This window comes from Capricornis sumatraensis, chromosome X (genome assembly GCF_032405125.1).
Source record: "Capricornis sumatraensis isolate serow.1 chromosome X, serow.2, whole genome shotgun sequence".
In the NCBI taxonomy this organism is placed as follows: Eukaryota; Metazoa; Chordata; class Mammalia; order Artiodactyla; family Bovidae; genus Capricornis; species Capricornis sumatraensis.
The window spans coordinates 57298343-57370431 of record NC_091092.1 but is presented as its reverse complement, the minus strand read 5'-3'; positions in this window follow the sequence as shown (position 1 = coordinate 57370431).

The following is a 72089-nucleotide window of genomic DNA, read 5'->3' as shown; positions in this document are numbered from 1 at the left end:
AAAGAAAGAGCAAAGAAATCTTAAATTGTGTTCAGAAGTTTTGCTAGTAATACTGGAATTCTTCTTTGGAAATTTTTCCAGATATACTATAGGGGAATACAAGTAATTATGCTAATATCATTAGGGACCAAGACTTTCAGAGTGGGAGACAAGAGACAGTTACAAAATCAAAGATGTTAAATAAATGCCTATACTCTTAAAGTCAACTTTGAACCATCAATAGGAACTCATTTTCCTTTTTAAAAAATATATTCATTTTTCTAAACTCTTTTCACTAAAAAAGACCTGACAACCTAATATCAGTGAGGAAACCCAGCCTTCAGACTGTGCTCTCTTAATATCATTTTTCATCAAGAGGAACTAGAGTTCCTTGGTGAAATGGCTGACTCCAGGACTGGGCTTGTAATTGTACAAGATGAGCCTGAAACATTGTGTCAAACCAAAAATCAAGAACTCTATCATCACAAAAGGAAACAGAAGCCAACTTGAAAAGACCCCCACTGGCCTAAGATGAGACAGTTTTAGCAACCAAATGAATGATTACAATGGATTGAAACACATTAAATATATAAAAATCCATTAGTTCATAACAATACTTAAAAAGACCATTGGAGGTTGCTAGGATACCAACTCATTCTGAAAAATGATGTTTTTAAAAGGAAGTAACCAAACATTTATCCTGCCTTTCTTTTTTTTTTTTTTTCTTCTTGTTTACACTGTAATTCAAGGTAACTAAATGGCTGGTAAATAAAATTCTTCTTTATAGAAAAACCTTCAACTAATAAATGTAGAAGGAATAACAATTAGAAAAATGCCATTTTGCAACTCATAATAAAATGATGGACCTAAGCAGTAATCATCAATGGCTGTTAAAGCCATTAGGAGATATTATTTGAATTGGCTGATCAATCTTAGTATTGCTAAAAGTGGGGCAATCAGGCATTATTTGCCTCATGAAATAATGTGATAGAAGTTACACAGCACTGACTGTGAAATATCTTTTACCCAAAATTTCAACCTGAATCTAATCAAAGCCTCTAGACAGAACTACCAGTCTACAAGGGATAGAGAAACAAGTTCAAGGACAATATGAGAAAAGCAACCAAGTAAATTGAGACAGAGACATTGTTCAGGGCAAATGACCTGGCTTCCCCAACAACTCAAAAGCAATAAAAGGTATAGGAGACATAACCAAGCGCAACATGTGGGCTTTGGATTCTAATTCCAACAAAATTAACTATAAAATGATATTCTTGGGAAAACCAGAGAAATTTGAATATGGATGGGGTATTAAATTACATTAATGAATTGTTAATTTTGTTAGATGTTAGAATAGCAGTTATCATATTGCATATAACCTATGTAATATACTATAACTATATATATATAAAATACATATAATGGTATATTGTAACTACTGTGACACACACACACATATATTTATGTATATGGGCTAAAAGAAATGAAAGGCATTACTGCTAATGAGAAAAGAGAAGATGGAGGAAAGAGGTTAGTTTAGGGGGAAAGGGATGAGAATTTTAAACATGAACTTCAGGAAGACAGCCAAAGAACAGGTATAAATGTGCAGCAGGGGCTTAAAAATGTGCACCTGAAGCTCAGAAGAAATGTCAGAGCTGAAGAGAGATTTGGGAGTCGTTCATACAGATGCCTCTAAGGAGTGAAATCTTAGGATTCTATTAATTTCACTGGGAAAAGAGAAGAAAGGGCCTGGTCCAAACCTTCTAGAATATTTACCTTATGGTGAGGTGTTGGTAGTGGGTGCAGAAGAGGTGATGCTGAGAGAAAAAGAGGAAAAGGAAGACTCAACACCAATGAAACGAAACAAGGAAGGGGTCAGAAAAGTAAGAGAAAACCCCAAATAGTTCAATCTCATGAAGACCAAAGAAGGAAAGGATTTCAGGGAAAGGGTGGTCAACAGTGTTAAGTCCTCGAGCAAGACTGAAGAGGATCAAGCCACAGAAAGTGAACTATCTCTTACCACACATTCCTACTATGTATCCAAATTAATTTCAAGATGACAATGACCGTGCTAACAATAGTGAGCCTAGAAGAAACTGTCTTAATCATCAGCCTCCATCTGTTCCTTCATTCATTCCTTCCCTGACTCACCTTCTTGTCCAGCCCCTCATTTATTCAGCATTACCAAGTCCCTGCTCTAAGCCAAACCCTTGCTACATTCTGTAAATAATGAAACAAACACAATATCTGCCTTCCAGCTTAACGAGGAAGACAAACCTGGAAAGAATGACAGCGTAGTGTTAATATTTCAGCATCAACTTGTTGAACATGTATTCCAGGCCAGGCACTAGGGAGGCACTAGATATACAAACACAAACAGGAGGTTCCTGTGCCCCAGGGCTCAGAAAAACAGCTGGGAAGACAGACAAAATTAGAATGCAATATGGACTAGAAATACAAGGAATGTGCAAATTATAAGAGAGCACAGATTAGGAGTTGCAGCTTGTAAGGAAGTCTGTGAAACAGGGACTATTCATATGCCTATTTCACATGCAAGAAAACTGAGGTACAGGCAGGTAGGGTGACCACTGTGAGTGGCAGAGCCAGGTTACCAACTCTGTCAACCCTGCCCGAATGCCTCTTCCAAGACTCCCATTCTCCTTCCATTGTGCCACCCTGGTTATTACTCCAGGGGCACAGAGCAGGTGCTCAATGTTTGCTGAATGAATAAATGAGCTACGTGACTTCACAGGGCTGTTGGAAAGGCTCCCTAAGATAAGTACTAGGCTCATTAGAGGTTACTGCATAGAGTCGTGGTGTAGGATGGCAGGTGAGGACGTAAGGACACCACACCCAGAGGCTCTCTGCTGGGCAGGCCACTCTTACCTAAAAGGGCAGGCAGGTAACAAGCGTGTCTGGACAACAAGTGATTGGGATCAGGGGCCTCTGAGCCCAGGGAGCAGGATCTCCATCACAGGGACTGAGGGGCGGTGGCAAGGGCCAGGTGAAGTCACAGCCCTGGAGCGCTCATGCTCTGAATGCAGGGGCTCAGGACCCCAAACCAGGCCAACAGCACAGAGCGGCAACACTGGCCAAGCCGACCTGGTTCAAGGTTCACCAAGCCACCTACCTGAGGCTCTAGAAAGCCCTCTGAAGGTGAAAGAAGAGGAAGAAGAGGGAAAATTGAAGGAGGAGGAAAAGGATAAAGATGAGGAGGGGAGAGAAGGGGGAAAGGAGAAGATGGTGGCTAGGCATGCATGCTAAGTCGCTCAGTGGTGTCCGACTCTTTGTGAACTCATGGACTGTAGCCCACCAGGCTCCTCTGTGCATGGGATTTCCCAGGCAAGAATACTGGAGTGGGTTGCCATTTCCTTCTCCAAGAGATCTTCCTGACCCAGGGATCGAACCCATGTCTCTTATGTTTCCTGCATTGGCAAGCAGGTTTCCTGCACTAGCGCCACCTGGGAAGACCCAGTGGCAGCTAACATTTACCCAATGCTGACAGTGGGCCACATGCTGGGCTTTACAGGCTGTCAGGGAACCCTCCCAATCATCCCATGAGGCAGAAACTAACATTTAACCCTCCAGTTTATAGATGAGACATAAAAGACATAAAGTAACTTCCTTGATGTTGCAAAGCCAGGGCGCCCCTGGCTGGTGACGTACCTTAGACTAATCAACACAGCTGAATGAAGATTCTGCTGCAGATTCTTCTGCAGGTTGCAGAGAGAAGGTCCTGGGGTGGGAGGCAAAAATGTCTCCAGTTCCTGGGAACTCCTGAGGTCACCAATCCCTTGATCTGTAACAATGAAGACAAGGCCTTGCCTTGGGATACTGCCTTGCAGTTTACAAAGCCTTTCATATACATCACTCAACAGGTCACTTTGGAGAAAACAGTTAAACAAGGATGAAAAAAAGCTGGTTCTTGATCCTGGAAATGTCCCCCAGAAGACCGAGTATTCCTCTCTGCTTCAATCCATATGTATTTCCCAGACATCTTGGGTCTTCCTGGAATTTCTATTAAGAATTTCAGCTATCCCAACAAGGATGTTCAGTCATCATAGTTTCTACTAACATAAGGAGCCCACATCTCCCAGTGTCCAATTCATTTCACTTTCTACCCTAGCTGGGGCCAATGCTTCCATGGGAATAGTAGAAGGGAAACAGGCTCCACAGGAGCTGAGGTGTCACTCTTGGGTTCTGGCCCATTAGCCCCCAGTTCAATTCTCCTACTCTATTCAGATTGCCAAGCTAGACCTATCCTCACATAAGGCCACTTATCCTCACACCTAGAGGCTTAAGCCCAACCCAGTTCCCAGACCAATCCTTCCATAGGCATGGGGGCCAATGCCTGGCCAGGAGGCTGGTGGATTAGGACCAGGCTGCTTTCCTGGGTCTGGTGTCCCCAAAGCGACACCTGAGAGTCTGTAACGACCCCAGATCAGAACTCTTTCCAAGCCCGCCTCTTACACTGACTCAGGCTTAACAACTAGCCTCCTGCTTCAATTCCCACTCCTAAGTCCCACATGTTGTCCTATCAACTGTTTCAGCCCCCCTACAACTAGAACCCTGATGGATGAGAATATCTTCCCTGTCTCCTCCCTGAACACGTAGTGCAGAGGATGGTCCTCAACGCATGCCTTCTGGGTGGATAAGCCCTTCTGTCCTGCCTGGGTCTTGCACACCCTTCTCTCTGGAACTAGCACCTTGGCCCAGTGCAGGGTTTGGCCTTTAAGGGGAGAGGTCTTCTAGGTAATGATTGGCTGAAGATCCAAGCAATGCTCACACACCCATTCTTTACTTATGTGATTTCGAACAGGATGCTGAAGCTGTCCGTGTCCCAGTTCCCTCACAGGGTGGATGTGAAGACCAGAAGAGTGGAGCCCTTGGACTTCCCCTAGCTTATGGACTTGGGCTGCCCCTCAGGTCTTTTCAGGGACTGTGCTGCTCCAGGCAGTGTCTGCACAGGGAACTTCTCCTTCAGCTTATCTTCATATGAATCAGGCTGGTCCCTTCTTTGCCTCCCCCCAACATGCACACTGATTCCAGGTTGTGGGATTCAAGCACGGCCCAGAAAAGGAATAATACTAGCAACCCAAGCTTCTTGGCAACAGGTGAGAGTTTTTAAACTTTTAAAATGAAGAACAGAATCCTTGTAGGAATCTCAGCTTCAGCTCTGCCTAGCTAAGTGATCCTGAGCAAGTTATTCAACTTCTTTGAATGTCAGTTTCCTCATCCCAGGGCTTCTCTGATAGCACAGACGGTAAAGAATCCACTCAAATTGCAGGAGACCCCAGTCGGATTCCTGGGTCAGGAAGATCCACTGGAGAAGGGCTAGGCTACCCACTCCAGTATTGCTGGGCTTTCCTTGTGGCTCAGCTGGTAAAGAATCCACCTGCAATGCAGGAGACTTGGATTAGATCCCTGGGTTAGGAAAATCCCCTGGAGAAGGGAAAGACTACCGACTCTAGTATTCTGGTCTGGAGAATTCCATTATTGTATAATCCATGGGGTCGCAAAGAGTCAGACATGGCTAAGAGACTTTCACTTATTTTTTTCATCCCTAAAAAGTAGACTCCATGGGATGTTGTACTTAAGTGCCTGGAAATAGGAAGAGCCACTGAATTCTAACTAACATTAGACATGGTTGCAGATGACACAAGAACATTCACATCTTCACTATCAAGCTAGTGTCCTAGGACAATTGCTCAATAAGTCCTGAGTGGAAAAGACATTTCTGACTTGATCAGTCCAGCCAGCAGGTGAGGAAGGCAGAGGAGACCCTGGCTTCCCCAGAAATGGAGAGCAGAGTCTGGGTAACTGAGTGACTTGTTCCAAGTCAGGGTCAGTGAGCAGGAGAGCCTGGACAAGAAACTTCTATCTTCTGACTCCCAATTTTCTGTTTACTATTTTATGTCACTTGATCCAATTTGGTGATGGACAAGGAAGCCTGATGTGCTGAAGTCCATGGGGTCACAAAGAGTTGGACATGACTGAGTGACTGAACTGACTGAACTGAACTGATCCAATTTAGGGCCAGGAAGGAGCTTAGAGATGACCTAGCATAATCCCTAGGAAGCATCACTACCAACAAAATTAGTGGAGGAGATGGAATTCCAGTACAGCTATTTCAACTCTGAAAACATGATGCTGTGAAAGTGCTGTACTCAATATGTCAGCAAATTTGGAAAACTCAGCAGTGACCACAGGACTGGAAAAGGTCAGTTTTCATTCCAATCCCAAAGAAAGGCAATGCCAAAGAATGTTCAAACTACCAGACAATCGTACTTATCTCACACGCTAGTAAAGTAATGCTCAAAATTCTCCAAGTCAGGCTTCAGCAATACATGAACTGTGAACTTCTAGATGTTCAAGCTGGATTTAGAAAAGGCAAAGGAACCAGAGATCAAATTGCCAACATCTGTTGGATCATCAAAAAGCAAGAGAGTTCCAGAAAAACATCTATTTCTGCTTTATTGACTATGCCAAAGCCTTTGACTGTGTGGATCACAATCAACTGTGGAAAATTCTGAAAGAGATGGGAATACCAGACCACCTGGCCTGCCTCCTGAGAAATCTGTATGCAGGTCAGGAAGCAACAGTTAGAACTGGACATGGAACCACAAACTGGTTCCAAATAGGAAAAGGAATTCGTCAAGGCTGTATATTGTCACCCTGCTTATTTAACTTATATGCAGAGTACATCATGTGAAATGCCGGGCTTGATGAAACACAAGCTGGAATCAAGATTGCCGGGAGAATATCAATAACCTCAGATATGCAGATGACACCACCCTTATGGCAGAAAGTAAAGAAGAACTAAAGAGCCTCTTGATGAAAGTGAAAGAGGAGAGTCAAAAAGTTGGCTTAAAGCTCACCATTCAGAAAACAAAGATCATGGCATCCAGTCCCATCACTTCATGGCAAATAGATGGAGAAACAGGGGAAATAGTGGCAGATTTTCTTTTCTTGGGCTCCAAAATCACTGCAGATGGTGACTGCAGCCATGAAATTAAAAGGCACTTACTTCTTGGGAGAAAAGCTATGACCAACCTAGACAGCATATTAAAAAGCAGAGATGTTACTTTGCCAACATCCATCTAGTCAAGGCTATGGTTTTTCCAGTAGTCATATATGGATGTGAGAGTTGAACTATAAAGAAAGCTGAGCACTGAAGAATTGATGCCTTTGAACTATGGTGTTGGAGAAGACTCTTGAGAGTTCTTTGGACTGCAGGGAGATCCAACCATTCAATCTTAAAGGAAATCAGTCCTGGATATTCATTGGAAGGACTGATGCTGAAGCTGAAACCCAATACTTTGGCTACCTCATACAAAGAGCTGATTCATTGGAAAAGACCCTGATGCTGGAAAGTATGGAAAACAGGAGGAGAAGGGGATGACAGAGGATGAGATGTTTGGATGGCATCACTGACTCAGCTGACATGAGTTTGAGTTAACTCCGGGAGTTGATGATGGACAGGGAGGCCTGATGTGCTGCAGTCCATGGGGTCACAAAGAGCTGGACACGACTGAGCGACTGAACTGAGCATAATCCCATCATCCAAAAATGTGAAATCTGAGGACATTTCACAAGACCAAAGAGATGGTCAAGGCAGGCAGCTGGGGAGTAGAGACAGGTCTCCTGATTCCCAGCATACTGATCTATCCACAACATAACTATTTACCTTGTAAAACTCACCACATTGTTTCTAGTTCAGCAAACACGGTCATCCTATAGGCACCAGGCTACCACAGCTTTCTAGAGAAACACCCAAGTGATAAGTGCAGAGGCCTCTTGAAGTGACAGGCCCACCCTCAGAGTACCAGATTCATTCTTCATGGAGGGTGCACTTCCCATGTGATTTGAAAAAAAAAAGTGTCAATGCAAATCTCAATGGGGATCAAGAGTGCACCAACAGTACAAGCTTGGTGATATGGAGTACCATCTTTGAAGTGGAGCCTACAGTATTTCTGGAATGTCAAGCATGAGCTCTGAGAAACACGCTACTTGGCAGGTCTTTCTAAAGTAACAAAGACAGTTAAATGAGGCCCAAGTAGCACAGGATATTGTTGTTTACATGGGACCCTTATCCCAGGGCTGTGGGAAATGGAGCCAAATTCCACAAGCTCTTTTCTTGCAAAAGATGCTTTGCAAAACAGAGAAGGCCAGTAATGCTTCTTGGTTTGCTGTTCTTTCTTGAAGTCAGATTCATTAAAAAGAAAAAAAAAAAAAAGGTGTCCTCAGAATTTAAGCTCTAACCCTTGGGAGATGTATTAGGTTGTTCCACTTGGAGTTAATCGGAGAATGCAAAAGTCAAATGAGCAACATGTTTGCCTCAAATGAAGAACACATGAGGAGAGGGCAAAAGTAAACAACTAATTCATCAATGTCACAAAAATGGGATAGCCACTACTCTTTAAAATATTTCAAAATTCAATGAGTTTCTGCTGAAAAGTGAGGCTGCTGCTGTCGCTAAATCGCTTCAGTCCTGTCCAACTCTGTGCAACCCCATGGACTGCAGCCTACCAGGCTCCTTCATCTCTGGGATTTTCCAGGCAAGAGTACTGGAGTGAGGTGCCATTGCCTTCTCTGGAAACGTGGGGGGATGTTTTCTATAGAAGAAACTCAACAAAATACCACCAAATGGATTTGTTATCCTCTTCCCTGTTGTTAGGGCCTCCCTGGTGGCTCAGATGATAAAGAATCTGCCTGCAATGCAAGAGACCTGGCTTTGATACCTGTGTTGGGAAGATCCCCTGGAGAAGGGAATGGCCATCCACTCCAGTCTTCTTGCCTGGAGAATCCTATACACAGAGGAGCCTGGTTGGCTACAGTCCATGGGGTCTCAAAGAGTCAGACACTACTGAGCAACTAACACTTTCACACTTTCCCTGTTGTTGGGTCACAGTGACTGCAGACGTCTGTGATTGATGGAAGAGGTCTGTCTCCGTGCTTACAGAGTACCCTGCCAAGAATGCAAATCACGAGTACCTTGCTTTACATCATCAAGCACCAGCAAGATAATACTGGCATCTGCAGGGTCAGTCAATGCCATGATGCTTGGTTCCCTCTGCTTCCAACATAAATAGCCTTTGTAAATTACAGATCTGATAGAGAGAGTGCCTGAAGAACTATGGATGGAGGTTTGTGACATTGTACAGAAGGCAGTGATCCAGACCATCCCAAAGGGAAAGAAATCCGAAAGGGCAAAATAGTTGTCTGAGGAGGCCTTACAAATAGCTGAGAAAAGAAGAGAAGCTAAAGGCAAAGGAGAGAAGGAAATATATACCTATTTGAATGCAGAGTTCCAAAGAATAGCAAAGAGAGATAAGAAAGCCTTCCTCAGTGATCAGTGCTAAGAAATAGAGGAAAACCATAGAATGGGAAAGACTAGAGATCTCTTCAAGAAAATTAGAGATACCAAGGGAACATTTCATGTGAAGATGGGCACAATAAAGGACAGACATGGTATGGACCTAACAGAAGCAGAAGATATTAAGAAGAGGTGGCAAGAATACACAGAAGAACTGTACAAGAAAGATCTTCACAACCCAGATAACCATGATGGTGTGATCACTAATCTAGAGCCAGACATCCTGGAATGAAAAGTCAAGTGGGCCTTAGGAAGCATTGCTACAAACAAAGCTAGTGGAGGTGATGGAATTCCAGCTGAGCTATTTCAAATCCTAAAAGATGATGCTGTGAAAGTGCTGCACTCAATATGCCAGCAAATTTGAAAAACTCAGCAGTGGCCACAGGATTGGAAAAGGTCAGTTTTCATTCCAATCCCAAAGAACGGAAATGCCAAAGAATGCTCAAACTACTGCACAATTGCACTCATCTCACACACAAGTAAAGTAATGCTGAAAATTCTCCAAGCCAGGCTTCAACAGTCCGTGAACCGTGAACTTCCAGATGTTCAAGCTGGTTTTAGAAAAGGCAGAGGAACAAGAGATCAAATTGCCAGCATCCATTTGAGCATTGAAAAAGCAAGAGAGCTCCAGAAAAATATGTACTTTTGGCTTTATTGATTATGCCAGAGCCTTTGACTGTGTGGATCACAATAAACTGTGGAAAATTCTGAAAGAGATGGGAATACCAGACCACCTGACCTGCCTCCTGAGAAATCTGTATGCAGGTCAAGAATCAACAGTTAGAACTGGACATGGAACAACTGACTGGTTCCATATCTGGAAAGGAGTACATCAAGGATATTGTCACCCTGCTTATTTAACTTATATGCAGAGTACATCATGTGAAATTCCGGGCTCGATGAAACACAAGCTGGAATCAAGATTGCCAGGAGAAATATCAATAATCTGAGATAGGCAGATGATACCATACTTATGGCAGAAAGGGAAGAGGAACTAAAGAGCTTCTTGGTGAAAGTGAAAGAGGAGAGTGAAAAAACTGGCTTAAAACTTAACATTCAAAAAAAGAAGATCATGGCATGTAGTTCCATCACTTCATAGCAAATAGATTGGGAAACAATGGAAACAGTGACAAAATTTATTTTGGGGGACTCCAAAATCACTGCAGATGGTGACTGCAGTCATGAAATTAAAAGACGCTTGCTCCTTGGAAGAAAAGCTATGACCAAACTAGACAGCATATTAAAAAGCAGAGATGTTACTTTGCCGACAAAAGTCTGTCTAGTCAAAGCGATGGTTTTTCCAGTAGTCATGCATGGATGTGAGAGTTGGACTATAAAGAATGCTGAGCGCTAAAGAATTGATACTTTTGAACTATGGTGTTGGAGAAGACTCTTGAGAGTCCCTTGGACTGCAAGGAGATCCACCTAGTCCATCCTAAAGGAAATCAGTCCTGAATATTCATTGGAAGGACTGATGTTGAAGCTGAAACTCCAATACTTTGGCCACCTGATGCGAAGAACTGACTCATTGGAAAAAATCCTGATGCTGGGAAAGATTGAAGGCAGGAGGAGAAGGGGATGACAGAGGATGAGATGGTTAGATGGCATCACCGACTCAATGGAGATGAGTTTGAGTAAACTCCGGGAGTTGGTGAGGGACAGGGAGGCCTGACTGACTGCCATTAAAGGAGAAAGGCCTTTTGAAAGCACCATCTTTGTGGACAATCTCTAAAAATGATAACATTTCACAGCTGATTTTACTCTTCCTGCATTCACCTACCATTTACTGCAGGCTAGGTTCTGGGCTAGGTGTTAGAGAACAAGAGGAGAATGAAGGAGGAAACAATCAATTGTGTCTTATGGAGGAGGGACTGAGCTCAATGTTTTTTGAGGTGGTCCTGTATGATATAAACAGAGCTTTGACAGGGGTAGGGGTGGGGATCGAGTACCAAAGAGAGAAGATGTAAGAAGGAAAGAAGCTGGCTAATGGCTTATGCACTCATTTGCTTTAACAGTTGGAATCATTGGCGTGTCAATGGTTGTGGCTGTCTTCTCAATGTGAATAAGTATATTCATGGAACACGTACTTGTTATTAAAATGACACAATGCCTTTTTGCAAAAAATTGCATGGAGTAGAAAACAATGCACTCCCATAACTATGTTAGTATTCATTTATAAGATTTCTGAAGCTTATAATAAACAGGAATTTGGTCTCATCTGCCGCTGCTGCTTGGAGAAGGAAATGGCAACCCACTCCAGTGTTGTTGCCTGGAGAATCCCAGGGACGGTGGAGCCTGATGGGCTGCCGTCTATGGGGTCGCACAGAGTCGGACACGACTGAAGCGATGTCGCTTCAGTCGTGTCTGACTCTGTGCAACCCCAGAGACGGCCTTCTACCAGGCTCCTCTGTCCCTGGGATTCTCCAGGCAAGAACACTGGAGTAGGTTGCCATTTCCTTCTCCAATGCATGAAAGTGAAAAGTGAAAGTAAAGTTGCTCAGTCGTGTCCAACTCTTCGTGACCTCATCGACTGCAGCCTACCAGGCTCCTCTGTCCATTGGATTTTTCAGGCAAGAGTACTGGAGTGGGGTGCCATTGCCTTCTCCTTGGTCTCATCTAATTGGGTTTTCAATAGTTCAGACAAAATTAAGAGCTAGAGGAATTTGATATGGCTTGTTTTTTATTCAAACTTTTTTTTATCATCTTCATCTACTTAGAAGCTATAAATTATAGCTTACCCTCATAAGATTATAAACAAGGCCCATAAGCAAAGGAAAAAATAATTAATCAGATATTGTTAGTTTTATTAGGTAACAAATATTGCAACCAGCGTCATTTTCCTGGTCAATAATAACACAGGAAAAGTCATTCATCACTTTCTAGCCTATTGATGAGACATTTTATGAAAATAAAAATAGTCTCCTATACTGTTACAACATACCTCTGTAAAGGTACATTTTACATCTATACCCTAGCTGGTAATATGTCTATGCCACTAACTGGGGAAGCACCCAAAGCTGATGATCAATTATTCTTCATTGTTTGAAATTCTCAAAGGTCTTCTAGGGTTCAGAAAGAATCTCTTATTGTTAAGTTCCAATGTCATGAAATAACAGTACCCTGAAAGCTCAAGTACTTCAACTCTAGAAAGAAAGGAATGCTGAGGCCAGTTATCACTTGTAACACTAGAGATTTTCTCCCAGAGGCATATCTTCCCTATCAGACTTATTGAGGGGCACCATCCAAGCCTTAAGGTTTAATTTCTCCCCCTAGTTACATATCACAACCCACTAGGAAAAACAGCTAATGGGTAGTCACTAGAAAGTACGGTAGGACAATTGAGAATAGCAGATGAAACTGGGAGGGGTTGTACATTGTCTGACATCAAGTGAGTTCAAGGAGCCTGTGGCAAAAAGGACTGAAGGGGCTGAAAAAACCTAGTCCCTATGCATTCTCAAAGCTGACCTGCCAAGGTTTCCTTCTGGGACAGAATTCCACTTTAAGGACAAACTGGTGAGAGTGAAACAAGAATTGAGCATTATAGTTTTCTTCTCCTGATGCAGCTGAGTAAACTCCTCTTGGTCCTGATCCTCCTGTAGGCAGCAACTATATACTCTGGAAAAAAGCATAAAGAAATCACATTATGAAGAGACTGGGGGGTGAACAGAAGCAAGCATATTCTGAAAGGGAGTTTACACAACGTAAGTTACCCATTTTTACAGCTTTTAGACTGAGGGCAAACTAAAACTGCCAGTGGCTAAGGCACCAATAGTAAACTCACAATATTGCTGACATGAGGAACCATAGGACAGAGCTCAAGACCACAACCATTGGACAGGAAAGGGTGGATCCTGTAAAAAAGAGACCAGACAGAGAGAGCCCCAATTTCTGTCTATAGACTCTTCCCAAATTCAGCTGACTCCTGAACCATACATACATGGGGAAGAACTAAATTCTTCCCCTAAAGCCCTGAACTAAGTTTAGAATTTAAACCTAACCACATTATCTGTCCCCCAAAACAATAAAATCAATATTTTTTGAAAGAATAAATCAGAATCCAGAGCATCCATAAAATAATGTTCAAAATATCCAAGATACATTCCAGAGTTATTCAACATATAAAGAACCAGAAAACTTTGATCCATTTGAGAGTGATAAAGCAATCAACAGAAAGCAATCCCAAGATGCTGGGATTAATAGAGAGTGATTATTATAACTATGCTCAAGGGAGTAAGAAAAAATATGCTCACAATGAATGAAAAGATAAAAATCACAGAGCAATAGGAACCATTTTTGAAAGAAAACCAAATAAAAGTTTCAAAATTGGAAACATATATCTGAAAAACAAAAATCACAGGATGGGCTCAACAGCAGAATGGAAATAAAAGAGACAAAGTTTCAGTAATCTTAAGATAGAACAATGGAAATACCCAATCTTAAGAACAGAGAGAAAAATATTTTAGGCTACAAAAACATGAATGGAGCTTCTAGCACGTATGGAACAGTATCCCAAAGCCTATCATACTTGAAATTAGAATTCTAGAGGGAGAGGTAGGGCAGAATGAGGTAGAAAAAAATAATGAATGGGTAACAGCTTAAGTTTCCATCAATTTTAAAGAAAGACATATATTTAAAGATTCAAGAAGCTCGGCAAACCCCAACAGGGTAGAAAACAAAACTCTGGAAATATCACAGTCAAACCACTGAAAACTAAATGTAGCTAGAAAATCATAAAAGCAGTCAGAGAAAAATAATCCTTTATATACAGAGGGGAAAAAGTTTCAAATATGGTTGACATCTGAAACAATGAAGCCCAAAAGAAAGAAGAGCAACATCTTTAAAGTGATTAAAAAAAACCAACCCAGAATTCTATACTCAGCAAATATATTCTTCAAGAATAAAGCCAAAACAAAGACATTTTCAGATAAAACAAAAGTAAAAAAAAAAAAAAAAATCCTTGCCAGCAGGCCTCAACTACAAGAAACACTAAAGTTATAGGAGAACAGCTCCACCACATGACACCTCAATGAACTTTTGGTCTCTATATGGACCACTTAGTCAAGGCTTGACCACAATCTGACCTGGGTCTTGGACGAACACCCTGCAATTCCTCCTGGAGAGAGGCTGGGTATAAAAATCATCTTATTTAAGAGATATTGAGAAATGGACTCAAGCATATATGGAAATTTAGCATAAAACTGGCATTTCAAATCATCAATCTCGATGATAAGGATGGCATTTCAAGTCACTTTTTAAACAAACAGTGTAGGGACAAGTGGAAAACTATAAAATAAGATCCATACCTCACACCATACATGAAAAACTAAAAATGGGATATCTAAATGCAAAAAAAGTAAAACAATTCAAGTACTAGAAGAAAACATATATACATTTCTCTTTATCTATGATGCAGGAATAGAGAAGGCAATGTCATCCCACTCCAGTACTCTTGCCTGGAAAATCCCATGGACTGAAGAACCTGGTGGGCTGCAGTCCATGGGGTCACTAAGAGTCGGACACAACTGAACAACTTCACTTTCACTTTTCATTTTCATGCATTGGAGAAGGAAATGGCAACCCACTTCAGTGTTCTTGCCCGGAGAATCCCAGGGATGGAGGAGCCTGGTGGGCTGCTATCTATGGGGTCACACAGAGTCGGACATGACTGAAGTGACTTCACGGCAGCAGCATCATGATGCAGGAAAAGACTTTATAACTGTGACTAAAAATCCAGTGAAAAGAAAAAAACCAATTGTATGACATAAAAATAAATAATCTTTGCATAACAGAAAACACTAAAAATAAATTAAAATTGATAAACTGTATTACATGCATGCATGCTCAGTCATGTCTGACTCTTTGCAACCCCACAGCCTGTGAGGGTGCTCTGTCCATGTAATTTTTCAGGCAAGAACACTGGAGTGGGTTGCCATTACCTACTAGAGGGAATCTTCTCAACACAAGGATCGAACTCCCATATTGCATATCTCCTTCACTGGCAGGCAGATTCTTTATCACTGTGCCATAAACCGGGAGAAGATATTTGTAGCATGTATCACAAAGGCTAGTTTCATAAAATATGAAGAATATTCAACAACTGAGGGACAAAGGACCAAAACCTGGCAGTTAAAGGGGTGTGGCATGAACAGATAATTCACAAATATACACATATATCCCTTAACATATGAAAAGATGCTTCAACTCATTCAAAATTAGAGAAATGAAAATTAAAGCAACACCAAGGTACCATTTCTCACCTATCAGATTGATGATAATTCAAAACGGTGAGAACACATTTGTGGGACTTCAGAGAAACATCAAACATTGCTGATGGGAATGCACATTGCTACATTTCTCATGGAGGAGAATTTGCCAATAGCTAAATAAACAAAACTAACATGCACCTACCTTTTGACCCAGCAATCCTACTTCTAAGAATTAACTATGGGGTGGAGGAATAGGATGGGGAGACCACTTTCTCCCCCACAAATTCATTGAAAGAACATTTGAACGCTGAGCAAACTCCACAAAACAACTTCTGAATGCCGGCAGAGTACATCAGGCACTCAGAAAAGCAGCCCATTGTCTTCGAAAGGCAGTAGGACAAAATATAAAAGATAAAAAGAGAGACAAAAGAGTCAGGGATGGAGATCCATCCTGAGAAGGGAGTCTTAATAGAGGAGAAATTTTCAAACACCAAGAAACCCTCTCACCAGCCAGTCTGCGGGAAGTTTTCGAATCTTGGAGGGCGACATAACCAGGAGGAAAAATAAATAAATAAAACCCACAGATTATGTGCCTAAGGGCAACTCCCAGCAGAGGAGTACCCTAGACGCTCACATCTGCCAGGAGCAGGCGGGACGAATGGCGAGGAGCGGGCTGCATTGCTTAGGGTAAGCACTGGGCCTGAATGCCCTGAGGGCAATCTGAGGGAGCTAACATGAGATAGCAACCTTAACTGTGGGATAGCCAGAGAAAGAGAGGAAGAGAGAGAGAGAGAGAGAGAGAGAGAGAGAGAGAGAGAGAGAGAGAGAGAGAGAGAGAGAGAGAGAGAACCATCCCATGAAAAGCCCTAACCTAAGGCACTATGGGCTCACTAACAGAACAAACGACTGAGCGGATACCAGAGAAGAGCTAGCTGGCTGTGGACCAGCCCATCCTCCACCAGACACAGGGAGCAGGCAGGTGCCAGCCAGAGCCAGAAAGGGGCAAACTCAGCTCCAGAGAGGGTATCCCCTACCAAACTGCAAACAGGCTTCCAGTTTCTAACCAAAGACTTCCTGAGATTCTGGACGGTTGACATCCACCGGGAGGGTCATAGCCAGAGATCAGCTCTGCAGAAGAGACACATGGCCCACCAGAGGCGGGCGTGCCTGGGAAACTGAGCAGCTGGGACCAGGGAGGTGATAAGATGCACTGCACCTACGGAGAGTGCACTCGCCAAGCACCTGGTCGCCTGAGCTGCTGGGACCTGGGAAGGGCACAAAACGCAGGCCCAATGGAGTACCCAAGAACCTCAACCTGAGAGGCTTAGACCTGGGAAGTGCATGCAACCCAGGGCCCGCTCCCTGCAGAGCAATCTGAAGACTGAGCAGTTAGACTGGGAAAGCACACATGCCGTGAGCAGGGGCAAACCCAGTGTGGCTGAGACACTGCGAGAACTCCCCACACATGCCAGTAATATTTGTTGGCAGTGTTCCTCCCATCCCACAGCAGGACTGAACAAGTGAGCCTAAACAAGAGACCACCTTCGCCCCCTTGTGTCAGGGCCGAAATTAGACACTTAAGGGACCTGCAAACAGAAGAAGCCAAATAAACAGAGGGAACCGCTTTGGAAGTGACAGGTGCAACAGATAAAAATCCCCGTAGTTAACACCAACTACATTGGAAAGAGTCTATAGATCTTGAGAAGTATAAGCTGGAACAAGGAGCTATCTGAAACTGAACTACCCCCACACTGCCTGCAACAGCTCCAGAGAAATTCCTAGACATATTTTTACTATTATCACTTTTTATTAATTTTTCTTCTTTTCTTTAAATCCTCTGTTGCTGCTGCTGCTAAGTTGCTTCAGTCGTGTCCGACTCTGTGCGACCCCATAGGCAGCAGCCCACTAGGCTCCTCTGTCCCTGGGATTCTCCAGGCAAGAATACTGGAGTGGGTTGCCATTTCCTTCTCCAATGCATGAAAGTGAAAAGTGAAAGTGAAGTTGCTCAGTCGTGCCTGACTCTTAGGAAACCCGTGGACTGCAGCCTACCAGGCTCCTTCATCCATGGGACTTTCCAGGCAAGAGTACTGGAGTGGGGTGCCATTGCCTTCTCGGTTAAGTCCTCTATTACTCCTTTAATTTTCATTTTTATAACCTACTATTACCTTGCAAAAAATACTCTATTTTAAAAGCAAATTTCATATAAATTTCTCATACTTTTTGTGATTTTTAAAAAATATTGTATTTTGGGGAGTCTAACCTCTACTCTAAATTTTTAATCTTTGCTTTATGGTATTTGTTATCAATTTTGTACATTTAAGAATCCAATCTTCAGTACCCATTTTTACCTAGGAGTGTGATTACTGGCTTGATTACTCTCTCCCCCTTTTGACTCTCCTTTTTCTTGCCCTGGCCACCTCTATCTCCTCCCTCCCCCAGCTCTTCTCAACCCAACTCTGTGAATCTCTGTGGGTATTCTGGCCTGTGGAGAACACTTAGGGAACAGAATACTGCCTAGATCTATCTCTCTCCTTTTGATTCCCCCTTTTCTCCTCCTGCACACTTCTAACTCCTCCCTCCCTCTTCTCTTCTCTATGTAACTCTGTGAACCTCTCTGGGTGTCCCTCACTGTGGAGAATATTTTCACCATTAACCTAGAAGTTTTATCATCAGTGCTGTATGGATGGAGAAGTCTTGAGGGTACTGTAAGGATAAGACTGAAAAACAGAGGCAGGAGGCTTAAGCCCCAAACCTGAGAACACCAGAGAACTACTGACTCCAGAGAACATTAATTGATAAGAGCTCATCCAAAATCCTCCATACCTACACTGAAACAAAGCACCACCTAAGAGCCAATACGTTCCAGAGTAAGACATACCACACAAATTCTCCAGCAACACAGGAACATAGCCCTGAGCTTTAATATACAGGCTGCCCAAAGTCACACCAAGCCCATAGACATCTCAAAACTCACTACTTGAAACTTGATTGGACTCCAGAGAGAAGAAATCCAGCTCCACCCACCAGAACAACGACACAAGCTTCCCTAACCAGGAAACCTTGAGAAGCCACTCATTCAACCCCACCCACAGGGAGGAACATCCACAATAAAGAGGAACCACAAACTGCCAGAATACAGAAAGGCCACCCCAAACACAGCAATCTAGACAAGATGAAAAGGCAGAGAAATACTCAGCAAGTAAAGGAACAGGATAAATGCCCACCAAACCAAACAAAAGAGGAGTTAGGGAGTCTACCTGAAAAAGAATTCAGAATAATGATAGTAAAAATGATCCAAAATCTTGAAAACAAAATGGAGTTATAGACAAATAGCCTGGAGACAAGGACTGAGAAGATGCAAGAAATGTTTAGGGGGGCAGTCCTAAGATGGCAGAGGAATAGGATGGGGAGATCACTTTCTCCCGCACAAATTCATCAAAAGAACATTTGAACGCTGAGTAAATTCCACAAAACAACTTCTGAATGCTGGCAGAGGACATCATGCACCCAGAAAAGCAGCCCATTGTCTTCAAAAGGAGGTAGGAAAAAATATAAAAGACAAAGAGAGACAAAAGAGGTAGGGACGGAGCTCCGTCTCAGGAAGGGAGTCTTAAAAAAGAGAGAAGTTTCCAAATACCAGGAAACACTCTCACTGCCGAGTCTGTGGTGAGCCTTGGAACCACAGAAGGTAACATAACCTGGAGGAAAAATAAATAAATAACTAAAACCCACAGATTACATACCCAACCGTAACTCCCCCAGCAGAGAAACAGTGCAGATGCTTGCACTAGCAAGCGGGGGCTGGGCAGGGAGGCGCAGGCTGCATTGCTTAGAGTAAGGACTGGGCCTGAATGCCCTGAGGGCAATCTGAGGGAACTAACTTGGGATACCAAACCAAACTGTGGGATAGCTACCACGTGGAGAGCCCTAACCTAAGACACCATCAGGCCCACTAACAGAACAAAGGATTGAGCAGAGCTAGCTGGTTGCAGGCTGGTCCATCCCCCTCCTGTGACAGGCTGGCGAGGGCAGCCAGAGCCAGAAGGGGTCAACTGTGGCCCTAGAGAGGCATTATCTACCAAACTGCAAGCAGGCTTCATTGCGAACCAAAACTTCTTGGGATTCTGGATGGTCAACATCCGCCTGGGAAGGTGCGCTGGTTGTACACCCAGAAAACCGAGTGGCAGGGATGAGGGAGGCGATAAGTCACAGCGACCGTGCTCACCAAACACCTGGTTACCTGAGCTACTCAGACCTGGGAAGGGCACAAAACGCAGGCCCAACTGAGTCTGCACCTCTGAGGACTACCCGAGTACCTGAACCTGAGCGGCTTAGACCTGGGAAGTGCATACAACCCAGGGCTGGCCTCAAGACAGTTCCCGGCAGAGCAACCTAGAGCCTCATCAGTGTAGACAGGGAAAGCACACACGCCGTGAGTGGGGGCAAACCCAGTGTAGCTGAGACACTGTGAGAACACACCAGAGTTATTTGTTTGCAGCATCCCTCCCTCCCCACAGTGCAATTGAACAAGTGAGCCTAAAAAAGTGTCCACCACCACTCCCTTGTGTCAGGGCGGAAATTAGACACTGAAGAGACCAGCAAACAGAAGAAGCTAAAACAGAGGGAACTGCCTTGGACATGATAGGTGCGATAGATTAAAACCCTGTCGTTAGTACTGACTATATAGGAAGGGCCCTATAGATCTTGAGAAATATAAGCTGGATCAAGGAACTATCCAAAAATGAACTGACCCCACACTGCCCACAACAACACCAGAGAAAGTCCTAGATATACTTTTACTATCATTCTTTAATTAAATTTTTAAGTCCTCTATTACTCCTTTAATTTTCATTTTCATAACCTACTATTATTTTGCAAAAAAGACTAATTTTTAAAGCAAACTTGATATATATATATGTATATTATAATTTTGTGACTTTTTTGTTGTTTAATATTGTATTTTTGAAAATCCAACCTCTACTCTAGATTTTTAATCTTTGCTTTTTGGAATTTGTTATCAATTTTGTACCTTTAAGAACCCAATCTTCGTACCCATTTTTACTTGGGAGCAAGATTACTGGCTCAACTGCTCTCTCCCACTTTGGACTCTCCTTTTTCTCCACCAAGTCGCCTCTATCTCCTCCCTACCCCTTCTCTTCTCTACCCAACTCTGTGAACTTCTGTGTGTTCCAGATGGTGAGGAACACTTAGGGAATTGATTACTGCCTGGATCTGTCTCTCTCCTTGTGATTCCCCTCTTTATCCTCATGGCTACCTCTGTCTCCTTCCTCCATCTTCTCTTTTCTGTATAACACCCTGAACATCTCTGAGCAGTCCAGACTGTGAAGTGCACATAAGGAAGTGATTACTGGCTAGCTTGCTCTCTCCTCTCTTGATTCCACCTCATCTGATCCTGGTCACCTCTAACTCCCTCCTCCCTCTTCTCTTCTCCATGTAACTCTGTGAACCTCTCTGGGTGTCCCTCAATGTGGAGATACTTTTCATCTTTAACCTAGATGTTTTATCAATGGTGCTGTATAGATGGAGAAGTCTTGAGACTACTGTAAAAGTAAGACTGAAAACCAGAAGCAGGAGGCTTAAGTCCAAATCCTGAGAACACCAGAGAACTCCTGACTCCAGGGAACATTAATCGAAAGAAGCTCATCAAAAGCCCCATACCCATACTGAAACCAAGCACCACCCTAGGGCCAACAAGTTCCAGAGCAAGATATACCATGCAAATTCTCCAGCAACACAGGAACATAGCCCTGAGCTTCAATATACAGGATGCCCAAAGTCACTCCAAACCCATTGACATCTCATAACTCATGACTGGACACTTGATTGCACTCCAGAGAGAAGAAATCCAGCTCCACCCACCAGAACACTGACACAAGCTTCCCTAACCAGGAAGTCTTGACAAGCCACCCATACAACCCCACCCACAGTGAGGAAACTCCACAATAAAGAGAACTCTACAAACTGCCAGAATACAGAAAGGCCACCCCAAACACAGCAATATAAACAAGATGAAGAGACAGAGGAATACCCAGCAGGTAAAGGAACAGGATAAATGCCCACCAAACCAAACAAAAGAAGAAGAGATAGGGAATCTACCTGATAAAGAATTCTGAATAATGATAGTGAAAATGATCCAAAATCTTGAAAACAAAATGGCATCACAGATAAATAGCCTAGAGACAGGGACTGAGAAGATGCAACAAAGGTTTAACAAGGACCTAGAATAAATAAAAAAGAGTCAATATATAATGAATAATGCAATAAGTGATATCAAAAACACTCTGGAGGGAACAAATAGTAGAATAACAGAGGCAGAAGATAGAATTAGTGAGGTAGAAAATAGAACGGTAGAAATAAATGAAGCAGAGAGGAAAAAAGAAAAATGAATTAAAAGAAATGAGGACAATCTCAGAGACTTCTGGGACAATGTGAAATGCCCCAACATTCGAATGATAGGAGTCTCAGAAGAAGAAAAAAGAAAGACCTTGAGAAAATACTTGAGGAGATAATAGTTGAAAACTTACCTAAAATGAGGAAGGAAACAATCACCCAAGTCCAAGAAACCCATGGAGTCCCAAACAGGAGAAACCCAAGGCAAAACACCCCAAGACACATATTAATCAAATTAACAAAGATCAAACACAAAGAACAAATATAAAAGCAGCAAGGGAAAAACAACAAATAATACACAAGGGAATTCCCATAAGGATAACAGCTGATCTTTCAATAGAAACTCTTCAGGCCAGGAGGGAATGGCAGGACATACTGAAAGCAATGAAAGAAAATAACCTACAGCCCAGATTACTGTACCCAGCAAGGATCTCATTCAAATATGAAGGAGAAATCAAAAGCTTTACAGACAAGCAAAAGCTGAGAGAATTCAGCATCACCAAACCAGCTCTCCAACAAGTTCTAAAGGATCTTCTCTAGACACGAAACAGAAAGAATGTATAAACTTGAACCCAAAACAATAAAGTAAATGGCAACGGAATGATACTTGTCAATAATTACCTTAAACATAAATGGGTTGAATGCCCCAACCAAAAGACAAAACTGGCTGAATGGATACAAAAACAAGACCCTTATATGTTGTCTACAAGAGACCCACCTCAAAACAAGGGACACATACAGATTGAACGTGAAGGGCTGGGAAAAGATATTTCATGCAAATGGAGACCAAAAGAAAGCAGGAGTAGCAATACTCATAACAGATAAAATAAACTTTAAAACAAAGGCTGTGAAAAGAGACAAAGAAAGATACTACATAATAATCAAAGGGTCAATCCAAGAAGAAGATATAACAATTATAAATATATATGCACCCAACATAGGAGCAGCACAATATGTAAGACAATTGCTAACAAGTATGAAAGGGGAAATTAACAATAACACAATAATGGTGGGAGATTTTAATACCCCACTCACACCTATGGATAGATCAACTAAACAGAAAATTAACAAGGAAACATCAACTTTGAATGACACAATAGACCAGTTAGACCTAACTGATATCTATAGGACATTTCACCCCAAAACAATGAATTTCACCTTTTTCTCAAGCACACACAGAACTTCTCCAGGATAGATCACATCCTGGGCTATAAATCAGCTTTTGGTAAATCCAAAAAAACTGAAATCATTCCAAGCATCTTTTCTGATCACAATGCAGTAAGATTAGATCTCAATTACAAGAGAAAAACTATTAAAAATTCCAACATATGGAGGCTAAACAACACCCTTCTGAATAACCAACAAATCATAGATGAAATCAAAAAACAAATCAAAATATGCATAGAAACAAATGAAAATGAAAACACAACAACCCCAAACCTATGGGACACTGTAAAAGCAGTACTAAATGGAAGGTTCATAGCAGTACAGGCTTACCTCAAGAAACAAGAAAAAAGTCAAATAAATAACCTAACTCTACACCTAAAGCAACTAGAAAAGGAAGAAATGAAGAACCCCAGGGTCAGTAGAAGGAATGAAATCTTAAAAATTAGGGCAGAAATAAATACAAAAGAAAGAAAAGAGACCATAGCAAAAATCAACACAGCCTAAAGCTGGTTCTTTGAGAAGATAAATAAAATTGACAAACCATTAGCCAGACTCATCAAGAAACAAAGGTTGAAGAATCAAATCAACAAAATTAGAAATGAAAATGGAAAGATCACAACAGATAACATAGAAATACAAAGGATCATAAGAGACTACTATCAGCAACTATATGCCAATAAAATGGATAACTTGGAAGGAATGGACAAATTCTTAGAAAAGTACAACTTTCCAAAACTGAACCAGGAAGAAGTAGAAAATGTTAACAGACCCATCATCACAAGCATGGAAATTGAAACTGTAATCAGAAATCTTCCAGCAAACAAAAGTCCAGGCCCAGACGGCTTCACAGCTGAATTCTACCAAAAACTGAGAGAAGAGCTAACTCCTATCCTACTCAAACTCTTCCAGAAAATTGCAGAGGAAGGTTAACTTCCAAACACATTCTATGAGACCACCATCACCCTAATACCAAAACCAGAAAAAGATGCTACAAAAAAGAAAACTACAGGCCAATATCGCTGATGAGCATAGATGCAAAAATCCTTAACAAAATTCTAGCAAACAGAATCCAACAACATGTTAAAAAGATCATACATCATGACCAAGTGGACTTTATCCCAGGGATGCAAGGATTCTTCAATATCTGCAAATCAATTAATGTAATACATCACATTAACAAATTGAAAGATAAAAACCATATAATTATCTCAGTAGATGCAGAGAAAGCCTTTGACAAAATTCAACATCCATTTATGATGAAAAGCCTCCAGAAAGCAGGCATAGAAGGAACATACCTCAACATAATAAAAGCTATATATGACAAACCCACAGCAAACATTATCCTCAGTGGTGAAAGACTGAAAGCATTTCCCCTAAGGCAGGAACAAGGCAAGGGTGCCCACTTTCACCACTACTATTCAAAATAGTTTTGGAAGTTTTGGCCACAGCAATCAGAGCAGAAAAAGAAATAAAAGGAATCAGATCAGAAAAGAAATAAAACTCACTGTTTGCAGATGACTTGATCCTCTACATAGAAACCCTAAAGACTCCACCAGAAAAGTATTAGAGCTAATCAATGAATATAGTAAAGTTGCAGGATATAAAATTAACACACAGAAATCCCTTGCATTCCTATACATTATCAATGAGAAAACAAAAAGAGAAATTAAGGAAACAATTCCATTCACAATTGCAATAAAAAGAATAAAATACTTAGGAATATATCTACCTAAAGAAACAAAAGACCTATATATAGAAAACTATAAGACACTGATGAAAGAAATCAAACATGACACAAACAGATGGAGAAATATACCATGTTCATGGATCGGAAGAATAAATATTGTGAAAATGAATATACTACCCAAAGCAATCTATAGATTCAATGCAATCCTTATCAAGCTACCAACAGTATTTTTCAAAGAACTAGAACAAATAATTTCACAATTTGTACTGAAATACAAAAAACCTCGAATAGCCAAAGCAATCTTGAGAAAGAAGAATGGAACTGGAGGAATCAACCTGCCTGACTTCAGGCTATACTACTGAGCTACAGTCATCAAGACAGTATGGTACTGGCACAAAGACAGAAATATAGATCAATGGAACAAAATAGAAAGCCCAGAGATAAATCCATGCACCTATGGACACCTTATCTTTGACAAAGGAGGCAAGGATATACAATAGAGAAAAGACAAACTCTTTAACAAGTGGTGCTGGGAAAACTGGTCAAGCACTTGTAAAAGAATGAAACTAGAACACTTTCTAACACCATACACAAAAATAAACTCAAAATGGATTAAAGATCTAAATGTAAGACCAGAGACTATAAAACTCCTAGAGGAAAACATAGGCAATACACTCTCCAACATAAATCACAGCAGGTTCCTCTATGACCCACCTCCCAGAGTACTGGAAATAAAAGCAAAAATAAACAAATGGGATCTTAAAAGCTTTTGCAGAACGAAGGAAACTATAAGCAAGGTGAAAAGACAGCCTTCAGAATGGGAGAAAATAATAGCAAATGAAGCAACTGACAAATAATTAATCTCAAAAATATACAAGCAACTCCTACAGCTCAATTTCAGAAAAATAAACGACCCAATCAAAAAATGGGCCAAAGAACTAAACAGACAGTTCTCCAAAGAAGACATACAAATGGCTAACAAACACATGAAAGGATACTCAATATCACTCATTATCAGAGAAATGCAAATCAAAACCACAATGAGGTACCATTTCATGCCAGTCAGAATGCCTGCTATCCAAAAATCTACAAACAATAAATTCTGGAGAGGGTGTGGAGAAAAGGGAGCCCTCTTACACTGTTGCTGGGAATGCAAACTAGTACAGCCACTGTGGAGAACAGTGTGGAGATTCCTTACAAAACTGGAGATAGAACTGCCATATGACCCAGCAATCCCACTGCTGGGCATACACACCGAGGAAACCAGAATTGAAAGAGACACGTGTACCCCAATGTTCATCACAGCACTGTTTATAATACCCAGGACATGGAAGCAAGCTAGATGTTCATTAGCAGATGAATGGATAAGAAAGCAGTAGTACATATACACAATGGAATATTTCTCAGCCGTTAAAAAGAATACATTTGAATCAGTTCTAATGAAGTGGATGAAACTGGAGCCTATTATACAGAGTGAAGTAAGCCAGAATGAAAAACACCAATACAGTATACTAATGCATATATATGGAATTTAGAATGATGGTAATGGTAACACTATATACGAGACTGCAAAAGAGACACAAATGTATAGAACAGTCTTTTGGACTCTGTGGGAGAAGGCGAGGGTGGGATGATCTGAGAGAATAGCATTGAAACATGTGTATCATCATATGTGAAACAGATTGCCAGTCCAGGCTCGATGTATGAGGCATGGTGCTCAGGGCTGGTGCACTGGGATGACCCAGTGGGATGGGATGGGGAGGAAGGTGGGAGGGGGGTTCAGGATAGGGAACACATGTAAACTTGTGGCTGATTCATGTCAATGTATGGTAAAAACACTACAATATTGTAAAGTAATTAGCCTGCAATTAAAAAAAGAATTATCTATGAAGATACGCTTCTATCAATACAAAAATACATACGTACCAGATTTTTTTTTACTGCAGCATTGTTTATTATTTTAAAATGTGTAAAAAGACCCTGATGCCCATACCTAGAAGAATGTTTGAATAAGCTATGCTGTATCCACACAAAAGTTCTAATGCTGCTGTAATAAAAGAATAAGGATTCCTATGAATTGAAATAGAGTGATTTCCAGGATAAGTGATAAAAAGCTAATTATAAGAGTTTCTAATTAAAACAGTTTCTATAGCATGTTACCCTTCATGAAACAAAGTATAAGATATAAGAAAATTTATACATATCTGCTCATTTGCACAAAAAGAAATACAGAAATGATAAACTGGAAGTGGATGAGCTTACTTACCTACAGGGGGTGGGCAGGAGGAACAGGGTGAAAAGAAGGGAGGTGAGAACACTATATATTAAGGTTACAGGAAGAAGGGAGATTAGGATGAGCCCTGTGCTGTTAGGCTGGATTTAGAGAAATTAATGTGAACTCATGGTGTTTAAGACAGATGGAGAGATGCAAAACTTAGTGGGCAAAAGCATAATGATAAATAGAATATTTGCCTAGTCTTAAAGTCTCTCTCCACAAGATTCTTATTAGCTACAAAGGGGAAAATAGTAACTTTAGAATGGAGAAGCTGGCAGACACTCCATTAACCAAATGATCAAAGTTAATATCACCAATAACGAGATATATAGATATCATGAACACCTAGATATGATGTCTTGAGAAGGGCACACATACTTCTGTGGTATTCTGACCAAAAAAGCATAAACTTAATAGAATCATAAGACAACATCAGACAAACTCAAATAGAAGGACAAAATAACTGATGAGCACTTTTCAAAAGTGTCAGAGGCATGAGAGCAAAGAAAGACTGGGGAACTCCTCCCAAATTAGATCTCCAAACAGAAAAAGGAGACTAGTAGGACAACTGATGAAATTTGAATAAGGTCTGTAAATTAGTTAATAATATTTTATTAATGCCAATTTCCTGGCTTTGAAGTTTTACTGTGATTATATAAGACGCTAACATTCAGTGAAACTGGATGAAGTGAATCTATGTACTATTTTTGTAAGTTTTTAGAAGTCTAAAATTATTTCAAAATAAAATTTTTTGTTTCTGTCTGAACCAGCACCCAAATCATTAAGGGTTCCTCAGGTTATTGTTCATGTGGAAGGTCAAAAATTGGACTGCAGCTTGGAAGATCTAAGGGCCCCAAGACCTTTGCCTTTAGGATCTCAAACCAAGGGTGGTAAAAGAGGTAACTAATTACAAAGTGAGGGCTGGAGGCCCTTCTAATTTCTGGATGAGACTGAAAAGGAAGATTATAATTAATGAATCTTCTTTTAATGACTTCAGATAAATTACATAAAATGCCCAAACTAATCTTAATAAATAATAGAAAAAAATATGGGGGGGCTTCCAAGAAAGTTATCCAAGAAAACACAATAGGAACTGAAATTTAAGCAATTCAATATTCCAGTTAGACAAGGTTCGGACTTTCCTTTCTCAGAGGTAAGACTGTGCTGTGGCAAAAATTTGGGCAGAAGAAAGGGGGTCAAAAATAAAAATTAAGAAAAAGGAAATTCTTTGCCAGCACCCTAAGAAGAACAGAGAAGTTTCTTTCCTACTTAGCCCATTCTCCTCCCAGGAAGGCAAAGAACAAATGAGGAAAGAAATGAGATTTTGGAGCTGTTCATTGGTCTCTAAGCTACTGATCCTTTACTGACCATTCACTTCTTGTTACAGAAAACCCCCTTTCTCTTTAACTTTACAATCTGACACCTTAAGGTCAGGATCCTTCACTTAACATCTAAAGCTCTCCACAACATGGTCCTAACCTTTCTCTCCAGTCAAATGTTTATTTCTGAGGCACAAAGTTTAGTGGTGAAGTGATGGATGTTAACTAAAATTATTGTGGTAATCATTTTGCAATATATACATAGATCAAATCACCATGTTGTACACCTTAACTTAATGCAATGTTATATACCAGTTATATCTCAATAAAACTTGAAAACTGAAGGAAGCAGAAAAAGAACTTAGGCTTGGGAGCCCAACAGACCTGGTCTGAATTTCTGTTCTACTATCTCTTAGCTAGTGACCAAGTTACTTAATTGCTGTGAGCCTAAGTCTCTGGATTTGTACAGTAGGGGTGATACTGCCTATAACTAAGGTGACTACTGTGAGTGGCAATTGTTGTTGTTCAGTTGCTAAGTCATGTCCAACTCTTTGCAACCCCATGGACTGTAGCATGCCAGTCTTCCTTCTCTTTGCTATCTCCCAGAGTTTGCTCAAATTCATGTCCATTGAGTCGGTGATCCCATCCAACCATCGCATTCTCTGCTGCCCACTTCACCTCCTGCCCTCAATCTTTCCCAGCATCAGGATCTTTTACAATGAGCTGGCTCTTTGCATCAGGTGGCCAAAGTATTGGAGCTTCAGCTTTAGCATCAGTCCTTCCAGTGAGTATTCAGGGTTGATTTCCTTAGGATTGACTGGTTTGATCTCCTTGTAGTCCAAGGGCAATTAAACATGACTCAATACATGGAAACTACTACTAGCCCTAAATGGATCCTATAATTCCCACCTATTAATTTACCTAAGCTGCTCTTGCCTCCTGGAACACTTCTTCCTGTAGAAATCCTGTCTGCTGTTTAAGGCCAGCCCCCAAGGCCACCTTTTCAGGAAGTCTTTCCTTTTGTTCCACCAGAACATATTCTATCCTGCCTTGAAAGTCTAGTTCATTTGCACTCCCGCCCTGGCACCGCCTTCACTTGATAAGTGAATCCATGCATTGTCCAAGCCTGAGGCTGAACTGAGAAGGTGCACCATGACTACTTACTGAATTATAGACAGAATGCCTGAAGAACTAAGGATGGAAGTTTGTGACATTGTACAGGAGGCAGTGATCAAGATCATCCCCAAGAAAAACAATTCCAAAAAGGTAAAATGGTTGTCTGAGGAGGCCTTACAAATAGCTATCAAAAGAGAAACAAAAGGCAAAGGAGAAAATGAAAGATATACCTATCTGAATGAAGCGTTCCAAAGAATAGCAAGGAGAGATAAGAAAGCCTTCCTCAGTGATCAATGCAAAGAAATAGAGGAAAACAATAGAATGGGAAAGACTAGAAAATTGGAGATACCAAGGAACATTTCATGAAAAGATGGGGACAATAAAGGACAGACATGGTATGGACCTAACAGAAGCAGAAGATATTAAGAAGAGGTGGCAAGAATACACAGAACTGTACAAAAAAGATCTTCACGACCCAGATAATCATGATGGTGTGATCAATCACCTAGAGCCAGACATCCTGGAATGTGAAGTCAAATGGGCCTTAGGAAGCATTACTATGAATAAAGCTAGTGGAGGTGATGGAATTCCTATTGAGCTATTTCAAATCCTGCATAATGCTGTGAAAGTGCTGCACTCAATATGCCAGCAAATTTGGAAAACTCAGCAGTGGCCACAGGACTGGAAAGGACAGTTTTCATTCAAATCCCAAAGAAAGACAATGCCAAAGAATGCTCAAACTACCACACAATTGCATTCATCTCACATGCTAGCAAAGTAATGCTCAAAATTCTCCAAGTCAGGCTGCAACAGTACTTGAACCATGAACTTCCAAGATGTTCAAGCTGGATTTAGAAAAGGTGGAGGAACCAGAGATCAAATTGCCAACATCTGCTGGATCATCAAAAAAGCAAGAGAGTTCCAGAAAAACATGTACTTTTGCTTTATTGACTATGCCAAAGCCTTTGACTGTGTGAATCACCACAAACTGTGGAAAATTCTTTAAGAGATGGGAATACCAGACCACCTGACCCGCCTCTTGAGAAATCTGTATGCAGGTCAGAAAGCAACAGTTAGAACTGGACATGGAACAACAGACTGGTTCCAAATCGAGAAAGGAGTACATCAAGGCTGTATATTGTCACCCTGCTTATTTAACTTGTATGCAGAGTACATCATGAGAAATGCTGGACTGGATGAAGCACAAACTGGAATCACGATTGCAGGGAGAAATATCAATAACTTCAGATATGCAGATGACACCACCCTTATGGCAGAAAGCAAAGAACTAAGGAGCCTTTTGATGGAAGTGAAAGAGGAGAGTGAAAAAGTTGGCTTAAAACTCAACATTCAGAAAACAAAGATCATGGCATCTGGTCCCATCACTTCATGGCAAATAGGTGGGGGAACAGTGGAAACAGTGACAGATTTTCTTTTCTTGGGCTCCAAAATCACTGCAGATGGTGACTGCAGCCATGAAATTAAAAGACGCTCCTTGGAAGAAAAGTTATGACCAACCTAGACAGCATATTTAAAGCAGAGACATTATTTTGTCAACAAAAGTCCATCTAGTCAAAGCTACATTTTTTTCCACTACTCATGTATACAACTGAGAGTTGAACTATAAAGAAAGCTGAGAAAGCTGAGCATTGAAGAATTGATGCTTTTGAACTGTGGTGTTGGAGAAGACTTGACTTCAAGGACTTCAAGGACCCTTGGACTGCAAGGAGATCCAGCCAGTCCATCCTAAAAGAAGTCAGTCATGAATATTCATTGGAAGGACTGATGCTGAAGCTGAAACTCCAATATTTTGGCCACCTGATGTGAAGAACTGACTCCTTGGAAAAGACCCTGATGCTGGAAAAGATTGAAGGTGGGAGGAGAAGGGGACAACAGAGGATGAGATGGTTGGATGGCACCACCGACTCTATGAACATGAGTTTGAGTAAACTCCGGAAGTTGGTGATGGACAGGGAAGCCTGGCATGCTGCAGTCCATGAGGTCGCAAAGAGTCAGACATGACTGAGCAACTGAACTGAGCTGAACTGAATGCCCAAACTGCTTTCTAGAATTTTTAGTAAGAATTCCAAATACCTGAGCTATAACTCAGTTAATTCCATGAGCCAAGATTCTGCTACCAACTGCAGCTCAACATTACCAAGAACTAAAGTGAGGGTAAGAAAGCACAGAGCAGAGGATGGTGGAGGAACTATGCTGGCATTTGCTGTTAAAGACGAAGTTAGCCTCCAAGATGCGCATGTGTCATGTATGTATTTCAGGGGCCTGCTGCTGTCATGTTCTGTCTGTCCAGACCCCTTTCTGTTATTTTTTGATACATTTTCTGATACATAGCTGATATTTCTAAATAATTCTTCTTTATAACTTTATTCTTGCTTCATGTTACCAATATGCTCCCTTATCTCTTCAATGATTCTCTTGTTTTCAATTCTTGTTTTGAGTAGTTTATTAAGTTTGCTTTGTCTGATAAGTTCTGTTAAGTTAACTGTCTTTCTTTTGGAATAGTTGCACTCCTCAGCAACGATCAATGCTCAGCAACTCCTAAGATTACCACAGCAATTTTTTGATTGAGCAGATCACCTTAGTTATAACTTTCAATCAGATTTCTCAGATTAATGTTGGTGACTCCATTCTCATTATATAATGTTTTAGTTATGCATTCATCTTTCCAGAAGTTTATTCATATTCAGCCAAAGAGACAAACTTGTGACCAAGACAAGGTATCACCAAATGGTAGTGACTGACATGTTCACACAACTTGAAGTTTAAATATCAGTTTTGAGTGTGGTTGCTTAAAACAGACAACAGAACTATGTATTGCCAGATATTGTTCTTTAAACTTGAAAATAATGGTGTTTTAAGAACTTTTAAACAGAACAACACCAGAATATTTAAAGATGGCACATAGAGAAAACAGATTTGATAAAATAAATTCCAAACAAAGTATATCTTTGTATTTTGCTTTTCATTGCAATTTTCCATTTCATGCTTAATATGTTAAGGTTTCTGAAAAAATTCTTCAGAGGCAGTGTGATTCATCCAAGGGGCTCTGCTCTTCATCTATGATAACCACTGACAGTCACTAGGGATAATATAGGGATAGAAGTTTGGACTCTCTTTGGGCATGGCTACACTAAGTAAAAAAGGTGGGATGAAAACAGCACTTTTCTGAGGAATGGTAGTCCTAATGTCCAACCAAAAGTCTGTCACATAAGAGCTGTGTGATCTTGGACACTTCATCTAACTTTCTAGGCTTCAGTTCCTTCATGTGTAAAATTAGGGTTGAACTAAATCATCTCTAAGGTTTCTTTAAGCTGTACAAGTCTATCATTCAGTTTCACAAAAATACACCATTCCAAAGGAACATCATTATTTTATGTAGAGGATGCTTTAGAAACAACAAACAAAAAAGTAAATAAATTTACTTAAAAAAAAAGACAACCAAAAGACAGATCTTTTACTTCAAACTATTGATTGAACACTCCCCACCTCCATTGTGCCCTTAAATCTTTGTTTGGAAATGTTTGAATCACATAAATATGAGAACCAGAATTAGTATAATAATCAGTTGTGAAGGTATAAGGTATTTTTTAAAATTTTCTACTTTTTATACAATTTTTAAAGGTTCCTTTCCATTTATAGTTAATACAAAATATTGGCTATATTCCCTGTGTTGAACAATACATCCTTGTAGTCTATCTTAACCCAATAGTTTGTACCTGTTAATCCCCTACCCATCTGTTGCCCCTCCCCTCCCCTCACTGGTAATCAATAGTTTGTTCCCTGTATCTGTGAGTCTGCTTCTTTTTTGTTATATTCACTAGTTTGTTGTATTTTTAGATTTCACATATGATTGATATCATACAGTATTTGTCTTTGTCTGACATTTCACTCAGCATAATACCTCCAAGCCCATTGATATTGCTGCAAATAGCATTATTGTGTTCTTTTTATGACAGAGTAATACTCCATTGTATATATGTACCATATCTTCATTATCTATTCATTTGTTGATTGACACTTAGGTAGCTTCCACACCTTGGCAAGTGTATATAATGCTGCTATAGGCAAATGGCCAAGAGGCATATGAAAACATGGTCAACATCGTGAATCATCAGAGAAATGCAAATCAGAACCATGATGAGATATCACCTCACACCTATTAGAATGGCAAGCATCAAAAAGAACACAAATAACAAATGCTAGAGAGGGTGTGGAGAAAAGGAAACCCTCCTACACTGTTGTCAGAAATGTAAATTGGTGCAGCCACCATGGAAAACAGTATGGATGTTTCTCAAAAAATTAAAAATAGAGTTACCACATGACCCAGAAATTCTACTCCTGGGTATATATCCTAAAATTCCCCACCAATTTGAAAAGATATGGGCACCCAAATGAATTTGCTTTTATGTGTAAACCATGCACTCTCCCATAGAATAATTGAGAAAAGAAGTCTATATGCAAAGGGTCCAATTTATAACTTACTCTGCAATAAAGCTCAGTTTCTAATCATTTGAATTTCCCCTGATAGTTCAGTTGGTAAAGAATCCACTTGCAATGCAGGAGACCCTGGTTTGATTCCTGGGTTGGGAAGATTCCCCTGGAGAAGGGATAGGCTACCCACTCCAGCATTCTTGGGCTTCCCTTGTGGTTCAGCTGGTAAAGAATCCACCTGCAATGTGGGAGACTTGGGTTCAGTCCCTGGATTGGGAAAATCCCCTGGAGAATGAAAGGCTACCCACTCCAGTTTTCTGGCCTGGATAATTCCATGGACTGTATAGTCTAACCATTTCCTTTGTCACTCTTACTCCTAGCCATAGGCTGCTTCAGGGCATCTTCACAGCTTTCACCAATCTGTCCTCATTTATTTGTAGCTGCTAAATCTATAGACTCCATGTTAAATACTAGATTAATAGGTCTTTCCTAAGACTTCCAATAGCTCAACTAGCTCTTGTGCTCCCAGCTTGATCTCTCTTGTCTTCCCAGTAATCAACCTTCGCATAGTTCCCATGTCTCAGCCCCTTTCTCCATGTCCCATTATTTTTGTTTCCTTCTTGAATCAGAGTTTGCGAGCTGCTTTTTATGCTAGAGGCATATGATGTCATTGTGTCTACCCCCAGCTGTTCTTAATTTTCTCTCAGATCAGCTCTCTTGAAGGACTCTCAGCAGGCACAAAGACACAAGCCCTCCCTTCTAGGGTGCAGATGAAAAGTTGGGGTGGAGGAGGGGAAAGGGCAGTTCAGCAACCCATAATGCTAATCCTAGCGAAATAAAGGGCAGAGTCCTTTTAATAAACAGAACACTCCAGGAGAGGGTGGAGCCAAGTGAATAAGCCCCAGACTCTGAAGAGACAAGTGTGCTCCTGGAAGCTGTCAAAGCAACAGGAGTTTGCTGTCCAAGATGTTGACCATTTCTACCTGAGGCAGTTCTCTTAGACCTGAGAACTGTGCTCTGAGGCCACCCGTGTTTCTCGCAATGCTGTCTTGAATCACCTGGCTCTAACCACCCACAGCACCTGCCTCCTGCCTCCTGCCTCCAACCAAGGACTGACCTTTTCTGTTTAGAAAGAGAGTTGAAATGGATTATGGAGAACTCTAGACAAATTTAGCTCTTTCCTCCACAGGCTGTTTTGTGGTATTGCAGAAAATGCCCTAGTATACCAAATTTCATGATTCATAATTCTTGTTGAATTCATGTTCTAACAACCATAAGTGCTTGAAAAATGATGATGTAATGATGCTCTACACAAAGGAATGAATCTCTGAGGTGGAAATTCATACTATATAATGGGACCTGGCTAGAGCAGATAGGATACTATCCATACTAGTAGCTTCGAAATGAGTTTCCCACTGGAATAGTGGTAGAAATATTTTCCCCTCATTCTATCTAGGCCAGAGTCAGTTAAGAACAAATCCTTCCAGAGCAGGGTAATTGTGATGGAGGAGAGTGGAAACTCACAAGGTAGGACCTAATGGATGAGATAGCAGTGGTTCTCACCCCTGGCTAAAATCTTCAGGCATGGGAGCTGGGGTTAGTTTTTATCTTGAAATAATTTTGAAATTACAGAAAATTTGTAAAAACAGCACAGACAGTTGCTACCCACACTTCATTCAGCACTTTTCATGTCAAAATTTTACATAACCATAGTGCATTTATCAAAACTAAGTAGTGGGGGCTTCCCTGATGGTCCAGTGGCTAAGACTCCACACTCTAATGCCAGGGGCCCAAGTTCAACCCCTGGTTGGGAATTAGATCCCACATGCCACAACTAAAGATCCTGCCTGCTGCCACTAAGACTCAGTGCAGTCAAATAAAGATTTAAAAAACTAACAAATCACCTTAGGTACAATACTATTAACTGAACTATAGATTTTATTTGGATTTAACTAGTTTTTCCACTAATGTCAAATTTCAGTTCCAGGATCAAACTCTCGATACCATGTTGCATTAAGTTGTCATATCTCTTTAGTTTCCTCCAATCTATGACAGTTTATCAGTCCTTTCACGTCTTTCATGATCTTGACACTTTGAAGAATACTGAACAGTTATTTTGTATAATGTGCCTCACAAATTTTCCCACTAATGTCCTTTTCTGTTCCAGGATTGAATCCAAAATACTATGCTGCATTTAGTCATACTATCTTCCTAGTTGCCTCCAATTTATGGCAATTTCTCAGTGATTTTTTTTCATGACCTTGACAATTGAAATTAAAGCTTGTCATGCACTTTGTAGAATGTCCCCCAATTCGGGTTTGTCTGATGTTTTCTCACAATTAAATTGGGATTATGTATCTTGGGGAAGTAGAGCACAGAGGTGAACTGACTTTCTCATCACATAGTATTAGGAGATACATAATATCAGTATGACATACTGGTGATGTCAGCCTTGATGACTTGCTTAAGGAGATTTCTTCCAGGTTTCTCCACTGTAAAGCTACCATTAATATTTTTAAAAGCTATTATGTTGATATAATTGTAGATTCACATGAAGTTGCAAAGGTGATACAGAGCAGAGCTGTGTACTCTTTACCCATTTTCCCGCAATGGTACATGTGTATATTCTAGTAAACACCACTACAATCAGAACAGAAACAGAACAAGTCTACTACCACAAAGATCTTCCTCATGCTATTGCTTTATAGTTGCAACCCTCCTCCCTACATACCTAACCCCTGGACACCACCAACTGATTCTCCAGCTTTTAAATTTTATCATTCTAGAGAATATTATATAAATGTAATCAATCAGTATGTGACCTCTTGAGACTGATTTTTTCTACTCAGCATAATGCCCATGATACCCATCCAAGTTGTCTGTTTCTGAAGTTTACTCTTTTTATTGCTGAATAGTATCCCATGGAATGGACATACCATAGTTTGTTTGACCAGTCACATATTGAGAGACATTTGGGTTGTTACCACTTTTTTCATTACTGCAAATAGCTCTGCTATAAACTTCATGTTCAGGTTTTTGTATAGATGGGAGTTTTCATTTCTCTGGGATACATGTCTAGGAATGCAATTGCTGAGTGGTATGGAAAGTTATGCTTAGTCTTGTAATAAACCACTAAACTATTTTCCAGAATGGCTGTATTATTTTTACTTTCCCACTAGCAATGTATGAGAGATTTAGTTTCTTCATATCTTCACTAGCATTTGGTATTATCTCTATGTTAATTCTAGCTGTTTGAATAGAGGTATTGTTGTTGTTGTTCAGTTGCTCAGTCGTGACTGACTCTTTGTGACCCCATGGACTGCAGCAGGCCAGGCTTCCCTGTCCTTCACTATCTCCCAGAGTTTGCTCAAATTCATGTCCATTGAGTCGGCAAAATAGTGATATCAAATCATGGTATTAATTTGCATTTCTTTATGGCTAGGGCTGTTAAACATCTTCTCATGTGCCTATAATCTACATATCCTTTTCAGTGAAATATCCATTGCTGTTTTCTACTTATTTTCTAAATGGATTGTTTTTTATTCTGTTTATTTTTGAGAGTTCTTTATTCTCTGTTGGATATGTGGCTTACAAATATCTCATCCCAGTCTATAGCTTGTATTTTCTTCCTCTTTAACAGGGTGTTTCACAAGGCAAAAGTGTTTAACTTTGGTGAGTTCCAAGTTATGCATTTTTTTCTTTATATGGATCATGCTTTCAGTGTCAAGTCTAAGAACTCTTTGCCTGGCCCTAAATCCAAAAGATTTTCTCCTATGTCTGTTTTCTGAAAGATTTGTAGTTTATATTTTGCAAACTTACATGGTCCATTTTTGGATATTGTCTGCATAAGGTGTGAGGTTTCAGTTCTTTTTTTTTTCCCCCTGTGGATGTTCAGTTACTCCCATACCATTTGTTTAAAAGGCTATCCTTCCTCCACTGACTTGCTTTTGCAACTTAGCCAAAAATCAGTTAAACATATTTGTGTGGGTTTATTTCTGGGTTATCTATTCTGTTCCATTGATCTGTGTGTTTATCCTCTGCCAAACACTACTGTCTTGATTAATGTAACCATACAATGTCTTCAGAGAGCCGCTTGGACTACAAGGAAATCCAACCAGTCCATCCTAAAGGAAATCAGTCTTGAATATTCATTGGAAGGGCTGATGCTGAAGTTGAAACTCCAATACTTTGGCCACCTGATGTGAAGAACTGACTCATTGGAAAAGACCCTGATGCTGGGAAAGATTGAAGGCAGGAGGAGAAGGGGACAACAGAAGATGAGATGGTTGGATGGCATCATCAACTCAATGGACGTGAGTTTGAGCAAGCTCCAGAAGTTGGTGACGGACAGGGAAGTCTGGCGTGCTGCAGTCCATGGGGTCCCAAAGAGTTGGATATGACTGAGAAACTGAACTGAAGTCATAATGTCTTGAAACCAGGTAGACTGATTCCTTCCTCTTCCTTCTGTTTCAAAATTGTTTAGCTATTCCACAACTTGTGCCTTTTCATATACATTTTGAAATAGTTTTCTGATTTTAGCTCTGATAGGAACTTGAAAGTGATCACCCCCATCCTTTCAAGAAAACTGGACAGGCCAGTTTCATCAAAAAAATCAATGACTTTTCTTGGACCTATCAGAGAACTGAGGTTGTAGCACAAACCACCACCCCAAAATCTGAAACTTTAGGAACATCCAGAGAGATACAGATGTAAATTTACTTACCTGGAGAAGACTCTGGAATCATAAACAGGTAGGAACACCTAAAGTGGTACTTTGACAAATTGCTAGAGGATGAGTGTGGACTACTGGGAGAGTGGAATCTTCTGAGGACTGAAGGCACAGGGCTACCCCCACCCCAATTTCAAGAAATTCACCAAATCTCACAACAAAGATCTGAGTAAGATCCTGTTGTGAATCTGGCAGGGGGAGGAAAAGAAGAATCATTGTGAAATATGCCTAGAGTCTTCTCCACAACTCTACAAGGAAAAAGAGTTTGCTGGAATCTTATCCCAACTACGGAAGGGTGTTTTTCTCACTCCAGCCTCCCTCTCGCCAACTTTAGATAACCAAATACCAAGACAGCATCTTTAAGGAAAACAGAGTGGGGGGAACACCTTACATTGGTGCAAGCATAAAAATTACATGAGACTTCTTGTCAGAAGCCATGCAGACAAGAAGAGAGTGAAGTGGAAAACTTGGTGTTGAAAGAATGATTGATTACCCACTTTAAGTATAGCAGTGTGGACACATCCATCCCAAACTCCCTAACTATCCCTTCCCCTCGTCCTTTCTCTGCCAGCAACCATAAGCTCATTTTTCAAAGTCTCTAAGTCTGTTTCTATTTTCTAAGTAAGTTCATTTGTATCATTTCATTTTATATTCCACACATAAGGGATGTCATAGGATATCTCAGGAGAAGAGATCTTCTTAAGTTTGTTTCAGATTAAGAGATGAAAGAGAATGAGAAAAGTAAAAACAGAGAAGTCCAAGAAAGAAAATATATCTAAATGCCATTTCTTCTGCCTTAGCAAGTTCAGTTCAACAGGTTCTCATGCCTTCTCTCTTGCCTCCTTTCTATTTTCTTTCTTTAAGTCACAAAGTATTTAGCTTCATTACTTTCATTAGACACAATCATTAATGTTAATCATAGGATCAAAAACCCAAGTGCCTATTGGGAAATACAACTTGACCAAGTCTTTTGTTCTACACTCTCACAATATGAACACTAATGTGGTGATGGATAATTAGTTTATCCAAGATCATCGACCCCCACTGCACCTTTTAAACACCTATCAGAACTACTGTTGATGAATGGAAGTACTGTCTTCAATTTTAAATAGACATTGTGGCATAAATAATCTAACATCATTCTAGTAAGCAGAGGCCAAGCCAAATGGGCTACACAAGTATAAAAGCGAGCCCTGTATTAGGGAGAGTTTGAATCACATCTCATTTGTGTGAAGGTTTTCCATTTGACAGAAGTAGATTTAACACAGTCCATTCAAAACCGTCTCATTGCAATTCACTGGGGGCTTTAAGAAAGGGGAAAAACTTTAAACAGGCACACTTTATTCTAAAATCCCTTTGCTGGATACCTGTACACATACAAAGGCAACAGTCAATAACAAGAACAAAGGTTTTATCTCATGTCCACAGTACATTTTCCTTAATATGCCTCCAATCAGCAATGCTCTACCTCTGGAATTCCAAGCTCAACTTGCATCTAAGCATTGTCAAATGAAAAGGAGATAATAAAATTACTAGTGTGTTGCAAGGTAAGATTAAATTTATATAATGATACTGGATTTGATTAAATGCCAGATTCCCCCTCCAAAAAATTACCAGTAGAGGCATTAAATCTTACAGCCACACACACACACACACTTACTGCATTTACACTGCATCCATAGAAGCGCCAGTTTATCTTAGCAGAGATTACTGCCATCTTTCCATAGGAACACAGCATGGAGGTAATGCCTGGGAGCTTATTCAGAGGTTCATGCAGCTGACTTGCAGAATAAATATCAGAAAAATGTGAGAGAGGTAGTTGTAGTACTCCTCCAGAGAAAAGACCATAGCACAGACTCAGAGGCAGACTCTTCTACTCCACTGAAAATGGAAAGACTTCTTAAAATGCTATGACCCAGCAATCCCACTGCTGGGCATACACACCGAGGAAACCAGAATTGAAAGAGACACGTGTACCCCAATGTTCATCACAGCAATGTTTATAATAGCCAGGACATGGAAGCAACCTAGATGTCCATCAGCAGATGAATGGATAAGAAAGCTGTGGTACATATACACAACAGAGTATTACTCAGCCATTAAATGAATACATTTGAATCAGTTCTAATGAAGTGGATGAAACTGGAGTCTATTATACAGAGTGAAGTAAGCCAGAAAGAAAAACAACAATACAGTATACTAACACATATATATGGAATTTAGAAAGATGGCAATGATAACCCTGTATGTGAGACAGCAAAAGAGGCACAAATGTAAAGAACAGACTTTTGGACTCTGTGGGAGAGGGAGAGGGTGGGATGATTTGGGAGAATGGCATTGAAACATGTATACTATCATGTAAGAAGTGAATCGCTAGTCTAGGTTCGATACAGGATATAGGATGCTTGGGGTCGGTCCACTGGGATGACCCAAAGAGATGATATGTGGAGGGTGGTGGGAGGGGGGTTCAGGGTTGGGAACTCATGTGCACCTGTGGCAGATTCATGTCAATGTATGGCAAAACCAATACAGTATTGTAAAGTAAAAAAAAATAATAATAATAAAATTAAAAAATTAAAAAAAATGCTATACAAGCACTTTCTCCCCAGACTCAAGGCTTTCCTCCTATTCACAAACTTTAAGGAGCTCACCATGGGCTTGTCCTTCCAAGAATACACTGATGAGGACTGAGGCCACCATGTGCCAGATTTGAAACCATTCCTGTCAAATTGGTAACTTATGCATGTTCTCGCCCCTTAAAGATTATCCCACACCAAAATTGCTTAATGGGGTATTTTCTCATTGTTCAGTTGCTGCACGACTCTGAGGATGGCAGTCTTTGAAATAAAAATATTCACACAAACAAGCAAAAAGCCAAGAAAAAAAAAAAAACCAAAAACCCAAACAATCATTACGGTTTTAAGAGGCACCAAAGCATAAGGCACTTTGATACAGATTTCAGAATATCTGTCATACCTGTGGATTACACACCAAAGTGCTCTTAAACATCATTTGCCCATAGACCAAGGCATGGAAAGGGACTGGTACTGGCTCAGAAAAGAAATGCGCCTTACCACTTTTCAGTGGAACATTAAGAAAAGGGACTATAGCATCAGCATGTTCAGTATGTTTGCTGGGTCCAAACTCCTTCAGTCAGAGAAAATTGATTACTTCTCTACCATGACTGCTATGAACTAGTTGTTTCTCATATTTTTAGCTTCAGTTAACTGAGTCTTGGCTAGGGAAGTATAGACATCTAACGTCTACCAAAACTCTTGGTGTTGCTCAATGTTCTACACATCCATCCCTCTCAAGGGATCCTACTGTTTGCTATCATGTGTGCATCAATCCCTTGTTAGTCATTTACTGAGATTTACAGATAGGCTTCCTCCATGGCTCAACAGTAAATAATCTGCCTGCAATGCAGAGACACAGGATCCGTGGGTTCAATCCCTGGGTCAGTAAGAGCCCCTGGAGGAGGAAGTGGTAAGCACTCCAGTATTCTTGCCTGGAGAATCCCATGGACAGAGGAGTCTGGTGGACTTCCAGTCCATGGTGTTACAAAGAGTCGGGCATGAATGAGTGACTAAGCATGCATGGTCTACCTACAGCTTGCCTACAGTGTACCTGCACTACACTCAGTGAAGGTAAGATTCAGGTTTCAGGTCAATGCATTATTGTTAAGTGATAAATAGTTAACCACAATTGCAGCAAGCAGGTTGCCTCAGCAACCTGAAATAGTAGTTTAACATATGTCTGACCGACAGTACTTACAAAATAACCTTTTAAAAAGTGCCTTTATTGGGCTATTTTTCAAGAGTACAGCAATTTGAATATTAAAAGACCAAATTTCCAATTGTCAGCACAAAGTGAGGTCTATAAACTAGTGGATTAACATTTTCTAGGCATCTGTTATGGCCCTTAAAAATATGTGTGAGCACAGTAAATAAATAGTTTAAAAGGACACAGGATGTCTTTTAGTATTTCAAAAAATCATATTTGTTAGTTTTATAATAATCATTTGGAAGGCTAAAACTAAAATTTGTTTTCGTGCAAAATGTTTTTTCTTTGTCACACCGGTTTATTATGAAAGAGTTGCTGTGAGTCATGAAACTGCCTTGTTACATTTTTCTTAAAAAAAAGAATCCCCAGGGAACTAGGGAATTAAATTCATAAATTTAATTTCAATATCTGGTAAGCTGTAAGGACAATTATTAAGGCAGTCATTTATGAGTATCTAGGGGAAATCCAAGTGATAAACAGTAGTCAATATGGATTCTTCAACCACAAATCATACCAAACAAAGCTAATTCCTCTTCATGATAGGATGACAAGCTGAGTGGGGAAAGAAGATGGAGCAAAGTTAACATATCTTAGAGAGAAGAATCTGATATAATTTAATCTGACATTTATAGGAATATGAGAGAAAGACAATAAATAGAGCTAGTAAAAGAGAAATTTAATGGCAAAGCTAGAACAGGTTTAGGATAAACTTAAAGTGAATGGAGCCAATGACAGAGAAGGATACATTTTAAACGCAATACCGCCCAGATCATGAGCAACCACTCTTGAGTTATATCAGCATGAATTGTAATCTTAGTCAATATAATCAAAGTATATGTAGCTACATACACTATCGGGGAGAGAAATAAATTAAATGCATTATTGATATAGTGGAGCTGTTTAAATCAATTACATGCGGTGTGTTTTATAAAGTCAAGTACTTCCCATACAGGGAATTTTCATCAAATGAATATGACTGTAACTGGAAGGTATTTGTCTATACAAAGAGGCCACTGAGAAACACAGGGACTGTGATGACAGGGAAAAGATTCCTCTTGTTTAGGGGAAGGTAGTAATTCAAAAATTCTTTAGTCTACAGAGCAAATTCAAGCCCTTAGCCCAGTATCAAGGCAATTCATAAATCATCAGACTCATCTCCCGTTGTATCTCCAGACCAATTGCCATTCCCCTAGGTTTTCACACCCCAAAGGGTGTGTGGTTCCTCAGCCTAAGCTATCTTTTTAAAGTGCCATTAAAGTATCTTCCTATAACAGCCTCATCAACCCTTTAAGACCAAGTTTATTTGAAACATAACGTTTCCAGATTCCCTAATTAAATTTAATTTTCCCTCCTCCAATACTCCCATAGCACCTTGTTAAAACCTCTGTATATAACTTTATCATTGCCTTCCTTGTATGAGAACTAACAGTGTACATGTTGATTCCCCTGTTAGGCTGTGAACTCCTGGAGGGTGAAAGCCATGACTTAGTCATTTTTTATCTTTTTCACAATAGGCATTCAACAAGTATCTGTTCAATAGAACTGGATTGGAACTGGAATAAATGCTTCATCTAGACATTTATTATTGAGAAAGTCCCACAATTTCAGAACAATTGCTAACAGTATTACACAGGAAGAACTGTGGGACTTCCTAACTCCTTTTCAGCTTCAATTGTAAGCGGGAACTTCTTCTGCCCATCCAAGATCCCTCCCACGGTTTAGCTCTTAAGACTATGTTATCCCAACATGAGAGAATTCAGCATCACTCTCTTGCACATAGCCTGGCATGCACATATTTAGGAAGTGTCTGCTGTGGCCTGTTCTGAAAGAATCACAGGCTCACAGATAAACTAGGGATGCTCTGCAATGACTGGCTAGCCAAGAAGTACTTGCTGACTTAAGGGAGACATTACATGTGCTGTTTAAAAGCACTGCTTCTAGGGTCAGATAAACCTGGGTTCAAATACCAGCTCTTCCACCTACTAGCTGTGTGACTTTGGACCATGTCCTTAACCTTTCTGTGCTTCATCTGTCATTTGGCAATTATTGCACATCGCTCAAGAGTTTGTTATGAGGATTAAAGGAAATGAGACATATAAGTCTGATATACAATAAGTGTTTAAATAAGGGTGAGCTAGAATTAGAAGTTCTTTGATTGAGTACTCAAGTTGCACATGAGCAAATGAAAATTAGTAAGGATCAGTTCAGTTCAATTCAGTCGCTCAGTTGTGTCCGACTCTTTGCGACCCCATGAATCGCAGCACGCCAGGCCTCCCTGTCCATCACCAACTCCCGGAGTTTACTCAAACTCATGTCCATCCAGTCGGTGATGCCATCCAGCCATCTCACCTTCTGTCGTCCCCTTCTCCTCCTGTCCCCAATCCCTCCCAGCATCAGGGTCTTTTCCAATGAGTCAACTCTTCGCATGAGGTGGCCCAAGTATTGGAGTTTCAGCTTCAGCATCAGTCCTTCCAATGAACACCCAGGACTAATCTCCTTTAGAATGGACTGGTTGGATCTCCTTGCAGTCCAAGGGACTTGCAAGAGTCTTCTCCAACACCACAGTTCAAAAGCACTAATTCTTTGGTGCTCATCTTTCTTCACAGTCCAACTCTCACATCCATACATGACCACTGGAAAAACCATAGTCTTGACTAGACAGACCTTTGTTGGCAAAGTAATGTCTCTGCTTTTCAATATGCTATCTAGGTTGGTCATAACTTTCCTTCCAAGGAGTAAGTGTCTTTTAATTTCATGGCTGCAGTCAACATCTGCAGTGATTTTGGAGCCCCCCAAAATAAAGTCTGACACTGTTTCCACTGTTTCCCCATCTATTTCCCATGAAATGATGGGACCAGATGCCATGATCTTCGTTTTCTGAATGTTGAGCTTTAAGCCAACTTTTTCACTCTCTTCTTTTACTTTCATCAAGAGGCTTTTAGTTCCTCTTCACTTTCTGCCATAAGGGTGGTGGTCATCTGCATATCTGAGGTTATTGATATTTCTTCCAGCAATCTTGATTCTAGCTTGTGCTTCTTCCAGCCCAGTGTTTCTCATGATGTGCTCTGCATATATGTTAAATAAACAGGGTGACAATATACAGCCTTGACATACTCTTTTTCCTATTTGGAACCAGTCTGTTGTTCCATGTCCAGTTCGAACTGTTGCTTCCTGACCTGCATATAGATTTCTCAAGAGGCAGGTCAGGTGGTCTGGTATTCCCATCTCTTTCAGAATTTTCCACAGTTTATTGTGATCCACAGAGTCAAAGGCTTTGGCATAGTCAATAAAGCAGACGTAGATGCTTTTCTGGAACTCTCTTGCTTTTTCAATGATCCAGCAGATGTTGGCAATTTGATCTCTTGTTCTTTTGCCTTTTCTAAAACCAGCTTGAACATGTGGAAGTTCATGGTTCACGTATTGCTGAAGCCTGGCTTGGAGAATTTTGAGCATGACTTTACTAGCATGTGAGATGAGTGCAATTGTGTGGTAGTTTGAGCATTCTTTGGCATTGCCTTTCTTTGGGATTGGAATGAAAACTGACTTTTCCAGTCCTGTGGCCACTGCTGAGTTTTCCAAATTTGCTGGCATATTGAGTGCAGCACTTTCACAACATCATCTTTCAGAATTTGAAATGGCTCCACTGGAATTCCATCACCTCCACTAGCTTTGTTCATAGTCATGCTTTCTAAGGCCCACTTGACTTCACATTCCAGGATGTCTGGCTCTAGGTGAGTGATTACACCATCGTGATTATCTGGGTCGTGAAGCTCTTTCTTGTACAGTTCTGTGTATTCTTGCCACGTCTTCTTAATATCTTCTGCTTCTGTTAGGTCCATACCATTTCTGTCCTTTATCAAGCCCATCTTTGCATGAAATGTTCCCTTGGTATCTCTAATTGTCTTGAAGAGTTATGTCCAAATAAGCAAGAACTTTACAGTTGATGAGGCCACACCAGCTGAAGCTGAAGAAGAAACTCTCATGAGAAGGAGGAATGAAACTGTCATCAAGTGTTGGGACAAGTCCTGGAGAGTGGTTTGGTAGTTTCCTAGGCCAGAGTGGAAAAATGGTGTGTGGGCAGGGAAACTGATAAAGCTAATTTTGATTTCCCTGAAGCATTTTCAGGCCACTGGAATCCTTTAAGTATCAGAATGCATAACCAGGTAACACCTTCAATATAGAGAAGAGGTAAAAGAAACCTGAGGACAGTGAATGAAAACTGAGTTTATACGTTCAAACTGGCCATCTTTAGTGTCCTCTGTGGTAAACTCATCAAAACCACAGGGCTTTCCTAAAGTCATGCTTCAGCCATGCAGCCTTAAAGGGAATCAGCAGGACTGCATGTGCTGACATGGCAGGCACAAGATATACATAGAAGTGACTTGACAAAACTGTTTCTAGCTCCAGTCAGTGTTTCCTGATAAAACATATATGGTATATATGAACCTATATGTATATAGATGCATATATGTATACCTACATACACTTATATGCATAGAAAAGTTCTGGAAGGATACATAAGAAATTGTTACTGATGCGTATGCTTAAGGATTGAGACTAGTGGCTTGAACGGGCTCTTCATTTCACAACCTTTTGTACTGTTTGCATTTTTACCATGAATATGTATTACATTCATAATTTAAGAAAGAACAAGACCAGAAAAGAATAACTAAAAACTCAGACAATTGTATGGTGCTTTGCATGAAGTAGAACCCAGAAAATGCTTGAATGAATGGATGAAAGTCATTCAACTGTCCCATCAGTTAGTAGATGAGAAAGGAGAAAATGATCTAAAAAGAAAAGACATAAAAGGGGAGAATATAGAGATCACAGAAGCAGCCTGGAGCAGAAGAGGAAAACTAGAAGGAAAGCTACCAAAGGAAAGAGCTGACAAGTACCTGCCCTACCCTAGAGGCACCTGTTGGCCAAGATTCCAATGTACTTGGCAAATACTGTCCACAGATCTATGCAAGGATGTAAACAGATGGCTCTTTAAGGAGCTGATCAAAGCTAAACTGTGTTCCAAACAGGGAAGGAGCAGATCAGAGTTTAAAGCCCTTCTTGTAGCCACGAACGATGCTTTGCCATGAGGATGTGTCTCAATAAGGAGCCCAGGGGCTCTGTGGAAAATACATTAAAACATCCCATATTGGTAATAATATTAATATATGCTGTTTGAAGAACACTACATTCCCAAATATGAGGTTTTATTTTTAAATGCCATCCCACAAAGAATAGTACAAATTAAAGGTAGAAAACCCTACTAGGGGCTTACCTTATGGTCCAGTGGTTAAGAATCTGTCTGCCAATGCACGGGTTTGATCTGGGAAGGTCCCACATGTCGTGGAGCAACTAAGCCCACACACCACAACTGTTGAGCCTGCACCCTAGAGCTCGGGAGCCACAGCTATTGAACCTATGCACCACAACTACTGAAGCCCACGTGCCCTAGAATCCATGCTCTGCAACAAGAGAAGCCACTGCAATAAGAAGCCTGCGAACTGCTGCTAGAGCATAGCCCCCACTCGCTGAAACTAGAGAAAAGCCCCACGCAGCAACAAAGATCCAGCACAGCCAAAAAATAAATGAATAAAATTTTAAAAAGAAAAAGAAAACCCTATTAGGTCATCCACTCTCTCCTAAAGGCCTAAAGCATACTATATTCTGCCATATAAATCTTAATGCTTTCAGTGATGTATAAGGAGGATTTACACTTAACAAATCTCAAATGGAAAACACAAGCACAAAGCAGCAATCCTGAATGCAAAGGAAAGACAGTTATCTTTTCTGACTCATCCTGAATTGCAGGCATGTTTTTTTCATTAATATTTTTTCAAGGAATTACAACTTCATTGTAGGTTTAATGGATGGAGCTATAGGTCAAGTTAAAACAAATGAACAAATATGCCATTTTCATTGATCAATTCAATTTAGTATACTCATGGGAGACAACTAAATTCCTCAGCAAATATAGGGAGAAACAGGGAGATCTGCTGAACTGTGATCCAAGTGTGCCTTTATTTTAACAAGGACAAATACTAGGGTCAAGATGGTAAGGCAGTTGGACAGGGCCATGGTTTTCTTGCCATTAGGGAAGCCCCTAGAAAAGTTAATTTGCTCGTTAATGAAACTCATTTACACTAACTGTCTTCAACTTTGTGATTGATCAGTGAGGGCTCTTATAAATGTGTTTTTCTATTTTATTTTCTTTTACTTTACCACTCAGACTCTTCTCTTTTCCTTCCTTCTTATCCAGCTGGGAAAAACATTTCCTAACATTGGGACAATGACTGAAAAAATGACCCATAGAAAAAGCATAAGGGGAATCTGGGCTTCTCTTTCCTTCTCCTTTCTTCCTTACTTATTGTGTGACAATCTGAATGCTCAGCCTGACTGCACCACTAGCTTGCTGTGTGGCCTGGAGAAGGACTTCTCCTTTCCAGGGCTCATCTGTACCATGGCAAGCTAAACCAAATGAGTGGTAACTGTTAATGGCATTGAGTCTAGTAAGTCTGAGTGAAAGGAACCTCAGAAGTCCCCTGACTCCATTATCAGCCCGAAAGAGCTGGAAGCCCTCTCTAGTCAGATCCCTAACCCCTGGTGGAGGATGCCTGGCCTTCAGTGTTCTCCTCAGGGGAGTAAAACTTCTCGGGTGCAAACGTGAGAGCCTTTCAGTGAAGCTTTGGGTTGACCTGTGAGGGATCTGAGTTGATCACAGTGGTGCTGGCCAACTTCCAAGGCACAGTAGATACTCACTCAGCAGACACAGCAGAGACTCAATACTTTGTGACTCACTGACAAATTTGGTAAAAGAACTCACAATGGCAACTTACTTAAGGCTCTCAACGATTCTGCAACTGCTCTGCTCTAAGCTACTCTGCCATCTTTATGTGTCTGTTTCAGTCAGGATTCTCCAGAGAAAACAAATGGACAGGATAGGTAGATATTGATGTGTATATACACATACCTATTAATTATTTTTTATAGTAAATAAATATACACATGGAAACATATACATATATATATATATATATATATATACATGTATTTGGTTTTGTGTATATGTGTGTGTGTGTATGTATATGTATGTACATAGGGGGGTGATTTTAAGGAATTGGCTCATGTAATTGCAGGGGCTAGAAACCTGAAATTCACACTGCAGGTCAACAGGCTAGAAATTCAGGTAAGAACTGATGCTGTGGTCCTGAGTTCAAAATCTGCAGGGCAGACCAGGCATGTTAGAAACTCAGGTAAGGTTTCTATATTACAGTCTTGAAGCTGAATTTCTTTTTCTTTGGGAAACCTTTCTTTCACCTTAAGGCCTTCAACTAATTGGATGAGGCCCACCCACATTATGGAGGGCAATTTGCTTTACTCGAAGCAATCGATTCAAATTTAAATCATATATAAAAAATACTTTCATAGCAACAACCAGATTAGTGTTTGACCAAACAACCTGGCACCAAGTTGACACATAAAATTAATCATCACAGTGTCAAAATGCAGCCCACCTTTGTTGTTCACCTAGGACACTTACCATTCTCCTTTGAATTGACTTACCTTGGGCTAGCTGATAGTGGCCTTGTACCCTTTCCCTGGTCCCTAAATCCTGCCAAACCTTATAAGAATAATCCCTCACTTTTGGTCTGCTCTTCTACCCTATTAACTGCTTACAAAATAGCTTCAGTCCGAGCTGCTAGACCAGCAACCTTAAGTGTTAAACAAAAAGAAGGCCGTTGGCCCTGTATTCTAGCTCAGGAAATTCCTCTCCTTCAAACTTCTCTGTGCATCAGCTCTTATGGCTGCTCAAAGCCCTCAGATCTGTATTGTCTCCCTCGTCTCCTCTGGCTCCAGGTCAGGCCATGTGCCTTATTTCTGACCTGCTCTTCCCTCAGAACACTGATCTCAGTCTGCTGCCCACCAATGCTGGGCAAGAGGTTCCGTGTCTATGGCCCCCACCCATCTAGGAAGGAGGACCCAAAATCTGTAAGATGCATCATTGGTTCTTAAAACACTTTCACATCCACTGTCCACTAACTGATATTCTTGATGCCACCCTGAGAGCTTATGAATGAGCAAAGATATTAATATGAGCTCCACAAAGCCTCATTTGGCAGATGAGGAAACTGAGGTTCAGAAAGAATAAGTCCTCAGCAAAAGGGCATGTAGCTAGCCAGTATGCATGTGCTTGCTATGGCAGCTGGGATTCTGGGCTATTTCATCAAGCCAGTTGCACCTTTGCAAGGAGTTGAATACTACTAGGCTGACTACTAATAACAATAACAGCTTCACCTTAACCTCACATGCAAATTTGCTTCTCGACAGATCATAAGGACATTTTCCACTTTTCACCTAAATATCTCTTCCTGGCTCAAAAATTTCCAATAGCATCTCTTCTCCCTACCATAGGCTACAGAGATTTGGAAATTCTCCCTCATTGTCCATCTCATAATTTTAACTTCAATTTATCCTACCAAGTCATTGACTGAAAAGTTTTATAAGGCTGTTTGTTAACTGGCACATACTGGTTGAATCTGCACACAATAGTTTCCATCCTGAGGGATGAGCCCAGGTAGGAAAACCTGGCCCAAGAAATGCCCACACAGACTTTATAGGTTCTAACTGGACATCAACTGATGTTGGGATAGACCATTGTGGGGAGGTCCAAGACCTAGAGACCAGATGGGCCCAGGAAGGCTCTGAGGGTAGGGTCTCCAGTGACAAATGAGAAGTAGAGGCTAATAGTATCAGAAAGGCCCAGAAGTGGGTGAGTAACAGGGTGATGTCCGCACAAAGCAAATAGAGACACCTTATGTGGGTTTTGTAATAAACAGCAGTCAGAGGACCAGTCAAGGCAGGTAGCAGCCTCAGTGAGGGCCACTAGCAGGCAACCAGGGGCTGTGTGAACAGTAAGGAGGAGGCACGAGCTATAGGTGAAGATCTCTGCAGGTGGATATCAAATCCAGAAAGTTCTGGCAGTGGCCAAGCTCAGACCTGAAGACTGAAAAGAACAGAATTCTAGTCTTCAAAGGAAAAGGACACCGAGTATGAAGCTAAGACAGAGACCTCAGCTCTCTGATAAAAGAAAGGTGGATAATAAACAAGGAATGAGCTCTTGGGTGTGGAGAAGAAGGCAAGAGGTTAGTCATAGGAAGACACCGAGAATCTGTTTATTGCAACTAAGGCACAGGATCTGAGAAGAACTTACAGCTACACTGCCTCAGTAACCCGAGACCCTTTACATTTCCCTTGAATACAGACAGGATAGGGCTCAGGGCCTTACTCAGTGCAGTGACAGCAGTTCCCTGACCAGAGGAAAGCCTGTAAGGAGACCCCCCAGTCGTACATGCCACCATCTCATTAATCCAGGGATCCCACAGTGTGACTCTCTCTCATTTCACAGGACCTCGTAAGTACCCTCCAGAGCCAAAGTGGGGATAAACTTAACTCTAAATATCCCAGAAGCCTAGAATGCGAGAGCTGGAACAGTTCAGCCTCCAGCACTAAAAATATTTAGAATCTGAGACCCAGAATCCCTTTCAAGACCTGACTGAGATCGCATCATGATTTTAATAACAGAGGCCATGACTCTGGTCTCCTAATTCAGCTCGATAGTCCAACAGCTGTGCAGATCTGAAGATAGCATTATGATAGCCCAATTTCCATCCATTCGGTGGACAATCAAGCTGATTTAGCGCATTTGGTTCCATAACACACATTTATAGATGTAGATCAAGGGAGTAGTAGCCATTATATACAATAAATTAACTTTCTTTCCATAGCCTGACTTACATTGCCATTTAAAAAATAAAGGAAACACCTACAATATGCAACTCCCCACAAAGTGTGCTATATTCAGTAAATTTCAGTAGCATGTTAATCTCAAAATTCCAATATTTTCCTGTTGCTATCATTATGGCATCTGGTTAAATCAAAGTTGAGTTGCTGTGGGCAATGCAAACCCTGATACCAGCCAACTTTATGCTTTGTTTCTAATGTACTACAAGGATAATGGGAGCAAAACAGTCACTTTCTCTCCTTACCCTTTCCCAGGAGCAAAGTACCTTGGCTTGTCTGGGTTAAAAAACATGTTGACACCGCAAGTAGCACCGAGACAACTGGAGCCAGTGAGTCCCAGTGTACTGACTTAGGGATCCAGGCAGCTTCAGGTCTATAGTTGGGAGTTACTGGGCTAATATGCCAAAGCTGTACTCTGCTCAACTAGAGAATTTTTATGGCTAAGTATATAATTGTCCCCCATATCCAGGTGGGTTTGTTCCAGGACTACTGCCCCCACCTGTACACACACAAATTCAGGGATGCTCAAGTCTGTTATGTAAAATGGGGAAGTACAATTGGCCACTTGCATCCATGGGATCCACAGCCTCAGCAGATACGGAGGGCTGACTGTGGCTGAATTTTTACATGCATGTACCATTTGAGGACACTGGGCTTCCCCAGTGTCTCAGCGGTAAAGAATCCTCATGCAATTCAGGAGACACAAGAGACACGGGTTCGATCCCTGGGTCAGGAAGATCCCCTGGAGGAGGGCATGGCTACCCACTCCAGTATTATTGTCTGGGAAATCCCTCTGAGGGAGAAGCCTGGTGGGTTACAGTCCATGGGACCGCAAAGAGTCAGACATGCTTAAAGAGACTGACAGGACAAGTGGGTTTTTAAATAGAGTCATCACTTTGAGCTACACAGCCTGCCATTTTGAATTTTCATTTTGAACTATTGTTTGAGAGCTTGTTTTGCTTGCTTTACATGAGAGTTTTCTTACAAAGGTTTCTTAGGTCTAAACACTGGGCCCATTAATGGGTGCTAACCTCTCTATGTAGACCTCTATTTCCCTTACTCTGAGTAGTGACTTGGTCTCCAAATGTTATTCTGAACATTTACAGGCCATGATAAACATAAGTGAGAGAGTATTTTCAAAGTGTGACAATAAAATCAGTATCGTATAATTTATGGCATGGATTGGTAAGGGTAGGCTCTCCTTTAAGATTGGAACAAAGAGGTAGGCCCATTTTTTAAAAGGCATTTAACAGGATTTAAAAAAAATAATCTTTTCTCTCAAATGTTAATTTTATCTTAAAATTAGGTATGTTTCATGAGTACATATTTTTCTGGAAAATAGAATCTATATCTATGTCCTCAAAATGGTCCCCTCCATTCTCCTCCTTTGAGAGGGATGCCCTCTTAATGAACCAACATGCACTGCTTTCTGGTAAAATGATTATAGAGCTTCTGTGCTGCATTCATTTCTTCTGGGCTGGCAGACAGAACTATGATAAGTAACTCTGCCTTTAAGATTGAAGACTCTGGTCACGCTGCTAAGTCCTCACTTAGTTCTCATGCTCCTAAGTCCTCACTTAGTCTTCAGGCTGCTAAATGGCTCTGAAGTCCATCACAGAGACAGAGCCAGGGGCTGGACCTCTTGACACAAGGCAGGTGGCTCCTCTCAGTTACCGTAGTTTCCACCAAGAAGCCCCTCAGCTTGATAGGGACCTAGCTTCATGGGAGGTCTGCTCCTGTGGCCTCTGGGGGACTACATAAGTATGAAATCTGGAGATTGGCATCCTTTAACTTTTTTGGCAGAAAGTGAAGAGGAACTAAAAAGTCTCTTGATGAAAGTGAAATTGGAGAGTGAAAAAGTTGGCTTAAAGCTCAACATTCAGAAAATGAAGATCATGGCATCTTGTCCCATCACTTCATGGGAAATAGATGGGGAAACAGTGGAAACAGTGTCAGACTTTATTTTTTGGGCTCCAAAATCACTGCAGATGGTAATTGCAGCCATGAAATTAAAAGACGCTTACTCCTTAGAAGAAAAGTTATGATCAACCTAGATAGCATATTCATAAGCAGAGACATTACTTTGCCAACAAAGGTCCGTCTAGTCAAGGCTATGGTTTTTCCAGTGATCATGTATGGATGTGAGAGTTGGACTGTGAAGAAAGCTAAGCACCGAAGAATTAATGCTTTTGAACTGTGGTGTTGGAGAAGACTCCTGAGAGTCCCATGGAGTGTAAGGAGACCCAACCAGTCCATTCTGAAGGAGATCAGCCCTGGGATTTCTTTGGAGGGAATGATGCTGAAGCTGAAACTCCAGTACTTTGGCCACCTCATGTGAAGAGTTGACTCATTGGAAAAGACTCTGATGCTGGGAGGGATTGGGGGCAGGAGGAGAAGGGGACGACTGAGGATGAGATGGCTGGATGGCATCACTGACTCGATGGATGTGAGTTTGAGTGAACTCCAGGAGTTGTTGATGGACAGGGAGGCCTGGCATGCTGCAATTCATGGGGTCACAAAGAGTCAGACACGACTGAGTGACTGAATTGAACTTTTTTGAAAAAAAAAAAAATCCATAGAATGCCTTCAGAGTGTGTGCCACATCTCCAATAGCCTAGACTCTTCTCAATAGCTCCCAATTTTGAACACTCGAAAATTCAGGTACCCTGCTCACATGTCAGGAGGAATTCGACCAGTTTGAATTTCTGTTTATACTGATACTGTAATAGTATGATTACATCAGTAGGTTCATCACACAATAATATGAATTATTGGCCAATATTTCCATTCCTACTTTAATATCTTATCGACACTTCCATGTTATTAAAGCATTCACTGTACAAATTCTTGCCATAAAGGGGACTTATCCTCACTGATATTCACATCAATTCAAAACTAAAAGTGACGTGAACTGCTGAGTCTTTGGTGAATGTGGCAGGAATGCTTCGGAAACCAATACAAGAATCTTCAAAACTTTCTCATATAATTCTATGCCATTTGAATATATTTCAGAGTGAAATATAATTTGTTGACAGTGGTTAGTGAGAAGGTCATAAAAGAGCATCCTTTACTAGCTGGCCCTTGCTTGTGTTAAGGGAACATGTGGTACAGTAGAAAAGCACTGAATTAGAAACCGGAAGTCTGGGGTTAGTCTTTGCTCTGTTAGTGACCCACTGTGGAACACTGGGCATGTCTCTCGCCTCTTCAAACCTCACTATTTTCACCTGTAAAACAATGGACTTAGAATAGCTCATCTCTAATGGCCTTTCCTACCCCAGAGTCTGTGGTTTCCTAACATCTTCATTCCACCCATCATGATGAGAGTGATCTCTAGTTTTCTGATAGCCCACGTTAATGGTATCACTACCACCCTTAAGTGGTTCAAGGCTTAAGCTTCCGAAATTATGTTACCAGACTGGTCCTAACTATTTCTCCCTCAAATACTTTCATATTATTGTTTTCCAAGTTGCTTTTAATATGAGATTCCTTTCGTTTAGCTTATCTGGACCAGTAAAAAATCACAAGGGAAGATTTTACTTCACAGGTAGCCTTTTGTGCCCTCACAGATAATAGATGGATAGAAAACGGTGTCATTTGATGACCAGCAGAAGGAAATTTTAATGTTTACTCTAGACAAGAGAAGACATAGCAGTTTGTGAAATGAAGACTGTTTGGAAGTATGTGAAGAGCTTTCACATTGGCCTTTCACAGGATTGGCCTTGGCCCATGTGGCCCCAAGGAGTTTAATCTAGGATCAAGTAGTAGAAGATACTAATTGATGATTTTGGTGCAGCCTAAAGAACTTTCTCATAGAGCAACCTGTAGATGAAGTAAGCTGCCTGGAGCTTTAGCTCAACCCTGTCACTGGAGGTGTTCAGAGAAGAGCCAGACCATCACCTGTAGGGATGAAACTGTTAGCTGAGGATAATCTCTGTAGTGTTTTCCAGCTCTGAAAATCTGTGGCCTCATTTCCCACCTCCCTCCACTCCCCTTCCTCCATCATCCATCCTCTCATTTCTTCCACTTACCATCCCCACCTACCCCAAGTAGTCACCCATCAGACAGGCCATCTAAATGCCCCCCTCCTCTCTGCCCACACTGTGCCTGCCTGGGCTCAAGTCCCCATCTTTTCTCACTTGGGACCCACAAAAGCAACAGCTGGTAACTGGTCTCCAACTTTGCACTGGTCTCCCACTGTGCACTTGTCTCCCACTTTACTGGTCTCCCTCTATCAAATTTCCACACTGCTGCTTTTACAAATTCTCTAAAAATTTGAAAACTGGGACTTTTCTGGTGGTCCAGTGGTTAAGACTCCATGCTTCCACTGCAGGGGGCATGGGTTCAATCCCTGGTTGGAGAACTAAGATCCCACATGTCACATGGGGCAGCCAAAAAAAGTCTATGATAAGTTAATAAAATTTAAAAAATTGGCAACACCACTTCTATACTTAAAGCTCTCCAGGGCCACCTGTTATTTTACAAGAAAAACAATCCAAATTTCTTAGCTTAGAATATGTTTTCCAAAGCTTGTCTTTCAGCTATTTTTCCAGCCACATACTTCATGCCTCAGTCAAAATGGACTCTTTACCTTTTCAGAAAATGCCAAGGCAGTTCTGAAATTCTGCACTCTTCTGATATTTTCCCTCTGCTTCATATGCCTTTCACCCTCTTGTCCATCTGAGAAACTCCCAATCAGACTCTCAATCATCATAGTCTAGCCCAATGTTCTGTTGGAATTGATCACCTCCCCAGATAGAATTAGTTGTTCCTTTACCTGTATGGTGGCTCAGACGGTAAAGCGTCTGTCTACAATGCGGGAGACCCGGGTTCGAGCCCTGGGTTGGAAAGATTCCCTGGAGAAGGAAATGGCAATCCACTCTAGTACTATTGCCTGAAAAATCCCATGGACAGAGGAGCCTGGTAGACTATAGTCTATGGGGTCGCAAAGAGTCGGACACGACTGAGCGACTTCACTTTCACTTACCTGTATGATGCTATCATTTTCTAAATACCTCAGGACACCTTACTCTGTGAAGATGAATTTGGTGGACTGTGTATGTGGCCACATGTAGGAACACAGAATTCGGATGGGCCCTAGATGATTTCCCAATCAACTAGATTTAATCTTCAACATGGCATTGCTCAGTTTATAAACTATTTAGTTTCTTCCATAATACTTCTCTATGCTTTGGTTTCAATTCAATTTCTGGATGCTTAGGATGGAAAGGCTTTAATATTATGACTTTTTCTGAGAATGTTAAAACATTAGTTGCCAGAGCATCCTGAGGAGAAAGATGTTGTTGTGAAGAAAAATGCAAATGGCTTGCTCATGGAATACAGTGAGTCAGTAGCAGATGAACAGATGTAATTTAATTTTGCTGGGTTAGACAACATACAATGGAAGAAGAAACTAGAAATGCTTTTCTTTTTCTTTCTTTCTAAATGATGACTCCTTCTTCTTCTTGTTCCAGATCAGGGTCTTACCAGTTCTGGGCCGCAGGTTGAGAGCAGATAAGAAGTAGGGAATGATGAAGCCACAACAGGGTAGGAGAGCTGGTTCCAGAGAAAAGAAGAGAAAGCAAAAGGACACAACTGGCAATCAGAATCAGAGGATAAGCCCCAAGTATATGCAGATATCTACATTTATGTTTATGCATGTACAGACTCACTCTGGAGGGAACCCCAAGAAGGTGGTTGTAGCACTTGCCTCTGGAGGAGGGACATGGGTGACATAGGATCACTAGGAGAAGGGGACTTACATTTCACTGAATATGCTTATTTTATTTGCATTTTTATCATGTGTTTTCTTTTACAACAAAAAAAGCACATAATAAGTATCGTGTGTGCTAAGTTGCATTCTACTCTTTGTGACCCCATGAACAGTAGCCAACCAGGCTCCTCCAAGCAAGAATACTGGAGTGGGTTGCCATGCTCTCCTCCAAGGGATCTTCCTGATCCAGGGATTGAACCTGAATCTCTATGTCTCCTTCACTGGCAGGCAGGCTCTTTACCACTAGTGCCACCTGGGAAGCTATAATAGCGATACAAGTCAACAACTATGAATAGTGAAAATGTTGAAGGAAAAGCACAAGAGGCCAGAAAATCAGCAAGGTTGTCCTAGCTAAGCAAACAAGGCAGCCAGGGAACAGGTCAAGACCCTTGCCCTTGACTCTGATCCTAAATAAATACCTGTGTTTATTCCCTTCCTTGTTGTTGTTGTTTAGTTGCTCAGTCCTGTCTGACTCTTTTGTGACCCCATGGACTGTAGCCCACCAGGCTCCTCTTCCATGGGATTCCCTTCCAACCTTGTTGCAAATTAATTCCAAGCAAGCCTGATCTAGATGCCTACAGGTCTAACCAAAAATATCAGGCTAGACAGAATATGAGGCAGGGAGAAAATAGGGTTTCCTGGCAGTGTGATAGTTAATTTCATGTGTTAAATTGACTGGGCCATCAGATGATATCTGATTAAACGTGATTTCTGGGCTGGGTGTATCTGTTGAGGATGTATTGGGAAGAGATTAGCATCTGAATGGGTAGACTGAGTAAAGAAGATGGCCCTCCCCAATGTGGGTGGGCATCAACCGAGCCAATGAAGGCCTGACTAGACAAAAAGGTCGAGGGGCATTGAATTCAATCTTTGCTTGACTGAACTGGGGCCTCAATCTTCTCCTGCCTTCAGTGTCCCTGGATCTCAAGACTTCAGACTCGAACTGAAATCTACACCACCGATGTTCTGGTTCTCAGGCCTTCAAACTACACCTCCAGCTTTATGCACATCTCTGACTTGAATGCAGAAGATCACAAGGCTCCTCCTATTGGTTCTATTTCTCTGAAGAACTATACTACAGAATGCTTTGATAATTGGGTTCCTTGGTGTACATTATGTTCTTGCATATGCTATTGCAAAAGGTCTGATAAAATTTTCTAAAAAAAATCATTATTGCGACAATGCTGGCTTAAACAGTGATGGTTACTTATGCCCTATGTGTTGACTGAATCCCATCTTAGTGACAGATACAATACATGCCATGTGACCAGAGGCCAGAAGCCCTGGTGATGGTGTGGCCAGGCCTGCCCTAGAAGCAAATCACCATCACCATCTACAGACACACCTTAAAAAAATGATGTGTTGAAAGGAAAGGCCTAAGTGCCTGCTTTGAATATAAAAGTCAACACACCATTATGGAACATGGGAGGGGAACTGCCTTTTTCTCAGCAATTACATGGCAGGCACCACGCTTAAAACAACTCTACCAAGTTGTGATTATTATTCCCATCTTTACAGCTGAGAAAATTAGACTCAGAGGGATAAAACTAGCAAGTATAATAGAAGACTCCCTTCAAAGCCAATTATTTCTGATTCCAAAGACTATGCCTTTTTTTTCTGAGAACCTAGATCTAGAAATCATATTCTGTGCAGGAAAATTCAATACAAGGTGGAGAATCTAACAGAAAGGATCAATAGAACTATCAGCTAGGTCCACCAGAAGATGGTAGAGGACCAGGCATGTCTGCCCAGGACAGGACTAGGTTACATGGTCCCTAGTTAAGGGCTGCCAAAAATAATTCCAAAGGACAGGACATGGGTAGCAGAAATCTGAGGTTCATTCATCAACAGGGTCATGATAGCTGAAGTCAAAGGTTAGCAAGGGAGAAGACCAAACCCTGATGTGAGAGGTACCTCCTTGCAGCTGCAGACATCAGACTGACCCAGGGATGAGCAGAGGCAAACATAATCTGGCTGGCAAGAAAGGGGTTGGACTGGACCTAGATGTTGGCTCTGCCCCCATTGTTCCTTAAGGAACAAGATCATGGCCCAGCTTGGTAGAAACTGAGGGAAGACTCTAACAATAAGCAAAATGACATTCTGGTAACATAAGTTTATCCATATATTTAATATACCACCATCATTCATTTATGTACTTAATAAATATTTATGGAGGTGCTAGTATATATACTAGGCATTGTGACAGCAACAGGGACATTGGCACTGTCCCTGTGGCCACATGTGTGGCTCAGAGTTGGGTATTTTTGGAACACTCAGTGCATTTGTAATGATTCTTTCAACAGTTGCCTTCACCTGGGAGAGCCATGTATGTAGGGAGAGACCATCTGGGAGTGGAGAGGCGGTTGAAAGTCTGTCAACCAAATCAGAGTACAGTGAAATACAATGTGTCACAAGGATGGAGATAAGCCAGGGGGAGAGGTGGCTAAGGGGGTTCAGAGGAAGGCAACTAAATCCAACTGGGATAAGGATGGTCAAAAAAAGTTTTCCAGGAAGGAAGGGTTCCTCACACTGAATTCAAAAGAGTAAGTAGAAGTTAGCAAAATAAAGAAGGGAACTGTCCCAGTGGTCGGAACAGCAATGCCACTATTTTTACTGCATGTGCTCAGTTGCTTCAGTCATGTCTGGCTCTGGGCGACCCCATGGACTGTGACCTGTCAGGCTCCTTTGTCCACAGGGTTCTCCAGGCAAGAATACTGGCATGGGTGGCCATTTCCTCCTCCAGGGGATCTCCCCAACCCAGGGATTGAACCCACATCTCTCATGTCTCCTGTAGTGGCAGGCAGGTTCTTTACCACCTCTAGTACATATTCGTTACCAAAGGAATGAGGGATAGAGAGATGAATAAGAGAAAAAGATAAACATGACTTACAAGAGGCAGTTGTTACATGTTTAGAGAACTTCAGATAAATGAGTATACTTTTCTAAATACGACAGTGCCCCTGGAAAGCTAAGCAGAATTGACCATTATTAATAACCATCGTGAAGTAACAGTGGAGTCTGACCATGTTCTCTACCATAAAGTCCAGCTGTCCAATGGCTTTCCCTTTATCCAAGATCTCTGATTTTTCGAGCTGTCATGATATGGCCCTCGTCCAGTTACAATTAATATGCTTTTCTATTCCTTCACTTATAAGATCTTTGCCCTTTCCTGGAAGTGATTAACTCCAGAAAGACAAGCTAGAAACTTGGAGCAAGAGATTAATTACCAACACGAACCACTTCCAAGTTTGGCTTCAGAACTAGACCCACCTTGCAAAGTATGCACGCAGACTCTGCCTCCCAATGGAGAGATGTGGACTTTGATTCTAAATGTAGTAGGTTTGACTTCCCTTACTTTTAACTGCCTAATATTTAGCCTGAAATCCAATCAGGAGACTATTGCTTTCTGCTTCCTGGAAATCAAGTCACAGCTGAAAGAACTGCTCGGGGAGAACTGGGTGGGGTTAGAAATCAGAATCTTGGCATGACTTTTATGAATCTTCTTGCCCATTTTACTCACCTCCTTCTGACTCTGATATTATCAGCAATTTCCTGAGACAGAGAAAACCTAGACTTCCTCAAAGAGTTTGACTATGTTGCTGCTAAGTCGCTTCAGTCGTGTCCAACTCTGTGCGACCCCAGAGACAGCAGCCCACCAGGCTCCCCCATCCCCGGGACTCTCCAGGCAAGAACACTGGAGTGGGTTGCCATTTCCTTCTCCAATGCATGAAAGTGAAAAGTGAAAGTGAAGTCACTCAGTCGTCTCCAACTCTTCGTGACCCCATGGACTGCAGCCCACCAGGCTCCTGCATCCATGGGATTTTCCAGGCAAGAGTACTGGAGTGAGTTGCCACTGCCTATATGCTTCAGCAAAATCCAAAATGGGGGGAGACTAGCTGAATGGGAAAGACTGGAGATCTCTTCAAGAAAATTAGAGATACCAAGGGAAAATTTCATGCGAAGATGGGCACAATAAAGGACAGAAATAGTATGGATCTAACAGAAGCAGAAGATGTTACAAAGAGGTGGCAAGAATACACAGAAGAACTATTAAAAAAAAAAAAAGATCGTAATAACCCAGATAATCATGATGTGATCACTCACCTAGAGCCAGACATCTTGGAGAGTGGAGTCAAGTGGGCCTTCGGAAGTATCACTACAAACAAAGCTAGTGGAGGTGATGGCATTGCAGCTGAGCTATTTTAAATCCTAAAAGATGATGCTGTAAAAGTGCTGCACTCAATTATGCCAGCAACTTTGGAAAACTCAGCAGTGGCCACAGGACTGGAAAAGGTCAATTTTCATTACAATCCCAAAGAAAGGCAAAGCCAAAGAATGTTTGTACTACTACACAATTGCACCCATCTCACATGCTAGCAAAGTAATGCTCAAAATTCCCAAAGCCAGGCTTCAATAGCACGTGAACCGAGAACTTCCAGATGTTCAAGCTGGATTTAGAAAAGACAGAGGAACCAGAGATCAAATTGCCAACATCTGTTGGATCATTGAAGAAGTGAAAGAGTTCCATAAAAATATCTACTTCTGCTTTATTGGCTACACCAAAGCCTTTGACTGTGTGGATCACAACAAACTGTGGAAAACTCTTAAAGAGATGGGAATACCAGACCACCTGACCTGCCTCCTGAGAAACCTGTATACAAGTCAAGAAGCAACAGTTAGAACTGGACATGGAACAATGGACTGGTTCCACATTGGGAAAGGAGTATGTCAAGGCTGTATATTGTCACCTTGTTTAACTTATATGCAGGGTACATCTTGTGAAATGCCAGGCTGGATGAAGCACAAGTTGGAATCAAGATTGCTGGGAGAAATATCAATGACCTCAGATATGCAGATGACACCACCCTTATTGTAGAATGTGAAGAGGAACTAAAGAGCCTCTTGATGAAAGTGAAAGAGGAGAATGAAAAAACTGGCTTAAAACTCAACATTCAAAAAACAAAGATCATGGCATCCGGTCCCATCACTTCATGGCAAATAGATGGGAAACAATAGAAACAGTGACAAACTTTATTTTCTTGGGCTCCAAAATCACTGCAGATGGTGACTGCAGCCATGAAATTAAACAAGGCTTGCTCCTTGGAAGAAAAACTATGACCAACATAGACAGCATATTCAAAAGCAGAGACATTACTTTACCAACAAAGCTCCATCTAGTCAATGACCAACTGGGTTTTCCAGTTGGCATGTATGGATGTGAGAGTTGGACTATAAAGAAGGCTGAGCATCAAAGAATTGATGCTTTTGAAATGTGGTGTTGGAGAAGATTCTTGAGAGTTCCTTGGAGATCAAACCATCAAGGAGATCCAACCAGTCCATCCTAAAGGAAATCAGTCCTGAATATTCATTGGAAGGACTGATGCTGAACTCCAATACTTTGGCCACCCGATGTGAAGAACTGACTCATTGCAAAAGACCCTGATGCTGGAAAAGGTTGAAAGTGGGAGGAGAAGGGGACGGCAGAGGATAAAATGGTTGGATTGCATCACTGACTCAAAGGACATGAATTTGAGTAAACTCTGGGAGTTGGTGATGGACAGGGAAGCCTGGCATGCTGCAGTCCATGGGGTTGCAAAGAGTTGGACACAACTGAGAAACTGAACTGAACTGAACTGAGCTGATCCACAGAAAGCCCCTCCTATGTTTGTGTCAAAGGAGAGGCACACAAAGGCAGCACACTCGCTGAGTGCTTTCATATCTGCCTTCCTCTCATTGGCTAAGAAGCAAAGCCTGTGGTGATTCTGTGCAGCCCATCCAAAAGCTGGAATGGACAGTACACTCTTCCAGCCAATGAATACATCGCACAGGAGAGAGAATGTTAAGCTACTTCTGACGTCATCAAGGCACGAGCTCTCCAGCAGCAGCAAAACTCAAGAGGTGTTGTGCACAGGGCAGAGGAGAAAGCAAAGCAGCCTTACCTTAAGGCTTTATTTCCAAATGGCACATGTGTTCAATGACCAAGCCTGGCTCTTTTTACCTAGCAGTGAACTTGGAGTCAAGAAACTTGGGCTCTAGTCCTGCCTAGGCTGTGGACTGATTTTGTTATTCCAGACCAGCCCCTTCCCCTCTCTGTGCTTAAGTGCCCTCATCTGCAAAACAGACAGCACAGACAGACAATGTTTAAGGGCTGGAAATTATAAATGCAGTCAAAGGTTCATTACCCAGGAGTAGATTCTCCTGACTACAGGTTCTCTGTGGGTTGCTTTGCCTTCCACCTATGGACAGTGTCATTTCTGAGGAGTACCTTCCCTACTTAATTAAGGCTCTGCTGCCAGGTCAATGGGATTCCCAGGTGACACTAGTGGTAAAGAACCTGCCTGCCACTGTTTACAATAGCTAGGACTTGGAAGCAACCTAGATGTCCATCGGCAGACAAATAGATGAGAAAGCTGTGGTACATATACACAATGGAATATTACTCAGCTATTAAAAGAATGCATTTAAATTGGTTCTAATGAGGTGGATGAAACTGGAGCCTATTATACAGAGTGAAGTAAGTCAGAAAGAAAAACACCAATACAGTATATTAATGCATATATATGGAATTTAGAAAGATGATAACAATGACCCTATATGCGAGACAGCAACAGAGACACAGATATAAAGAACAGAATTTTGGACTCTGTGGGAGAAGGCAAGGGTGGGATAATTTGAGAGAATAGCATTGAAACATGTATATTACCATCTGTGAAATAGATCACCAGTCCAGGTTTGCTGCATGAGACAAGGTGCTCAGGGCTGGTGTACTGGGATGACCCTGAGGGATGGGATGGGGAGGGAGGTGGGAGTGGGGGTTCAGGATGGGGGACACATATATACCCATGGCTGATTCATGTCAATGTATGGCAAAACCCACTACAGTATTGTAAAGTAATTAGCATCCAATTACAATAAATAAATTTTAAAAAAGAACCTGCCTGCCAATTCAGGAGATCTTTACTTTGTATTCATAAATGTCCTTTGAAATCCACACACTTAAGGACTCCTTTGTTGTAGAAGTCTTAGAGAGCAGTTCTTTTCACTTCAAAAGAACTAACAGATGAGGAGTATATATTCAAATGTAAGCACAAAAGCACAATCACCAAGTAAGAGGGGCTGCATATTAAAATGACTGCATATTAAAATGTCAAGACTTTACATGGGTCATTCTAGTCCTTGCAATAGCAATAAAGGTACCAGCTACAGTTGGTGATGAGAGTCACATGCTGTGCTGAAGACTCTGAAATATATATTCTGTGACAGCAAATACTGCATAGCACATACTTCCTGCCAGGCCCTATTCTAAGTGCTCCATGTATATTAATTTCTTCAATGCTCACAGTAACTCCACAAAGGAAGAGATATTACTAACCCTGGGTTACAGATGAGGAAACCAAGGCACAGAAAGTTTAAGTAACTTGCCCAAAATCATAAAAGTTAATATATAACAGGAAGTAAAAGTGTTAGTTGCTCAGTCATCCTCAACTGTTTGTGACCCCATGGACTGTAGCCTGCCAGGCTCCTCTCTCCAAGGAGTTCTCCAGGCACGAATACTGGAGTGGGTTGTCATTCCCTTTTCCTAGGGATCTTCCTGACCCAGGGATTGAACCTGGGTCTCTCGCATTATGGGCAAATTCTTTCCAGTCTGAGCCACCAGGGAATCTCTAATAAATAACAGAGCTAGAAACAAAATCCAGAAAGTCTAATCCATACAGCCTTTCACAGAAGATGATGTCCTATGCCCATAGGAAGGCTTTTAGCTGTTGACTAAATGACAAATGAACCTCAAAACTCCATTGGCTTCTCATGATAACAGTTCACTTCTCACTAATGCTACATGTTCACTGCACGTTGATGAGGCTCTGTGCTCTGCACCGTCTCCTGGGGACCCTGACTCATAAAAGATTTACCATGAGGAGTGCTGCCTTCTGCCACAACAGGTGTGGAGAGCACATGGAGATGGCACACGTGTTCCTCTCTACTTCAGCCCAGAAGTGACACAGGTCATTTTCCGTCATAGCTCCTTGACCAGACCTAAACACACAGGCTTGCCTCACCACAAGAGGGCTTGGAAATTAGTCTTTTGCATTCCCAGAAGGGGACAAACAGATGTTAGTAAACAGTAGTGACCACCACAAGCTGCAAGTATCAAAACACCCAGCTAAAATTTCCCCTCCATACCTTATGGAAATCAACATTCTTATAACAGAAGAGGATGGCTATTGGACAGGTAACTAACAGTATTCATAATATACCCTCATCTTAAGATGAAGAACCTGAGACTCAGAGAGGTTTAGTAAATGCACTCAAGTGAAAGTGAAAGTGTTAGTTGCTCAGTCATGTCCAACTTTTTGCGACCCCATGGGCTGTCCATGGTTCAGGCTCCTCTGTCCATGGGATTTCCCAGGCAAGAATACTGGAGTGGATTGACATATCCTCCTCCAGGGGATCTTCTGAGCCAGGGATCAAACCGGGTCTCCTGCATTGCAGGCAGATTCTTTACTATCAGGGAGCCACCAGGGAAGCCACTCAAGGTCATCCAATAAGAAAGTAACAGAGCCCAAATTTGGACCCTGGTTTGACTCCAAAGTCTGTACTGTTTTTACTCCAGCAAACTGTCTCACAAAGGAAGAAAGAAAATGTTTCACAATCATCCACTACTCAGGATTATCCACAGTGGGCCACAAAGTCAGAGGAGAGAACCAGAGCTGGAGCTGACTATGGACCAGCCACAGCATCAGGTAGAAGTGCAGATATCAGCACTGGAAGGGGCTCTTGGGCAGGAGACTAGACCACCTTCACCACCTGAGCACTTTTTCAGATACAGAAAGGGTGACCCCTCAAGTGAAGTACTTTGTCCAACAGCACCTGGACGACAATGAGATAGCTCTACTCTAGCATCCGTGTCAGCCAGGCTCCAGGCAGGAATCAGAGGACAAATTTGAAAAGTACAGCTGAAGGTCTGGGCAGGGTGAAGGGGACCAAGGGCTGTGCAGTAGGCCTGAACCAGCAGCAGGGAGAAGCTGCTACCATCCTAGTCCTAAAGTGAGAAGGGGAACAGAATCTGGTCAAAACCTAGGCTGTCAGAACAGGACAACCCAACAGGTGTGGCACACAATGGAGGAACATCATCGTTGCCAGATGTGACCCAACAGAGAAGAAGCTGGAGAAATAAATATCCAGAGCTCTCTCTCTCTCTCCTGCTGACTCTCTGATCCTCCTCCTTCCCCCGCCACTGCCCGCAATTGATACCTCCCATTGGCCAAACCCCCTGGAAGCTAGCGGACAAGGGAACCTGGGTGATAACAGTCCATAGAAGTCCATTACCAGGGGCCCAGAGTAGGGGAGGTAAGGGTAAAAAGAGGATCTCAAGTGCTAAATTGAGACTATACATTATAGCATATCCCCTTTTTGTTCATTGACTCATTCATTTACTTATTTACCATGTTCAAACTCAGAAAATGCTAAATACAATTCAATTTCCATCCAAATTCAAGATTGTCCTTGAAATTTGGTAGTGAAAGTATGTCACCTATGCAAGTATAATGCTATTTTTATTTAGAAGATCTCAGGTATGTTTTAAGGTTACGTCTAGTTCAGCATGAGTTAAAGAAAATCTCATTTTAAGGCCATATTTGGTTCAACACGAGTTGAAGAAAACCACATTTTAGCACAGCTTGACCTCTTGTTAAACTCGGCAGATTGGCCACGTGTGATTCTTGCTCTCTCTCTCTGTCCCCTGAAGCCCTATTAAAACAACAGTAAATGAGTTAAAACAATAAGAGAGAGAGAAAAGACAGAGGTGTAAAAGTCCACACAAACTAAGAAATGAGAAAGGAGACCTTAGTAGATGAGAAGTGTCAACACATTTTTTGAAGATAGGAAGTCAGTGGAGGAATGTGTATCAGTTTAGAAGAGTGAAGGAAATGAAAAAGTGAGCCAATTACCCTGAGAGAGTTCTAAGAAGGCTTAGGACTTAAAAACACCAGGTACTCTAGAATTAGGGGTAAGATACAGGAAAACAGGGATTGAAGGTATGAACATGAAAGAGCAGATTCCCACATTTCCTTCATTCCATGCTGCTAACCAGGCCACTGTTCCATTCACCCCTTTTGCACCCAGGAAACAAAAGACATGGTCTCTAAAGACACAGCATGAGACACACTCAGGGCACTAGAGACACTGGGTATAGTAGAGGGTGGGGTGACGCACGTGACAGAGAATGGAGGGATTAAGTGCAAGTCTATAATATGGAATGTCAGGAACCCGTCCGCATATCCCCCATCCTAAAATATCTGGAGGCAGACTAAAGGAAAACTTGACAAATAAAAATTAGGCAATTGTTAACCCTGGGGAAAACAGTTTTAAAAAGGACATGTACATTTAATTGCATTGGCTTGCCAGCGAACAATATTTACAAAGCTATAATAATATAAATATTGAATACTAATTTTGAAAAAAAAATGATTTATTTTTATTAGAGTAATAGGGATGGGAAAATTGAGGGATTCTGGGGCAGGCATGAGGGCCGGTTACAAATATCCCAGGGCACCTCCTTCCAGGCACTTGTTAAGACTGCACTTTGTGGCCTTCTTTAAAATTCACCGTGGCCCTATGATTTCCTTCAGGCAATAAAACAAGAAGGAAACTAACTTGTGACATGACTGGGCAGAAGCTTCAAGAATCAGTGTATAGTCACCCTGTTACTCGCCCCTATTGCAGATATCATGGAATCAGGTGTCATGATGGCACCTCCATCAGCCTTGAGGAGCAACATAAGCCAGAGGTTCCCTAACTACATAGGGTGAACATGAAGCAGGAGCAAGAAATAAACTTTTGTTGTACAAATCCACTGGTAATTAGGAATGGTTTGTTGGCAGCATAAACTAGCCAAGCATGACTTTGAAACAGCTGGATTGTCATCTACCATTACAAGAAGTCCACAAACAACAGTGAAAATAATGAATCAAGTAATAGCAGTAAAAAATATAAAATATGAACGTCAATGCCGAAGGCAATAACTTAAACAGTTGAAAAGTGACTGTTCCAGAGGAGCAAGCTGAAGAGGGAGCAGTGCTGGCCTGATTGTTTTTGTTGTCTGTGTTGTTATAAGCCTGATTTAAAAACAAAAAATTGTACTAGTACATTGATAAAAATAATTTTAAACCATTCTATGCATGTATATTCTAGTGGGGATCCAGTATAAGAAACAAGGTACTGGTAGCAGCAGGGTTGTATGTGAATTTCCTCTCCAGAGCTTTGAATTCCCAATGAAGAAAATAGGGTCTAGTCTACATTGTTTTTAATAGAGAAACTCAGTTACCATGTGACCTTTAAAACATGTTCCTCTAGATTAAACACTAACTCTACATATTTTGTAGGAATTTTACCTCCAGGATCATAATTCCAAAAGAAGCAATGATAAAAAAAAAAAAACAGTAGATATGGATAAATGAAGTGTTTTGATTCTAACTAATCAGCTGCACTTAGAACAAGTTCAGAAGGACTGGGAGATTGCATTTTAAGACCATCATGAAAGTGTGCATTTCTCCAAGGGCTGAGGAGCAAAGGGCTCTAGTTAGGAGCATCTCTGTCACAATAAGACACCAGCCCAAGTGGACCTTGATACCTCCTTCTAGGGACTTTTCTTCCTTAGAGAGTTTCTTTGCTCATGTTTGGAGGAATTTGTACTGTACTTCCTTAAAGAAGTAATACCTTCTATATCCCGATAATGAATGAGGCAGAGCAGCCTAGGAAAGACCTGTGCATCTCACAGCAAAGTAACATAGAGATGAAGCAAAACAGATGAAGGCTCATGGTGATACCCATTTCATCATCTAGAAGAGACAGGAGACACATCCAAAACGTTTAACTCATCCAAATATCAGGAGAGAGAAACCTCTACTGAAAGCTGTGTTTCCATGTGTGCTGCCACATTAATCAGCCATGCCTCCTGTTATAACATGATGCCCATTTGGAAGATGATGTGTTGGAAATAGGGATAGTGCTTGTAGCTTTGGACCAGAGGGTTAGCTATGTATGCTTAGATCTGGGTGTACTGTGAACAACAGCTCTTATCCCCTAACCCCAAAGCCCACTGCATTCCTAAATAGCTCTATTGTTGGTTGTTCTGGCAAGCCCAGTCATTTGATTATGGCTTCATTTGATCATGGTTGCTTGTGAAGTGGAATCATATAAATGAAACAAATTTGTCCTTTATATCTGAAGTGGATTGAAGTTTTCATGCTCACTTTTAAATACAGACTTCTGCATATTCTGGGGCATGACAATATTTCAAGAAAATAATGAGATCAAACTATAAGTTTCTGACTGGAGATAGGTGCAAAAGTACCCAGCTCTACTGTCCTTCCGTCACAATCCTTCCAAGACCAACTCTTCTCTCCCTTCCCAAAAAATACAGCACATACATCTCTGACTGATGCAGAGCTGTACCTCCAAGCCACACTGGATGCTCTAACCTCTGATTAACATGGTCCCTAGAGCTTAGGATCACTTTTTCAGCTTTAATAGCTTTCTCTTTCACCTCTTGCTAAACTAAGCAAAAGTTCTAAGAATGTCGATAGAATCATTACTTTGATCCAATGTCTTGAGTTCAAAGGATACTAACATGTTTTGAAAGCCAAAAATCTCAACTCTTAAAAATCTGACCTAAATCTACCTTACCTTCCAGTCTTTTTTCCAGCAGCTTCTTGCCAACAACCACACCACACTCCACTATTGTACATTACTTGTAACTCTGTGAACAGCACATATTTCCCTTCATGTACAATAAATACATGTAATTAAGGACTTTTAAATTATGTACTGTGGGTAATCTACATAAAATGGAGAGCTGTAGACCAAATGCCATTCAACTTTGGATGTCACCAAAAAGTTTGCTGACATGTACTTTTAGACATATTTTTTAACCCCAAACCTGGGGTTCTGAAAGAAAAATGACAGCTCCAACTCTAAATGGAAAGCAGTAGGAGTCAGGGGTAGGAAAAGAAGTGTAGAAGAGAGGGGCAGCACATTGGCAGCATTCAACAATGATTTGTGCAATTGAACCTGTCTGCCTTCCTAAAGACCTTGACATAAACCCAGGGACCAGCTGATAGAAATAGCAGTTCGAGTCCATTTGTCAGAAGGGCAAGGACAAATTCTATGGGTAAAGAAAGAAACATCACCTTTGGGCTGTCAAGAGGGATTTGGGCACAGTGACTGTTATGAAAACAAAAAGGAGAAAAATTTTTAAAAAAGATATATGACAGTACCTCTTTAATGATCATAATATCCTATGATGAAGGTGGAAGGTATTTGGAAAATAATCAATTACCTTCTCTCACAGTTTTTTCAGGGGAAATGGTGATAATCCTTTTGCTGGCTTCTCTTTGGCCACACACAAGTGACATACAGCACCTTCAAATTCCTCCCAATGAGAATTCACCCTGGAGAGTCTATATCACCTTGGACACAGAGGAAAGAGAAAATTGTCAAAAAGCTAGGGCAGCCAGATTTTGCTAATAAATCTGAACAGTTCGATGTTTGGTATTGTATAGCATTTTATTTCACAGGAAGCTGGCAAATCCTCTTGTGGCCACTTTGGTTAATACCTCTGGAGAGAGAAGGCAGGAACTGTGGGTAGGTTCAGTTCCAAGTGAACTATGAGAGGTGCAGTGTCCCAAGGATGTATAACTGCATTACAGGATAAAGTAGGGTATTTCCCACATTTTACAGTAAAACTTTTCTAGCAATAATGGGGACTCCAAAGACTTCAGTGTCAGGAGAGCAGGAGAAGGTGAGTGAGCACAGGTCAAATGGAGGCAGACCTTGGAGAAGAGTAGTTGTCCCCAAGGGGCTGAACAGCCCCGCATGTTACAAAGATCAGAAAACTATGATAAACACAAGTTGGGATTTCGATAGCAATCTGGTTAGGAAAGATTAGGCAGCAGTGGCAATACTAGTCATCAGGCAGGTGAAAGCGCTGTGTTCCCATAAGATTGTATTTGAACTGGACCCTA